Below are 72,089 nucleotides of genomic sequence, written 5' to 3' on the forward strand. Positions count from 1 at the left end.
CAGTTTGAGACCGGCCTGGCCAACATGGAGAAACCCGGTCTCTACCAAAAATACAAAAAATTAGCTGGGCATGGTGGCAGGCTCCTGTAATCCCAGCTACTTGGGAAGCTGAGGCAGGAGAATCGCTTGAACCCAGGAGGTGGAGGATCTGGGAAGTCAAGATTGCACCACTACACTCCAGCCTGGGCAACAGAGCTAGACTCTGTCTCAATTAAAAAACAAAAACAATGACAAAACAAAACAAAATAAAAACTCTTTGGGATCATTAGATTCTATTCTAACCAACCAATTTTAAATGTAAACTCTTTCTTTTTCTTTCTTTTTTTTTTTTTTTTTTTGAGACAAGGTCTCGCTCTGCTGCCCAGACTGGAGTGCAGTGGCACAATCTTGGCTCACTGCACCCTCTGCCTCCCGGGTTCAAGTGATTCTCCTGCCTCAGCCTCCTGCATGGCTGGGATTACAGGCACAGCCACCACACCCAGCTAATTTTTGTATTTTTAGTAGAGATGGGGCAACAGGCTGTTCTCAAACTCCTGGCCTCAAGTGATCTGCCCACCTCTGCCTCCCAAAGTGCTCGGATTACAGGCGTGAGCCACTGCACCCAGCCTTAAATGTGAACTCTTGTACCCAAGTTCAAAAATTCAACTGCATGGGTAGGCTGGGGAAACCAGCTTGATTGCCTGCATTAATTGAACAAAAGTTTTTCTTTCTTGGGAAGTGGTAGATTCCTCATGTTGCCTGGTGGATAGGCTGCCTATGGAGAAACCTGTTGTGCTCTGGGACTGGCATTTAAAAAGTGATCCTATAGAGATCTGACCATAAGAAAGATCTCTCCAGAAGCGGGATGGGGAGACTAACAGGAGACATAATGGCTGTGTCCAGGTGTTCCAAGTACTGAGGTTTGGAGCAGGAAGGCGACTTCTTTGGCCTAATTCATAAGGCATGCTATGGGTCAAATTGTGTCCCCCAACAAGATGTTGAAGTCCTGGGCTGGGTGTAATGGCTCATGCCTGTAATCCTAGCACTTTGGGAGCCCGAGGCAGGTGAATCACCTGAGGTCAGGAGACCAGCCTGACCAACATGGTGAAACACTGTCTCTACCAAAAATACAAAAAATTAGCCAGGTGTGGTGGCACATGCCTGTGGTCCCAGCTACTCAGGAGACCGAGGTGGAGGATCGCCTGAGCCCAGAAGTCAGAGGTTGCAGTGAGTCAAGATCGTGCCACTGCACTCCAGCCTGGGTAACAGAACAAAACGCTGTCTCAAAAAAAAAAAAAAAAAGAAAGATATTGAAGTCCTAACTCCCCACTGCCTGTAAATGTGATCTAATTTGAAATAGGGTCTTTGCAGATGATTAAGATGAGGTCACTAAAGGGGGTCCTAATCTAATATGACTAGTGCCCTCATAAAGGGGGGAGATTGAGACACTGACTGCCAGATAAGGCAGTCAAGATAGAGGGAAGATGCTACGAAGCCACAGGGAAAAGGAATGTCATCTACAAAGAGTGTCTGAGGTTACCAGAAACTGGGAGAAAGGCCTGGAACAGATTCTCCTTCGCAGTCCTCAGAACCCTGCTAACACCTTGATTTTGAACTTTTAAACTCCATAACTGAGACGATGCATTTCTGTTGTTTAAGCCACCCTGTTTGTTGTCCTTTGTCACAGCAGTCCTAGCAAATGAATATACATCTAAGCAGTGTCAAAAGGTGAAGGTTTCAAGGAAGTAGCTTTTAGTTTAACAAAGTCTAGCAGCGGGGTGGGCACAAGAGGACAGGGGAGGAATCCACAGCAGCTGGCTGCTTACAGTGTGCTCATGCTTTCACCCTCAGCAAGGGCCCCACAGATGGGGATACTGACACCTCCATTTCACTCATTAAGAAAGGACGTCTCAGAGAGAAAGCCACTTGCTCAAGGTCACAGCTCTAGTAAATGTCAGAGTCAGCCTTCCAATCGATACTGGTCCCAGTCCAAAGGAATTATTACTCACCCTTCTCAATGAAATTGGACAAGGTCCCAGTCATCTCACTATCTTGTGGATTCTGCTTTGCTCCAGCAGGAGCTTCCTGACCTGCAGTTGTACTAAGTGCTTAAGACTGTGGGGTGGACTGGGCACAGTAGCTCACACTTATAATCCCAGCACTTTGGGAGGCTAAGGTGGCCAGATCACTTGAGGTCAGGAGTTTGAGACCAGCCTGTTCACCAACATGGTGAAACCCCGTTTGTACTAAAAATACAAAAGTTAGCCGGGTGTGGTGGCGCACCTCTTGAAACCCCAGCTACTTAGTTGGGAGGCTGAGGTGGGATGATCGCTTGAACCCAGGAGGTGGAGGTTGCAGTGAGCTGAGATTGCGCCACTGTACTTCAGCGTGGGTGACAGAGCGAGGCTGTGTCTCAAAAGAAAAAAAAAAAGACTGTGGGGCGGACCGGGCATGGTGGCTGACACCTGTAATCCCAGCACTTTGGGAGGCCAAGACAGGCAGACGACTTAAGCCTGGGCGACATAGTGAGACCTCAAGAAACAACAACAACAAAAATGAGGTGGGAGGATGGCTTGAGCCCAGGAGATCAAGGCTGCAGTGAACCGTGATCGCACCACTGCACTCCAGCCTGGGTGACAGAATGAGACCTTGCCTCAAAATAATAATAATAATAAAAAAGACTGTGGAGCATGGTAGTTTAGATTATGGCTTGGGATCCCGACTGCCTAAGCTTGAAGCTTGCTCTGCCTCTCACACACTTTCTGCCTTTGAACAAAGTGGCTCAACCTCTCTGTGCCTCGTCTCCTTCACCCTAAAATGAGGATTATGAGGACAGCATTCACCCCATGGAGTTCTCTTGTGCATTAAATACATTCTCTCAGGTAAAGTATTTAGAGGAGCACTAGCTGTTCCTATTATTTCTTTTGAGCGCATCTCACACACCTCAGTTGGCTCCTGACTTGAGCTCAGCTCACAGGACTGTATTTCCCACATTTAACAATAATGCAGACAAACTGGAGGCCTGGAGAGAAATGCAAAAAATCTTATTAGAAGGAAAGGGCACTTTAAGAGTCAGGATTCACATAAAAAGAAATAGCTCTTGTTTATTTTCTCCCTGGGGAGGGTTTTGTCTTGGGCTTTCAGGAGGCACCTATGGTAATTTACAGCCCCAGTTGCTGGTAAATCCTTAAAGGACTATTGTCTTCGGTCAGCTGGTTTCCAGAAGACACAAATAAAGAAAACATCCCCCAGGATGCTAGAGCCCTGTGTGCCTTTTATTTGCGTTGCTTCTTTGGCTCTGTGGCAGGCAGGCCAGAGTCCGTAGGCAATATTTAATTTGATATAAGCACCCGGAAGGACCTTAACATTTACAGAGAGAATTATTCCAAATGGTCTTAGCAGGAGGAACACTGAAACAGTGATGACTGAAACTTTTTTTTTTTCCCCAGAGGCTCAGGGAGCAGCGGCTGTAATTCTGAAGCTCACCCTTGGCCATGGCGTTTTTGTTTGTTTGTTTGTTTGTTTTGAGCCTCTCGGCTTTGTCGCCCAGGCTGGGGGGTGGTGCCACTATCTCGGCTCACTGCAACCTCTGCCTCCTGGGTTCAAGCGATTCTCGTGCCTCAGCCTCCGAGTAGCGGGGATTATAGGTGCCTGCCACCACGCCCAGCTAATTTTTTGTATTTTCAGTAGAATTGGGGTTTCACCATGTTGGCCAGAGGGCTGGTCTCGAATTCCTGACCTCAAATGATCCGCCCGCCTCGGCCTCCCGAAGTGCAGGGATTACAGGTGTGAGCCGCCGCGGCCAGCAGGCCGTGGTGTTTTCTCTCACTATCAGTGGGCCTGGGAATCTGCTCCACAACCCTCATCTGGCCTTCCCTCTCTCCTCCTCAGCTCCAGCCCAAACTGAGCCTTCTCTGAGCTCCTCCAACACACAGTGTCCACATTACCCGGCGAATACTCAGCCTTGTGTGATAGTGGAGTCAGGAAGACGTGGGTTTCACTAAGGATGAGCTACAGAACCTGTGCCCCAGTTTTGTCATCTAAAAAAGAGAACAGTGCCGGGAGTGATGGCTCACACCTGTAATCCCAGCACTTTGGGAGGCCAAGGAGGGCAGGTCACTTGAGGTCAGGAGTTGGAGACCAGCCTGGCCAACATGGTAAAATCCCATCTCTACTAAAAATTACAAAAATTAGCCGAGTGTGATGGCAGGTGCCTGTACTCCCAGCTACTCAGTGAGCTGCACGCCAGCCTGGGCAACAGAGCGACACTTCGTCTCAAACAAACAAACAAACAAACAAATAAATAAATAAGATAATAGTAAGATCAGATGGTTTTGCCCTATCAACTTGCCCCTCCTCTTTAAGGGAGGATGACTTTGGAAAGGGACTCGGGAGGCCTATGGCCAGAAGACTGCCCTGGAGGTGTGGAGTATGCTAGGAGCCCTTCCTGCCTGCCGGGAGTACACTGTGTTTTGGAGACCAATGCAGGTAGTGAAATAAGCACTGGAAGGAAAATGGAAAGATCCGGGCATCTACTGTGTCATTTTGGGCTACTGGCATACTCATCTATAAAATGGGTGAGTTGGACAAGGTTGATTTTTTTTTTTTTTTTTTTTTTGCAATAGAACTGTAAACTCGAAATAAAATCCTAAGCCCTCACCAACTGAACGGACCCCCTCTTAGCCAAGAGGACCCTAGAAAAAAATTTTTTTTTCTTTTTTCTTTTCTCTTTTTTTTTTTTTTTTTTTTTTGAGACAGAGTCTCACTCTACCACCCAGGCTGGAGTGCAGTGGAGCCATCTTGGCTCACTGCAACCTCCACCTTCCGGATTCAAGCGATTCTCCTGCCTCAGCCTCCCAGGTAGCTGGGACTACAGGTGCGTGCCACCATGCCTGGCTAATTTTTTGTATTTTTAGTAGAGACGGGGTTTCACCATATTAGCCAGGATGGTCTCGATCTCCTGACCTCATGATCCACCTGCCTCAGCCTCCCAAAATGCAGGGATTACAGGTGTGAGCCAGCGCGCCCGGCCAGAAAAATCTTAAAAACCCAGCCAGGCGCAGTGGGTCACGCCTATAATTCCAGCACTTTGGGAGGCTGAGGTGGGCAGATCACCTGAGGTCAGGAGTTCTAGGCCAGCCTGGCCAACACGGTGAAACCCTGTCTCTACTAAAAATACAAAAGTTAGCTGGGCATGGTGGCATACACCCTATAGTCCCAGCTACTTGGGAGGCTGAGGTGGGAGGATCACTTGAACCCAGGAGGTGGAGGTTGCAGTGAGCTGAGATCACACCACTCGCACTCCAGCCTGGGCGAAAGAGCAAGACTCTGTCTCAAAAAAAAATAAAAAATAAAAAAATCTTAAAAACTTAATTCCCAGTCATGACAGGAAGGCAGGTCAACAAGCCTTTGTTACATTCCCTCCCTTTTGGAGTGTAGGCACTTAATCAACATTATGTTAAAATAGAGATCATATGATTAACAAAACAGACTATGATGACAAAATACCAAATTATAAACAGGACCTAAGGCCATGCCAGACAAGAGTGAAGTCATACACTCTTACCATGACTACAGGTCAGTCTGACACAGTGTTATTAGGCAAGAGACTTCTTTATCTTCACTTAAAACATTCCTTTCTACAGACTCTAAATTTTTAGACAAAGCTTCAACCAATCGCACATTAAAGAATTTCTAGGCCGGGTGCGGTGGTTCATGTCTATAATCCCAGCACTTTGGGAGGCCAAGGCAGGAGGATCGTTTAATCTCAGGAGTTTGAGACCAGCCTGGGCAACAACGAGACATGGCGTCTATTAAAAATAAAATAAAATAAAATAAAATAAAAAAAAACTCCTATAACCTGTAAGCCCCAAGATATTCTGATTTTTTGGGCCAAACCAGTGTATAACCCCCATGTGGTTTTTTTTTTTTCTTTTCTCTTTTATTTTTTGAGATAGGTTCTTGCTCTGTTGCCCAGGCTAGAGTGCAGTGATGTGATCATGGCTCACTGCAGTCTCTACCTTCTGGGCTCAAGCAATCCTCCTGCCTCAGCCTCTTGAGCAGCTGGAACTATAGATGCATGTCACCACAACTGACTATTTTTAAATTTTTTGTAGAGACAGGTCTTACTACATTGCCCAGGCTGGTCTCAAACTCCTGGGCTCGAGTCATCCTCATGCCTCGGCCTCCCTAAGTGTTGAGATTACAGGCGTGAGCCACTGTGCCCAACCTAATTTCTACGTATTGACTTTTTATGACTTTTTCTATAACTGAGACTTCCCTAAAATGTGTAAAACAGAATTGTGTCCTAACCGCCTTGGGACCCCTCATTTGAGGCTTCTTGGGTTTGTGTTTTCCCAGGCTTTAGTCACTCCTATTGGCTCAGAACAAACCTCTTTAAAGTATTTTACAGAAGGCCGGGAGCGGTGGCTCACGCCTGTAATCCCAGCACTTTGGGAGGCCGAGGCGGGCAGATCACGAGGTCAGGAGATGGAGACCATCCTGGCTAACACGGTGAAACCCCCTCTCTACTAAAAATACAAAAAATTAGCCGGGTGTGGTGGCGGGCGCCTGTAGTCCCAGCTACTCGGAGGCTGAGAATGGCCTGAACCCGGGAGGCGGAGCTTGCAGTGAGCCGAGATCGCGCCGCTGCACTCCAGCATGGGCAACAGAGCGAGACTCCGTCACAAAAAAAAAAAATATATATATATATATATATATTTTTTTTTTTTTACAGAGTTTGGTTTTTCCATTAACAGAACTCTTTCTTCAAATAAAATCTCACACACAAGCCCAGAATGGAAAATCTTGCACACAAGCTCAGATAGTAGCAGAGTTTCCTTTCTAGACTTGGGGGAGGGGAATCTGGAACCACCCTTCCCACTCCCCATGCTTTCCAGGAATCTAAGAAATCCACAGAGCACAGCTGAAAAATAACTGAAATCTGGCCGGGTGCGGTGGCTCACGCCTGTAATCTCAGCACTTAGGGAGGCCGAGGAGGGAGGTTCACCTGAAGTCAGGAGTTGGCCAGCCTGGCCAACATGGCGAAACCCTGTCTCTACTAAAAATGCAAAAATTAGCCATGTGTGGTGGTGCGTGCCTGTAATTCCAGTACTCAGGAGGCTGAGGCTGGAGAATCGCTTGAACCCCAGAGGCGGAGGTTGCAGTGAGTGGGGATTGCTCCACTGCACTCCAGCCTGGGTGACAGAGCAAGACTCCGTCTCAATAAATAAATGAATAAACAGAATATATTTATTGAATGTATTTATTGAGATTATTATCTCAATAGATAAATAAATAAATCTGATGGCTGCTTAGTTTCCTTCCAGGTGGAAAAGTTGTGTCTCTTATCTCAAGGGCTTTAGCAAAGACCCCCATCTTTGTGCTTATCTATCTTCCACTCGTACCAGAAATTTTACCACTAGCAGATTATCTTTCTGTGTTTCCTTTCCTTCATCCTGCTGTAAGCACAGTCACTAGGGAAAGGCAATCTTAAGCACTAACACTTCAGGGTGAATTCGTACATTTCATAGCCCTGTTTTGGGCCCCAGGATATTCATCCACAGCACCCACTCTGCGCCAGTGCCCTGCTAGACCTGTGGATACTGTGGTTAATGAAGGTCTCGTGTCCCCCATCAAATGACAGTTGAGAAAGGGACTGCCAAGCAGAAACTCTCAACGATGTGTCAGTGTCCCTAGGTTTACAGGTGTGATTAGAAAGAGGTCAGCTCAGAGACTCCGGAATGGGGAGGATTTCTTGATAATGGATGCCTTCCAGGAAGAAAAGGCAGTTGAGTCTTAATGTGTCAGTAGGAATTAGCCAGATAAAGAAGGGGAGGGAGAAAGTAGTTCTAGGCCGAGGGACCATCTTATGTAAAGACTGAGACATCGGCCGGGCGCGGTGGCTCAAGCCTGTAATCCCAGCACTTTGGGAGGCCGAGGCGGGCAGATCACGAGGTCAGGAGATCGAGACCATCCTGGCTAACACGGTGAAACCCCGTCTCTACTAAAAATACAAAAAATTAGCCGGGCGTGTTGGCGGGCGCCTGTAGTCCCAGCTACTCAGGAGGCTGAGGCAGGAGAATGGCGTGAACCCGGGAGGCAGAGCTTGCAGTGAGCCGAGATTGCGCCACTGCACTCCAGCCTGGGGGACAGAGCAAGACTCCGTCTCAAAAAAAAAAAAAAAAAAAAAAAGACTGAGACATCAAGGGCCCTAAAAATCCAGAGTCCTTGAATTGGGTCCAAGTGCAGCATTTCTGAATTGAAAGCATAACCTCCTTTTCTGGGAGTGGGAGAAGGATGAGGATGGAGATGATAAAGGAGACTTTGTTACTACTTTTCTTGGTGAGTCTATCACATTTTTAAAAAAGCAATGCATGCGTGTATATATACGTTTGTCTCTTCCAAACCCTTTAATAATCCCATGAGCCTCCCCATTTGATAGATAAGGAACAGTTAGGACCTGTGAGTAAGTTGGTCAGGGTCTCAGGCAGATACATGTAACTCCAGAACCTGTTTGCACTGTAGCATTCTGATTTATTTCTGCTGTCTCCTGAGGAAACAGGGAAAATCACAGCAAGAAGGAAAGAAAGAGAGGAGAGAAGAAGGGAGGGGAGGGGAGAGGAGGAAAGGGAAGGAGAGGGGAGGAGAGGAGAGAGGAGACAGCGTCCAAAAGAGAAGAGGTTGCATGCAGATTTGGAGGAAGGCTAAGGGGATATGGAACTTTTACCCTGCCAGGATCCAACTGGGCTCTGCCCTGTCCTCCCTTGAGCCCTGGCCCCAGCTCCAGCAGTGGATTCCTGCAATCTTCCCTCAGCACACTGCATAGCCCTGCCACCATCTGCACCCTGAGACTGGCTCTGGTTTGCTTTCCCAAATTTTGTTGGCACTCAACAAATACTGTTGCTGAGACGGAGCAGTCATGGTGGCATGGGGCTTTGGTGGAGCCCATGGTCATAACTCCAAGGGCATGATCTTAGATACTGGAGCAGCACCTTTTGGCACCATGCTCATTGGACAGTGCACCAGCTAAATGGGTGGGTCTGGAGACCAAGTTCTCTCATCTATTTCACAAGGACCCCCCTTTAGACAGCTCCTCTCTGCACGTCAGTCTTCTCACCCATAAAAGCAAGGGCTCTGTGATCCTAAAGCAAATCCAAGTTCTGGCTAACTGATTCCATCAATCATCCCAAACTAATTAGGAGGTGATTTCAGAGTGGATTTCATGCTGCCCAGGTCCTGCTGCAGATTTATTTGTGTGCGAAGAGAGTCACATGCTCAGACAGGGTGGGCTTAGGCTAATTAATTTCCAGGGGCAATGGGGCTACACATTTAGACTTTGATATTTGCCTTGTGGGCGTGGGACTCAACTGGTGAGTTCAGTGATAATGCGCTGTGATATGTTCTCTTTGGGCTTCCACTTCCCTGATGGAACAGAGGGCCTCATTTGGCACAGTCAACCAAACTGCACCCAAAACTGCCATTCGGGTCTCTTCCTTTGGGTCTTTTACAGTCACTTATGTCTACTGCCCCTTTGTTTAACTTCAGATCAGATAAGTCCTGCAATACACCTGCCACGTGGGTAAGGGTAGGAATGCAGGTGACTGAGCCCAAGTGTTTGAACCTTCATCTATCTTTCACAGATGTAAGTCAGAAGACCCAGAAGTGGGGGCCACACCATGTTATCCACTGCAAATTAATTAACAACTTAATAGCTTATTTGATTATTTATTGTGGGAAGGGTGTAGTGATTAACATAGGCATGGGAGGCAGGTTTCCTGGGTTGAAATCTTGATTCTGAGTGCCCGAACTCTAGGCTGGGAGTTGTGCCATGCTGCTGCTTTCGTGGGCTGACCAGAAAAGGGTAGAAGGATTGACGTTTACGAAGTTTTTGAATCAGGAGGCAAGGTCGCCTTGTGCCCCCAAAACGGTAGAAAAAGGCCTGGCAAACTGGAGAATCGCGTCCTTACGGTGCCTACATATTTATGGTATCCTGTGTTTTCCAGTTGAAAGCTTGTGAAAATTCGCTTTATCCTTGAAATACAGAATTTTCACCAGGATGTATGAAGAAACTTCCAAACTAGGTCCTTCAAAAACAAATTGAAATTGCACAGTTAGGGGGTGGAGCCAAGATGGCCGAATAGGAACAGCTCCGGTCTCCAGCTCCCAGCCCCAGCGACACAGAAGACGGGTGATTTCTGCATTTCTGCTTGAGGTACCGGTTTCATCTCACTAGGGAGTGCCTAACAGTGGGTGCAGGACAGTCGGTGAAGCGCACTGTGCGCGAGCGGAAGCAGGGCGAGGCATTGCCTCACTCGGGAAGCGCAAGGGGTCAGGGAGTTCCCTTTCCTAGTCAAAGAAAGGGGAAACAGACGGCACCTGGAATATCGGGTCAGTCCCGTCCTAATACTGCGCTTTTCCAACGGGCCTGGAAAACGGCACACTAGGAGATTGTGTCCCGCCCCTGGCTCGGAGGGTCCTATGCCCACAGAGTCTTGCTGATTGCTAGCACAGCAGTCTGAGATCACGCTGCAAGGCAGCAACGAGGCTGGGGGAGGGGCGCCCGCCATTGCCCAGGCTTGCTTAGGTAAACAAAGCAGCCAGGAAGCTCGAACTGGGTGGAGCCCACCACAGCTCAAGGAGGCCCGCCTGCCTCTGTAGGCTCCACCTCTGGGGGCAGGGCACAGACAACCAAAAACTCAGCGAGAACCTCCACAGCCTTAAATGTCCCTGTCTGACTGACAGCTTTGAAGAGAGTAGTGGTTCTCCCAGCACGCAGCTGGAGATCTGAGAACGGACAGACTGCCTCCTAAAGTGGGTCCCTCACCCCTGAGCAGCCTAACTGGGAGGCACCCCCCCAGTAGGGACAGACTGACACCTCATTCAACCGGGTACTCCTCTGAGACAAAACTTTCAGAGGAACTATCAGACAGCTGAATTTGTGGTCTCACGAAAATCCACTGTTCTGCAGCCACCGCTGCTGACACCCAGCCAAACAGGGTCTGGAGTGGACCTCTAGTAAACTCCAACAGACCTGCAGCTGAGGGTCTTGTTTGGTAGAAGGAAAATTAACAAAGAGAAAGGACATCCACACCAAAAACCCATCTGTACATCACCATCATCGAAGACAAAAAGTAGACAAAACCACAAAGATGGGGAAAAAACAGACCAAAAAAACTGGAAACTCTAAAAAACAGAGCACCTCTCCTCCTCCAAAGGAACGCAGTTCCTCACCAGCAACGGAACAAAGCTGGATGGAGGATGACTTTGATGAGTTGAGAGAAGAAGGCTTCAGACGATCAAACTACTCTGAGCTACGAGAGGAAATTCAAAACAATAGCAAAGAAGTTAAAAACTTTGAAAAAAAATTAGAAGAATGGATAACTAGAATAACCAATGGAGAGAAGGGCTTCAAGGAGATGATGGAGCTGAAAGCCAAGTTTCGAGAACTACGCGAAGAATGCAGAAGCCTCAGTAGCAGATGCGATCAACTGGAAGAAAGGGTATCGCTGATAGAAGATGAAATGAATGAAATGAAGAGAGAAGGGAAGTTTAGAGAAAAAAGAATAAAAAGAAACGAACAAAGCCTCCAAGAAATTTGGGACTATGTGAAAAGACCAAACCTACGTCTGATTGGTGTACCTGAAAATGATGGGGAGAATGGAACCAAGTTGGAAAACACTCTGCAAGATATTATCCAGGAGAACTTCCCCAATCTAGCAAGGCAGGCCAGCATTCAGATTCAGGAAATACAGAGAACGCCACAAAGATACTCCTCAAGAAGGGCAACTCCAAGACACATAATTGTCAGATTCACCAAAGTTGAAATGAAGGAAAAAATGTTAAGGGCAGCCAGAGAGAAAGGTCGGGTTACCCACAAAGGGAAGCCCATCAGACTAACAGCTGATCTCTCAGCAGAAACTCTACAAGCCAGAAGAGAGTGGGGGCCGATATTCAACATTCTTAAAGAAAAGAATTTTCAGCCCAGAATTTCCTATCCCGCCAAACTAAGCTTCATAAGTGAAGGAGAAATAAAATACTTTACAGACAAGCAAACGCTGAGTGATTTTGTCACCACCAGGCCTGCCCTAAAAGAGCTCCTGAAGGAAGCACTAAACATGGAAAGGAACAACCGGTACCAGCCCCTGCAAAAACATGCCAAATTGTAAAGACCATCGAGGCTAGGAAGAAACTATAGCAACTAACGAGCAAAATAACCAACTAACATCATAATGACAGGATCAGATTCACACATAACAATATTCACGTTAAATGTAAATGGGCTAAATGCTCCAATCAAAAGACACAGACTGGCAAACTGGATAAGGAGTCAGGACCCATCAGTGTGCTGTATTCAGGAAACCCATCTCACGTGCAGAGACACACATAGACTCAAAATAAAGGGATGGAGGAAGATTTATCAAGCAACTGGAAAACAAAAAAAGGCAGGGGTTGCAATCCTAGTCTCTGATAAAATAGACTTTAAACCAACAAAGATCAAAAGAGACAAAGAAGGCCATTACATAATGGTAAAGGGATCAATTCAACAAGAAGAGCTAACTATCCTAAATATATATGCACCCAACACAGGAGCACCCAGATTCATAAAGCAAGTCCTCAGTGACCTACAAAGGGACTTAAACTCCCACACAATAATAATGGGAGATTTTAACACCCCACTGTCAGCATTAGACAGATCAACGAGACAGAAAGTTAACAAGGATATCCAGGAATTGAACTCAGCTCTACATAAAGTGGACCTAATAGACATCTACAGAACTCTCCACCCCAAATCAACAGAATATACATTTTTTTCAGCACCACACCGCACCTATTCCAAAATTGACCACATAGTTGGAAGTAAAGCTCTTCTCAGCAAATGTAAAAGAACAGAGATTATAACAAACTGTCTCTCAGACCACAGTGCAATCAAACTAGAACTCAGGATTAAGAAACTCAGTCAAAACCGCTCAACTACATGGAAACTGAACAACCTGCTCCTGAATGACTATTGGGTACATAATGAAATGAAGGAAGAAATAAAGATGTTCTTTGAAACCAACGAGAACAAAGACACAACATACCAGAATCTCTGGGACACGTTCAAAGCAGTGTGTAGAGGGAAATTTATAGCACTAAATGCCCACAAGAGAAAGCAGGAAAGATCCAAAATTGACACCCTAACATCACAATTAAAAGAACTAGAAAAGCAAGAGCAAACACATTCAAAAGCTAGCAGAAGGCTAGAAATAACTAAAATCAGAGCAGAACTGAAGGAAATAGAGACACAAAAAACCCTTCAAAAAATTAATGAATCCAGGAGCTGGTTTTTTGAAAAGATCAACAAAATTGATGGACCGCTAGCAAGACTAATAAAGAAGAAAAGAGAGAAGAATCAAATAGATGCAATAAAAAACGAAAAAGGGGATATCACCACCGATCCCACAGAAATGCAATCTACCATCAGAGAATACTACAAACACCTCTATGCAAATAAACTAGAAAATCTAGAAGAAATGGATAAATTCCTCGACAAATACACCCTCCCAAGACTAAACCAGGAAGAAGTTGAATCTCTGAATAGACCAATAACAGGTTCTGAAATTGTGGCAATAATCAATAGCTTACCAACCAAAAAGAGTCCAGGACCTGATGGATTCACAGCTGAATTCTACCAGAGGTACAAGGAGGAACTGGTACCATTCCTTCTGAAACTATTCCAATCGATAGAAAAAGAGGGAATCCTCCCTAACACATTTTACGAAGCCAGCATCGTCCTGATACCAAAACCTGGCAGAGACTTAACCAAAAAAGAGAATTTCAGACCAATATCCTTGATGAACATTGATGCAAAAATCCTCAATAAAATACTGGCAAACCGAATCCAGCAGCACATCAAAAAGCTTATCCACCATGATCAAGTGGGCTTCATCCCTGGGATGCAAGGCTGGTTCAACATACGCAAATCAATAAATGTAATCCAGCATATAAACAGAACCAAAGACAAAAACCACATGATTATCTCAATAGATGCAGAAAAGGCCTTTGACAAAATTCAACAACCCTTCATGCTAAAAACTCTCAATAAATTAGGTATTGATGGGACGTATCTCAAAATAATAAGAGCTATCTACAACAAACCCACAGCCAATATCATACTGAATGGGCAAAAACTGGAAGCATTCCCTCTGAAAACTGGCACAAGACAGGGATGCCCTCTCTCACCGCTCCTATTCAACATAGTGCTGGAAGTTCTGGCCAGAGCAATCAGGCAGGAGAAGGAAATAAAGGGTATTCAGTTAGGAAAAGAGGAAGTCAAATTGTCCCTGTTTGCAGATGACATGATTGTATATCTAGAAAACCCCATTGTCTCAGCCCAAAATCTCCTTAAGCTGATCAGCAACTTCAGCAAAGTCTCAGGATACAAAATTAATGTACAAAAATCACAAGCATTCTTGTACACCAGTAACAGACAAACAGAGAGCCAAATCATGAGTGAACTCCCATTCACAATTGCTTCAAAGAGAATAAAATACCTAGGAATCCAACTTACAAGGGATGTGAAGGACCTCTTCAAGGAGAACTACAAACCACTGCTCAATGAAATAAAAGAGGATACAAACAAATGGAAGAACATTCCATGCTCATGGGTTGGAAGAATCAATATCGTGAAAATGGCCATACTGCCCAAGCTAATTTATAGATTCAATGCCATCCCCATCAAGCTACCAATGACTTTCTTCACAGAACTGGAAAAAACTACTTTAAAGTTCATATGGAACCAAAAAAGAGCCCGCATCGCCAAGTCAATCCTAAGCCAAAAGAACAAAGCTGGAGGCATCACGCTACCTGACTTTAAACTATACTACAAGGCTACAGTAACCAAAACAGCATGGTACTGGTACCACAACAGAGACATAGATCAATGGAACAGAACAGAGCCCTCAGAAATGATGCCGCATAGCTACAACTATCTGATCTTTGACAAACCTGACAAAAACAAGAAATGGGGAAAGGATTCCCTATTTAATAAATGGTGCTGGGAAAACTGGCTAGCCATATGTAGAAAGCTGCAACTGGATCCCTTCCTTACACCTTATACAAAAATTAATTCAAGATGGATTAAAGACTTATATGTTAGACCTAAAACCATTAAAATCCTACAAGAAAACCTAGGCAATACCATTCAGGACATAGGCGTGGGCAAGGACTTCATGTCTAAAACACCAAAAGCAATGGCAACAAAAGCCAAAATCGACAAATGGGATCTCATTAAACTAAAGAGCTTCTGCACAGCAAAAGAAACTATCATCAGAGTGAACAGGCAACCTACACAATGGGAGAAAATTTTTGCAACCTACTCATCTGACAAAGGGCTAATATCCAGAATCTACAATGAACTCAAACAAATTTACAAGAAAAAAACAAACAACCCCATCAAAAAGTGGGCAGAGGACATGAACAGACACTTCTCAAAAGAAGACATTTATGCAGCCAAAAAACACATGAAGAAATGCTCCTCATCACTGGCCATCAGAGAAATGCAAATCAAAACCACAGTGAGATACCATCTCACACCAGTTAGAATGGCCATCATTAAAAAATCAGGAAACAACAGGTGCTGGAGAGGATGTGGAGAAATAGGAACACTTTTACACTGTTGGTGGGACTGTAAACTAGTTCAACCATTGTGGAAGTCAGTGTGGCGATTCCTCAGGGATCTCGAACTAGAAATACCATTTGACCCAGCCATCCCATTACTGGGTATATACCCAAAGGACTATAAATCATGCTGCTATAAAGACACATGCACACGTATGTTTATTGCGGCACTATTCACAATAGCAAAGAGTTGGAACCAACCCAAATGTCCAACAACGATAGACTGGATTAAGAAAATGTGGCACATATACACCATGGAATACTATGCAGCCATAAAAAATGATGAGTTCGTGTCCTTTGTAGGGACATGGATGAAACTGGAAAACATCATTCTCAGTAAACTATCGCAAGGACAAAAAACCAAACACCGCATGTTCTCACTCATAGGTGGGAATTGAACGATGAGAACTCATGGACACAGGAAGGGGAACATCACACTCCGGGGACTGTTGTGGGGTGGGGGGAGGGGGGAGGGACAGCATTAGGAGATACACCTAATGCTAAATGACGAGTTAATGGGTGCAGGAAATCAACATGGCACATGGATACATATGTAACAAAACTGCACATTGTGCACATGTACCCTAAAACCCTAAAGTATAATAAAAAAAAAAAGAAAAAAAAAAAAGAAAAAAAAAAAAAAGAAATCTTGATTCTGCCACCTTCCTTGCTGTGTGATCTAGAGTCAGGCCCTTAACCTCAGTTGTCTTATCTGAAAAATGGAATCATAAAATCGTCTCACATTTTAAGGAGATTGAGTTAACTCATACAAAGCACTCAGAACAGTTCTCAATAAAACGCATTAGCCAACATTATTATCTGCACTGAGGGGGACTATTGGCCAATTAGAAAGTTTAAGCCAATGCAGGTCCTGTCCTCCAAGCTCATGGTCTAGTCACAGGAAATAGTTACAAAGGACTCTTTCTCATTCCAGGGTCCCTTGTGAATTAGCTGCCCCATGAAGGTGGAACATGAAATTTTGTGGGAATGCCAGACCTCCCATCTTCCTACAGAGGGAGCTCTTTTCAGGGTAACTGTTTCGAAAATTTTTTAAAATTTATTTTAGCCTGCCACAGTGGCTCATGCCTGTAATCTCAGCACTTTGGGAGGCCAAGGCAGGAGGATCACTTGAGCTGAGGAGCTGGGGGACCAGCCTGGACAATATAGCAAGACCCCATGTTTTTAAAAGATTATTTTAAAAATTGAGGTATCACCTGGTTAAAGTGCATACAGATGTTTATACCCATGGAATCACCACCATGATCAAAATGTAGAATAATATTACCATCACTCTGTAAGGTTCCCGCCGCCTCATCCTGGGAAGGAGCCCCCAGCACCACCCCAGGTAATCTCCTTTCTGCCTACTAACCCCCTTATGTGAGTTTCATACAAATGTAATCATAGCAGTGGTGTATTGATACATGTCTGACAACCAGCTCTCAAAACAATAAGAAGCAGAAGCAGAAGCAGAAGCAGAAGAAGAAGAAGAAGGAGGAGGAAGAAGAAGAGGAGGAAGAAGAGGAGGAAGAGGAGGAGCCCTGATCTGTACCTTTGTCAATTTTTCTTTTTTTTTCTTTTTTTTTTTTTTGAGACGGAGTCTTGCTCTGTCACCCAGGCTGGAGTGCAGTGGCACAATCTCGGCTCACTGCAAGCTCTGCCTCCCAGGTTCACGCCATTCTCCTGCCTCAACCTCCTGAGTAGCTGGGACCACAGGAGCCCGCCACCACGCCCGGCTAATTTTTTGTATTTTTAGTAGAGAGGGGGTTTCACCGTGTTAGCCAGGATGGTCTCGATCTCCTGACCTCGTGATCTGCCAGCTTTGGCCTCCCAAAGTGCTGGGATTACAGGCGTGAGCCACAGCGCCCGGCCCTCCTTTGTCAATTTTTCTAGCAATTGCCACTGCTGATTTGAAGCAATCAAGGTGTGATTATTGAACATGGTATTGGAAATATATGTACAGTAGAACACAATTATATATATTATTTCCACCAAATAGATACAATAGATGCAAGTAATCTCAATTGCATAGACAAGAGTAAAAATGTGGTAAAATAATTAGGAAGTGAAGAGTTTTTAGTTTACTACCTTTATATGCAATTTATTTAGTTGTAAGTTTATAATTTAATTTTAAATAAAGCATGTATTTAATGATTGGATTGCAAAATTCCTAAAAATGTATGTAATAACTTGTTCTCATGAGCTAGTATGAGCTGTCTTTATCACACTCCTGAATCATGCACACTTTGTATTATTCTCTTCTGTGGGCTTATTTCACTCAACACTCTGTGTGATTCATTCCTGTCATTCTTTTTTTGAGTCAGAATCTTGCTCGGTTGCCCAGGCTGGAGTGCAGTAGCATAATCGAGGCTCACTACAGCCTCAACTTCCTGGGCTCAGATGAACCTCCCACCTCAGCCTCCCAACTAGCAGGGACCACAGGTGCCTGCCATCATGTTGGGCTAATTTTTATATTTTTTGTAGCGATGGGGTTTCACCATGTTGCCCAGGCTGGTCTCAAACTCCTGGCCTTAATCAATCCTCTGGCCTCAGCCTCCCAAGGTGCTGAAATTACAGGCATGAGCCACTGCCCGGCCCATTCCTGTCATTCTGTGTAACAGTCATTTGTTCTTTTGTTGTTGTTGTTGTGTAGTGTTCTATTGTATGGACAGACCACAATATTCATTCTCCTGTTGATGGCCATTGGGATGCTTCCTGGTTTTGACTACTAATTGCTTTCAATTTTAAAGCTGCCTATAATCATTCATGTACACATATTTTTGTAGATATATGTGTTTATTTCTCTTGAATCTTTACGTAGGAGTGGATTTGCCAGGTGTTGGACAGGCATTTGTTTGTTTTCAGTAGATAATGCCAAATGGTTTTACCAATCACTCACTGGACCCTTGCCATCTGCAGTGATTGAATGTTCCCTGGTTCCACTTCCTTGCACCTACTTGCTACTGTCAGGCTCTAAAATTTTAGCCATTCTGGTGAATGTGTAGTGATCATCTCAGAACAATTTTAATTTGCATTTCCCTGAAAAGTTCAGTTTTCATTAGGTTTGGACTCAAGTGATCCGCCCCTCTCGGCCTCTCAAAGTGCTTGGATTATAGGCATGAGCCACCACATCCAGCCCGTATTTTACAGTTATAAAAACCGTGAATACTAATTAAAGAAAATTTTGGAAACACAAGAAAGTACAGAAAAGAAGAAAAAAATTCTCCACGATCTCATCTCCCAATGTCAATTATTATTAATAATGTCCACATACACATTTTTTCCCACTTTACGTTATAATAAACCATTCATAACTCTGTAACATCATGTTTTTTAATGGTTGCATTCCATTTTGTGGATATATCAAAATGTATTTAACAACAAAATAGTGTTATCTGCTTTCCACTTAATATTTTCCATGGTTTGTGGACATTTAAGATTCATAAATCTTGCACAAATTTTTGTGCCACAGGAAGCAGATGCCAGAACTTGCCTACTTATCACTTATTGAGCACTGAATCTCTGACCACTGACAGGACTGTCTGGCTCACAGTTGTTTATGGGCAAAGAAGTGATTCTGAAAGTAAACAGGGAAAGAAACAAAAGTCCCTAATTAGGCCAGGATCGGTGGCTCACGCCTATAATCCCAGCACTTTGGGTGGCCGAGGCAAGTGGATCACTTGAGGCCAGGGGTTCAAGACCAGCCTGGCAAACATGGTGAAACCCCATCTCTACTAAAAATACAAAAAATTAGCCGGGCGTGGTGGCACACACCTGTAGTCCCAGCTACTCGAGAGGCTCAAGCAGGGAGGCAGAGGTTGCAGTGAGCCAAGATTGTACCACTGCACTCCAGCCTGGACAACAAAGCAAGATCCCATCTCAAAAAAAAAAAAAAAATTAGCTGGGAACGGTGGCCTGAGCCTGTAATCCCAGCTACTCCAGAGGCTGAGGCAGGAGAATCGCTTAAACCCAGAAGGTGGAGATTGCAGTGAGTGGAGATACTGCACCACTGCACTCCAGCCTGGCGACAGCGTGAGATTCTGTCTTAAAAAAGAAAACAAAAAAAAAGAATCCCTAATTAGACTTAAAATTTCTAAAACATATTATAAGTTTAATTCCTTATTTTTATCATTCACTCAATTATCACTCATTCATTTTATATTATTTACAGCTAGACATATCTGGACTTTTGACTCAGCTCTGTCACTTACCAGCTGAGGGACTTTATGCCAGTGACTTGTTTCTCTTGGCCTGTTTTACCATCTGTAAAATGGGTAATAATAATGCCTGTCCGGGTTGTTAAGAGATTAAACTTAAGTGCATGAAGCACCTTTCCCATCTGACCTTTGAATCTCCTCTCTTTTGTTGGTTGAGCAACATGGCAGGCTTGAGTGAATTATCCACACAGTGGCCTTAATTTGGCTTTGTTGATGAGTGGATGAAGACACAGAGAATGCAACTGGTGGAAAACAGAGTTGCTTATGAGCTCAGAACTAGAGCCAGAAGAAGAACGTGGGCCTTTGTTCCTTCCAGTGGTCTAACATGTCTCTTATAAGTCTTCTGCCCAGTGGAGTTCCCATGTCTTTGTGTGGGAGTGGTCAAACATCATTTCAATTTCAGAGCTGCACTTAGAAAAATGACCATTAAGACTCTTACCTTTTTCTCCTGTAACTTCAGCAATGCTTCTTAAAGAGTTTTCATTTTTGTCTAGTTGCTACTTTCTCATTCCTCCCAGTGCTTTTCTCTGGGTCTAAGAATGAATGAAGAAGCCCTTTTGAGGTCTCCAGCACTAACCATGTCACCTCAGTGACTTCCATGGGCCATTAGGCAGCCAGTCAGCAGCATTTATGTCCTGCTATCAGCAGGATATGGAATACGGGGGAGGAGAAGTCATTTCTCTCCTGCTGATTCAACATTCATTAATGTGTTAGCAACAGAGGAGGCATTGTTACCTGCAGCTCCCATCTGAGCTACGGACTTCCTAGAAAGATTAATGCTGTCTTCAGTGTGAAACAACAACAACAACAAAATGGTTACAACCAGTCCTTTCAGAAAAAATGGCAAGGGTTTGCTGTTGTACTCCTCCCAGACCCTCTGCTTCTCCTATTTCGACCACATTTGAAAAAGGATTTCTCTGTTTCTACCACGAATAATACTCTATTGTCCAGCACATTGCAGGGACTTAATTTCCTTTGTGCATGGACCTTTTTGACAACCAGTAGGCACTGGAGAAACTAATACCGTCCAGGGTCCATCATCTTCTTCTTCCTCTTTTTTTTTTGTTTTTTTTCCGAGATGAAGTTTTGCTCTTTCACCCAGGCTGGAGTGAGGTGGTGCAATCTCAGCTCACTGCAAACTCTGTCACCCCCACCCGCCCCCGGTTCAGCGATTCTCCTGCCTCAGCCTCCTGAGTAGCTGGGATTACAGGTGCCTACCACCATGCCCAGCTAATTTTCGTATTTTTAGTAGAGACAGGGTTCCTCCACGTTGGCCAGGCTGGTCTCCAACTCCTGACCTCAGGTGATCCGCTTGCCTCGACCTCCTATAGTGCTGGGATTACAGACATGAGCCACTGTGCCAGGTCTCCATCATCTTCTTTACAGTGAAGTCCAAATGGTGTCAACTTCCTCACTTCTTTACTTACCTCTTAATCCCCTGCCATTTAGGGTTGGCCCTTGACACTGCCCTGAGCCTGTTCCTGCCAAGATCACAATGTCAATAAACGCTGTGGTCACTCTTCCGCCCTCCTCTTCCCTGACCTCCCTATGGTGTTACCCAACCTTCAGCCACTTTCTGCCTCTTGAAAAGTTCCATTCCTCAGCTTCCTGGTCTGCAAATATTCCTCCTTCCTCTCGCATTTTTGGCACTTCCTTATCGCTCTTCCTGGGCTCATCTTTTCTCTGCCAACTCTTCAGCTCAGATGTTGCCGAACATTTTCTTTTTGCAGTGGAACCTTTTTTTTTGACAAATGAGATTTTATGTATATTTGAACCCAGTATAAAACACAGAAAACCACGGTCACTATGGTTGAAATTGTGGGTGGCACTTTCCCTCCTCTTATCTCCTCTCCCAGAATCCCCAAGAGCTCCTCTCCAGAATCCTGGACCTCTGAGAAGCCACAGCCCATGTGATGAGGTTCTGTGTGGGTCTTTACGCCTCACTCCACTCATGCATCCTGGATGGCCCCAACCCTCCTGGCATAACAATGACTATTCTTTTCTCCAAATGTGCTGTGTGTGGAGGGGCCATAAACAAATGCTCTTTTCTTTTTTCAATGCTTCTTTCAAGCATTTGAAAAATGAGACTTAGGAGGCAGATGGAGAGCGAAAAATGTCAGCTTTATTACTGACAAAGCTGCGTAGAGAATGTCTTTACATCGTTAGCCTAATGGATTTGCTATATTTCCTAGAGTTAACTCTCCCATCAGTCCTGGGCAGAACTGGAATTCCCAGGCATTTATACAGAAGAGAAGGGATGAGGTTCTCCCAAACTCACCAATCAAAAGTCACTCCTTCTCCCATGGGGAAGAGTGGGCACAGAGACCAGGAACACTAACCTCACAGCCAACAAAGATGGCTCCACTCCCTGGGGGCGTCTTGTGGTTTGTGAGGCACTGAGGCATTTAGTGTACTGAGACCAGGCATCCTCAAACACATAGAACAATTCAACACATGAAAGAATCGTTCAGGTGTGGTGGCTCACACCTGTAATCCCAGCATTTTGGGAGGCCGAGGCAGGTGGATCACCTGAGGTCAGGAGTTCAAGAGCAGCCTGGCCAACATAGTGAAACCCCCATCTCTACAAAAGTATGAAAATTAGCCAGGCAGGATGGCAGGTGTCTGTAATCCCAGCTACTCAGGAAGCTGAGGCAAGAGAATCACTTGAACCGGGGAGGCAGAGGTTTGAGTCGAGATCGCACCATTGCACTGCAGCCTGGGCTACAGAGTGAGACTCTGTCTAAAAAAAAGAAAAAAAAGAATTCTCCTGAGTCTTGCATGACCTTTGAACATCCGATCGGACATTCCATACATAGGCGAATGAGGATATAATTATCTGTATCTAGGCTGGACACCATGGCTTATGCCTGTAATCCCAGCACCTTGGGAGGATGAGGTAGGGGGATCACCTGAGGTCAGGAGTTCAAGACCAGCCGGGCCAACATGGTGAAACTCCATCTTTACTAAAAATAAAAATTAGCTGGGTGTGGTGGCGCACGTCTGTAAACCCAGCTACTCAGGAGGCTGAGACAGGAGAATCACTTGAGCCTGGGAGGTGGAGGTTGCAATGAGCTGAAATCGTGCCACTGCACTCCAGCCTGGGCGACAGATTGAGACTCCGTCCAAAAAAATATGTATATATATAATCTGTTTCTAGAACATTAATCTATTTTTACATACTGAAAGTACTTTTTGCACAGTTTTTTTTTCTTTTCTTTTCTGTTTTTTCTTTTTGAGATAGAGTGTTACTCTGTCTCCCAGGCTGGAGTGCAGTGGCGCAATCTCAGCTCACACTGCAACCTCTGCGATTCTGGCACCTCAGCCTCCCGAGTAGCTGGGATCACAGATGCGAGTCACCACGCCTGGCTAATTTTTGTATTATTGGTAGAGATGGGGTTTCACCATGTTGGCCAGGCTGGTCTCAAACTCCTGACTTCAAGTGATCTACCTGCCTCGGCCTCCCAACGTGCTGGGATTACAGGCATGAGCGACCGTGCCCTGCCTTTTACAGTTTTTATATGCACTATATACTGAATTTTCTAGAAAAGCAAATACTACACAAATTGAACACTGATTATACTTTCATAGATTGAGAACTTACCTGAGGGTTGTTCAATAATTTAGAAAATTATGAAATTTTCTGATGACAGTGGCTCCTGTAGTATTTTCACCATTAATGCAATAACACATTCATGTATTGGTTGGTATCTGTGGCTGTTGCACTTATAGTGAGAACATCTGACTGCTCCTTTGTGGCTTCCGGTAAACTTCCACCCAAATATTGCTCAGATGCATCAGCTCCCTGCAGGCCCCATGGTTCTCTTTCCCCCTGGCCTTTGCACTTCCTGTGCTTCCTGCGCTTATCTGAGGAGTGTCCCTGAGTATGAAGGAAGAGTACCTCCTCTAGGTTTCCAGAGTGTTGCTCACACTGCATCTGAGTCTCTGTCTGTCTGCTGCCTCTGCCAGCAGACCTTAAGTTCTGCCAGGGTAAGGACCCATGCACACTGCTGGCTTCTGCATCCCTAGTGCCTGACCCAGGTTCAGGCACATGATAAGCAACCCTTCTCTCAATATATATCTTCGCATCAAGATAAATAGCATCTATTTGAAAAGCTATAAATCTCTGGTCCCTCAGGAACTAATGGTGGAATCTTCCCATCAAAGCCAATCACAGGCAAACTAAGGTGAAATAAAGGTCTCAGCGAAAAGGAAATTTTTCCTCTCGAGATGATCTTAGGAGGCCTTGTCTTTCATTCTTTAGTGTTTCTGCCAGAAAATCAATTGTTAAATTATTCACTGAGTCAGATCGGGTCATTTTGAAAGTAATCTTCAGAGTGAATGAACCTTTATCAAAGTTGACATTATTCCTGATATCTGAACAGATTAGTTTTATAATTTAATACTTAATCTGTCCACAAAACACAATGAGAAAAAAATGCTGCAGCAACCTGGGTATTGAAGGACTCGCCTTCTTGATTGTTTTTATTCTCTTTTTACCTTATCAGGTGAATAAAACTTGGAAGTAATAAAAAGAGACTCATAAAACAATGCTCATTTTGATTTACACTTCGAACCCCTTAATTATCAGCAGCTTAACTGTCTCTCCTGATTTCCGTCTGACTTCTGGCTGAGCGACAGGGTGCACTCATTGACTCAGAGACACTGGCAGGGGTCACAGAGGTTACCCGTACATATAAGTCAGAGAGTTCAAAGTCACCAAGGTGAAGCTGCATGCATGGGTTCTGCTCTTGACTCCTTAGTCTGTGGCCTTGGAGAGGCACCCCCTCTCAGAACTTCCTTTTTTTTCTTTCTTTTTTTTTAAATTTAACAGAAGCAGGATCTCCCTACGTTGCCCTGGTCTCAAACTCCTGGGCTGGAGGGATTCTCTGGCCCCAGCCTCCCAAAGTGTTGGGATTACAAGTGTGAGCCCATGCTCCCAACCTGAACTTCATTTACTTCAATGGTAAAATAGGGATGAGAGTGTCTGCTTTGCAAGGTTGTTGGGAGAATTGAATGAATGATGGATAAATGGCCCGTGAAACCAAGGAAATGCTCAGTGAAGGTTAGCTTCCGCTCCAAAGGGACACATGATCACTGTGCTTTCCTCTCTTCTACTCCTTACGCATTATCTTTGGCCTTAAACCACACGGGAACATCTCATTTCTTCTTTTAATTCAATCCCTCTGTTAGAATTTGCGTCTTCCTCAGAAAGTCTGTAAGGTGGTGACTGCATATTTATTCTGGTAGAATTAGGGAGATTTGCGTGTTTAATAAAAACCATGGATGGCCGGGCATGGTCGCTCATACCTGTAACCCCAGCACTTTGGGAGGCCAAGGTGGGAGGGTCGCTTGCATCCATGAGTTTGAGACCAACCTGGGCAACATAGCGCAGACCCCTGTCTCTACAAAAAAATACAAAATTAACCAGGTGTGGTAGTTTGCCCCTGTAGTCTCAACTACTTGAGAGGCTGAGGTGGGAGGATTGCTTGTGCCAGGGAGGATGAGGCTTCAATGAGCTGTGATGGCACCACTGCACTCCAGCCTAGGTGACAGAGGAGATCCTGTCTCAAGGAAAAAAAAAAAAAAAAAAGAATACTTTAAAAATTAAAAAAGAAAAACATAGGTATGGCTCAAAGAATGAGATTTTCTTCACTAAGACTTCCAGTGACTGGAATTTTGGAAAAAATTCAGCTTCACCTTTTACAAAGACCCCAGTTCTATTTACAAAGAGAACCTGACTCCATCATTCATCAAGCTGCAAAGCACTTAGCATTTTTGGTTGGCTAGGATTCACTTATATATTACCTTGTACCACAGGCCAGGATGACAGCTCTTCCATGTGGATTATCAGCAACATAAGGCCAGGGGCCATGTCTGTCTACATCACTGTATCTCTTAGGACTGTGCCTGATACCTAGTAGGTGCTCAAAAATATAACTGCCAAACGAATGAATAAATATATCTCACCCATTCATGGAATCATAGTATTGAAATTGACTTGATACTTAGGAGGATGTGATCAATAGTTTTATATCCCCCAAAGCTTTCTGTAGTCCCAGGAATTTTCCATGTGCTAACCTGATGAGGGCTGATAAAACTGCTATATTTTGGAAGCTATCTACATACAGAACAAAGTTCACTTCGCTTTGCTGTACTTCACAGCTCAGCCTTGATTAGAAAGTTAGAGGAGATTCAGGAGAATTTGTGCCAGGGAGAAAGCCAATTAAAGCCCAAATGGAAAGAAATTAATGGCCTGCAGTAATTCTGCGGTCTGAGGGCAAAGTCTCAAATCTCTCCCTCCCTAAAGCCAGTGCTGGGTTTTCCAACCTTCTCAATGCTTTTGTAATGAATTTTTGTTGTTGTTGTTGTTAATGTTGAAATTCCTAGTGAAATAATGGCCAGACAACTGTTTACAGCCCTTACTTTAGTAAATGAGAAAATCTGAGAAATGTCTTCCTTTGTGTTAATTTTACCAGATTTATACCTTGGCAAGTCACTGGGTGGAACTGGAACAGTTTGGGAATCAAATATATAGTAACTGGAACAACCCTATCATTATTACCAGTTTTAAATTACTGTGGCTGTTACCAGCTGAAATGCTACAGGAAAATCTCAGTTAATTGGACATGAGCCTTCTAGGAACTGCAAGTAATTTGATAAAACATAACACGACAGAATAATATCATTTAACCAAGTTCCCGTAGGGGTCTGTATCTATGCTGCATGCTCAGGACTCATTTGGTCTACATTTTGCATATTGCTATCACTAATATCTACCTACAGTATTAAAAATGAGAAGTGGCCGGGTGCTGTGGCTCATGGAGAGACGCTGTATCTATTAAAAAAAAAGAAGAAAAAGAAAGGAAGAAAGAAAGAAAGAGAAAGAAAGAAAAGAAAAGTGGCTAGAGCCACTTTGAAACTAAAATTTTAATTTAATTCAAATGTTAATGTAAATTTAATTTATTAAACATTCCAGCTCTATAATATTTTGAGTCATGAATGCATTTTTATTATGACATAAACATCCAGAAATGTACAGAGTATGATAAAGTACCAACAGAAATAGAAATTAACACATTGTTAATTTTTTGATGTCTTTGTTTCAGACATTTTTGAAGAAGTAGTGCCTTAAAGATAAAATTGAATGGCCGGGCGCAGTGGATCACGCCTGTAATCCCAGCACCTTGGGAGGCTAAGGCAGGGGGATCAACTGGGGTCAGAAGTTCGAGACCAGCCTGGTGCAACATGGTGAAACCCCGTCTCTACTAAAAATACAACAATTAGCTGGGTGTGGTGGTAAGTGCCTGTAATCCCAGCTACTCGGGAGGCTGAGGCAAGAGAATTGTTTGAACCTGGGAGGCAGAGGTTGCAGTGAGCCAAGATCGCACCACTGCACTCCAGCCTGGGGGAAAGAGCGAGACGTCGTCTCAAAAAAGAAAAAAAAAGATACAACTGAACCTCTCTGTCCCCTCTTTCCCCATTCCAGAAGCTTCTGTATCCTTCTCATCCATGTCTTTATAGTTTATTTATGAACAACATATAGCATTCTTTGAATATTTAAACAAATCGCATTATACTATATATAATTATTAATATATTAATATTATCTATAGTATATGGCATTATACTATGTATAATATGGTATTAATATATTAGAATATATTACGAATATAATAGTACTAATATAATTATATTATAATATATAATTTTTTTTTTTTTAGACGGAGTCTCACCCTGTCCCCCAGGCTGGAGTGCAGTGGCACTCAGCTGACTGCAACCTCCCTCTCCTGGGTTCAAGGGATTCTCCTGCTGCAGCCTCCCGAGTAGCTGGGATTACAGGAGCACACCACCATGCCCGGCTAATTGTTTTGTATTTTCAGTAGATATGGGGTTTCGCCATGTTGGCCAGGCTGGTCCCAAACTGCTGACCTCAGGTAATCTGCCTGCCTCAGCCTCCCAAAGTGCTGGGATTACAGACGTCAGCCACCATGCCCAGCCTATAATATAAAATTATGCTATTATTAGTATAATAATTAAATATATTATTATACTATTATAACATATTAGTAATATAATTACTAATAGAATACTATATTACATATAGTATAATGCTGTATGCTATAGATATTAATATATTATTAATATACTATACTAATATACTAGTAATACAAATATATCCTATATTATATATAATATAATGCCATTTGTTTACATAGTCAAAAAAGCTATATATTGCTCATAATAAACTATAAAAACATGAATATATAATATATTATAATATGTAAAATATAATATATAACATATATAATTTTTATTATACAATATAAATATAGAATATATACTATATTATAACATTATGCTATAGTATATGTAATACAAGTACATAACATAATAATATATATTATATTCTTAATTATATAATATATAGTATATGTTATATATATAAAATACTACATATACATACAAAACTCTGCAACTTGATTTTTTTTCAGTTGTTATAATTTCGGGCCATATATATATATATATATTTATTTATCAAACCTCCCAGGTTCCATATATAAGAACAAATGTCAGGCTGGACACAGTGGCTCGCACCCGAAATCTCAGCACTTCGGGAGGCTGAGGCAGGAGGATTGCTTGAGCCCAGGAGTTCAATACCAGCCTGGGCAACATAGTGATGCCCTGTCTCTACAGTAAATAGAACATTAGCTGGGTGTGGTGGTGCACACCTGTGGTTCCAGCTACTCAGGAGACTGAGGCAGGAGCATGCCTTGAGCCCAAGAGGTCCAGGCGGCAGTGAGCCGTGACTGCATCATTATTCTCCATCCTGGGTGACAGCGTGACACTCTGTCTCAAACAAAACCCCCAAATTTCATATATAAATAAATTTTATTCACTTTTAACCCCTCTAGAGAGTTTCAAATTATAAATATGCCACAATGTATTTATTTAGTGCCCTAAGGCTGATATATTTGGATTGTTTCTAATGTTTTTCCTGTTAAAAACAATGCTGTAATGCACATCTTGGCATATTTTTGGGGGGGAATATGTGTGAGAATTTCTCTATAGTCATTTATATTTCTTATGATTCCTGATATGTTTCGGCTTGCTTTTAGTTATTTAGCTTTTTTTATAGTTTTTTTTTTTAAACAGGGTCTCACTCTGTCACCCAGGCTGGAGTGCAGTGGTGTGATCTTGACTCACTGCAACCTCCCCTTCGGATTCAAGCAATTCTCCCGCCTCAGCCTCCCGAGTAGCTGGGATTACAGGTATGTGCCACCATGCCCGGCTAATTTTTGTATTTTCAGTAGAGACGGGGTTTCACCATGTTGGCCAGGCTGGTCTCAAACTCCTAGCCTCATGTCATCAGCCTGCCTCGGCCTCCCAAAGTGTTGGGATTACAGGCGTGAGCCACTGCCTATAATGGGTACCATGCTTTTTCTTTGCTTCTTCATCCACTCTTTCCTCTTCCCTGGTTTAGAAGTTAAACATTTGATTTATTTTCATTGGCGGTTAATTATTAGCATGCATGATTGCAGGTTTAGAGCTAATGAAAATCTCTATTATTTCCTCAAACAATACAAGGAACTTTGTATGCTTTTACTCCTAAAACCTCCTCCCATCTTCCGTAATATTGTTGGGCAATATTTTAGTTTCACTTACAAAATAAAAATAAATCCTCCCAGTTGTTCTTCATTATTGTTAGTTATCATAATTTTACAGTGAATATTGTTTAAATTTATCATCTTTTTTTTTTTTTTTTGAGACAGAGTCTTTCTCTGTCCCCCAGGCTGGAGTGCAGTGGCGCGATCTCGACTCACTGCAAGCTCCGCCTCCCGGGTTCACGCCATTCTCCTGCCTCAGCCTCCCGAATAGCTGGGACTACAGGCGCCCGCCAAAACGCCTGGCTAATTTTTTGTATTTTTTTTGGTAGAGATGGGGTTTACACCGTGTTAGCCAGGATGGTCTCGATCTCCTGACCTTGTGATCCGCCCACCTCGGCCTCCCAAAGTGCTGGGATTACAGGCTTGAACCACCGCGCCCGGCCTAAATTTATCAACTTTTTAGTCAATTCCTTACTCATCATTGGCTTTTTGCATTATACACCTTCCTTATAGGTTTGTTTTCTTACTTGCTGAGATATCATCTTTGTTATTTCTCTTAATAAGGAATTGTTTGCAGTAAAATTCCCTAACCTTTTGTGTCTGAAATATCTCTTTCGGCTCACTCCTGCGTAATGATTTGGCATGTATGCCTCATACTACCTCCCTCCTCTTGTCTCTATCGGCCCTGGAGGACTCCGAGTAAATATATGCTGAATCTGTTCCTTCTGTATGAACTGTTTCCTGACTTCTTTCATACTTTTCACCATTTTATGAGCTGCATTTTGTGTGATTTCCTCAAATCTACCTTTTAGTTTATTAGTTATCTCTTTAGCATGTTGTATAATGTGTTCGTTGAAGTTTTATTTTTAATGACTCTCGTTTTATTTCTAGTTCAGTTGAATTTTTTAAAAATTTCACAGTCCACCCCAACCCTAGTTTTGTGTTGTATTCTTTCATTTTCTTTTGTTTCTTTCTTTCATGCATTTTATTCCTGTGTATTATTGCCTGCTTGAATATATGATTTTAAGGTCTCTTTGAGATTGCTTTATATGTATAGTTCTTGGTTCTAAATTCTGTTGCATTTGCTGCGCCTACTAATTTTCTCTTACAGCAGTTATTTACTTCATGAACTTAGTAATTTTTTTTTTTTTACCATGAGTTTATCTTTGCGGGCAGTGATTTTCTGTGAAATGCATGTGCTTGTTCCAGACCTTAAAGATTCCAGACCAGTTTTTTTGTTTTGTTTTGTTGGGTTTTTGTTTTGTTTTGTTTTTTGTTTTTGAGACAGAGTCTTACTCTTTTGCCCAAGCTGGAATGCAGTGGTGCCTCACTGCAGCCTGGACCCCTGGGCTCAAGCGATCTTCTTGCCTGTGCCTCCCAAAGTGCTGGGGTTATAAGTGGGAGCCACCCGCCTGACCAGCTTTATGTTTGCTTCTCGGAATGGGTTCTTTTGACTGATTGGTAGCATGGATTAAGACCACAGGTTTGTGTATGATATAGGTGGATGTTCTACTTTCTTTCGAGTGATTCTTTTTTTTTTTTTTTTTCTTGAGACAGGGTTTCACTGTGTCACCCAGGCTGGAATGCAGTGGTGTGATCATAGCTCACTGCAGTCTCAACCTCCCAGACTCAAGTGATCCTCCTGCCTCAGCCTCCTGAGTAGCTGGGACTACCAGCATGAACTACCACGCTAGGCTCACTTTTTAAAGTTTTAGTAGAGATGTGGTCTTACTATATTGCCCAGGCTGGTCTTGAACAACTGGACTTAAGCAATCCTCCTGCCTCAGCCTCCCGAAGTGTTGGGATTACAGGCATGAGCCACCAAGCCCAGCTTGATTCTCTTACTTTCTAAGGCCCTGGAAGATGATCAACTTTCTTGCTGTGTTTCTGGCTAATAAAAGGACTTCTGTTGGCTGTTTCTTGGTGCTCAGATTTATGCTGGGGCGAGGGGGTGGTCAGTTCCAGCTCCCCACTTCTCATAGGCTGAGAGATTCTGAGCATTTGTTTAATCACCAGTCTCTGCAGTATTTATCTAGCTCTAATACCCTCATGGACTATTTCTTTTTAGCTCCTGCTCCTTGCTCTGAAGTCTGGGGGATATTCTTTTCTTATTTTCAGAATTGGCCAGGTATTTAAACACTGGGACAAAGGGATTAAATTTTATCTAGCATTACTATGTGATGAGAATGGAAGAGTCTCCCCATATGCAAAATTAATTAGAAGTTCAGTAATCAGTGATTCCATTTTTGTGTATAGGATATTACTTGCCCCTTTTGAGCCTTGAGATCCTCAGCTGTGTTTGGGAGTAATGTTAATATCTACCTAAAAGGATTGTTGTGAAGATTAAAGAAAGCAGATAATAGAAATGTTACCTAGAGATCAGCTACGGTCTTGCTACTCCCTTAATTTTAGATAAAATATTCTTAAACCCCAGCCCTCATGCAGTGAGTAGGGAGGTGGTGGGGCTTACCTTCTGCTCATCTTGGCTTTTGAGTTTCCGCATGTGGTGAATTAATTCTGTTTAAGTACTGCCTCTATGTCTTAAACATGCTGGGCTGGGCACGGTGGCTCACGCCTGTAATCCTACCACTTAGGGAGGCCAAGGCCAGCGGATCACCTGAGGTCAGGAGTTGGAGACCAGCCTGGCCAACATGGTGAAACCCCGTCTCTACTAAAAATACCAAAAAAATTAGCTGGGTATGGTGGTGCCCGCCTGTAATCCCAGCTACTCTGGAGCCTGAGGCAGGAGAATCGCTTGAACCCAGGAGGCGGAGGTTGCAGTGGGCAGAGGTCGCGCCATTGCACTCCAGCCTGGGAGACAAGAGAGAAACTCCATCTCAAAAATAAAAAACAAAAACAAAATACACAAAACAACATGCTGGTCCTCTTCCATAATGTGTTCCCCTATGTGGGAATTTTTTTTTTTTTTTTGAGACGGAGTCCCACTCTGCTGCCCAGGCTGGAGTTCAGTGGCACGATCTTGGTTCAGTAGCTGAGATTATAGGCATGAACCACCACGCTCGACTAATTTTTGTATTTTTAGTAGAGACGGGGTTTCGCCATGTTGGCCAGGCTAATCTTGAACTCCTAACCTCAGGTGATCTGCCCGCCTCGGCCTCTCAAAGTGCTATGATTACAGGCATGAACCACCGCACCCAGCCCATGTGGAAAAATTTTACAAAAAAAAAAAAAAAAAAAAAAAAATCACCAAAACATAAGCCACCCTCATAGGGCTCTGTGCATTGTGTACTGAAAATTGAAGGATCCCTTGATCATTTCAGCACCTTGAGATCCATCCATCGCCATATTGACTGAAACCCCCCACCCCACCTCCCATGTTTCCTCTCATCTCTCCTCCTCATTCCTTCTCTCTGTGTTTACCCTAGAACTTCACGTTCTTCTCATTTCATGAGGCAGAGTGGTTCGGCTTTCTCTAGCTTTGAGCACCAAATTTCCTTCTGCACTCACTTTGCATAACTGAGCCAAGGTGCTCAGTGAACTTTCCAGATAAGCAACTCCCTGTCCTTAGAAGGAAGTTGTTATTTTAAATAGCAAGTTTTTCATTCCTTTGTATGTAAAGCACAATAACTAGCACATAATAAACACTCAACAAATGTTAGCTATTAAGATATCATGATTTCCACTTTTAAAGTCTGTGATTCTTTTCTTTTTTCTTTCTTTTTTTTTTTTTTTTTTTGAGACAGAGTCTTGCTCTGTCACCCAGGCTGGAGTGCAGTGGCATGACTCTCGCTCACTGTAACCTCTGCCTGCCGGGTTCAAGCCATCCTTCTACCTCAGCCTCTCAGGTCGCTGTGACCACAGCCATGTGTCACCATGCCCAGCTAATTTTTGTATTTTTTGTAGAGATGGGGTTTTTCCATGTTGCCCAGGCTGGTCTCGAACTCCTGGGCTTAAGCTATCCGCCCATCTCGGCCTCTCAAAGTGCTGGAATTACAGACATGAGCCACCATGCCTGGCCAAGTCTTTGATTCTAAATTAGATTTAATGACTGATTAAGCAGAATTGATTTCAAAAGGGAAGTATGGAGGCAAAACAGTGATCATCCCAAATTTGAACTAAAATTATTATTACTATTATTATTTTGAGAGGGAGTCTCACTCTGTCACCCAGGCTGGAGCGCAGTGGCGTGATCTCAGCTCACTGCAACCTCTACCTCCCGGGTTCAAGCGATTCTCCTGCCTCAGCCTCCTGAGTAGCTGGGATTACAAACATGTGCCACCATGGCTGGCTAATTTTTTGTATTATTAATATAGACCACTGTGCCCGGCTAGAATTAAAATTATTTTGTATTTACTTACATTCTTATTCCTTTACTAATGCATATGAATAAAGAAAATACAGATGGCTGCGTGCAAACAGTGTATGATAATATTAAATTTAAAAAAAGAAAGTAGGCTGGGCATGGTGGCTCATGCCTGTAATCCCAGCACTTTGGGAGGCTGAGGCAGGCAGATTGTCTGAGGTCAGGAGTTAGAGACCAGCCTGGCCAGCATGGTGAAACCCTGTCTCTACTAAAAATACAAAAATTAGTCTAGTGTGGTGGTGTATGCTTGTAATCCCAGCTACTTGGGAAGCTGAGGCAGGAGAATCACTTGAACCCAGGAGGAGGAGGTTGCAGTAAGCTGAGATCACGCCGTTACACTCCAGCCTGGGCAACGGGGCGAGGCTCTGTCTCAAAAAAAAAAAAAAAAAAAAAAAAAAAGAAAGTAGTCTGGGTGCTTTGGCTCACGCCTGTAATCCCAGCACTTCGGGAGGCCGAGGTGGGCAGTTCACCTGAGGTCTGGAGTTTGAGACCAGCCTGCCCAACATGGCGAAACCCCTTCTCTATTAAAAATACAAAAATTAGCTGGGCGTGGAAGTGGGTGCCTGTAATCCCAGCTACTCCGGAGGCTGAGGTAGGAGAATCGCTTGAACCGGGGAGGCGGGGGTTGCAGTGAGCCAAGATCGCGCCACTGCACTCCAGCCTGAGCGACAAGAGTGAAACTCTGTCTCAAAATAAATAAATTAAATAAATAAATAAATAAATAAATGTAAAAAGCACAAATTGATCTTATAAAGAGGCTGTCAATCTCATTTATAATCAGGGAAAATAAAAATAAAACCAAGGGAGACACCATTTTACTCTCACCAGAAGTGCAAAATTAAAGAATCTGATAGGTCAGGTACAGTGGCTCACGCCTGTAATCTCAGCACTTTGGGAGGCTGAGGTGGGCAGATCACTTGAGGTCAGGAGTTCGAGACCAGCCTGGCCAACATGATAAAACCCCATCTCTACTAAAAATACAAAAATTAGCCAGTCATGGTAGTACATACCTGTAATCCCAGCTACTTGGGAGGCTGAGGCAGGAGAATCACTTGAACCTGGGAGGTGGCGGTTGCAGTGAGGCAAGATCATGCATTGCACTCCAGCCTGGGCAACAAGAGCAAAACTCTGTTTCAGAAAAAAAAAAAAAGGAAATACAAAAATTAGCTGGACATGGTGGTGGGTGGTGGGCACCTGTAATCCCAGCTACTTGGGAGGCTGAAAGAGAATCGCTTGAACCCAGGAGTTGGAGGTTTCAGTGAGCCAAGATTGTATCACTGCACTCCAGCCTGGGCCACAGAGCAAGGCTCTATCTCCAAAAAAAAAAAAAAAAAAAAAGTGATAATAACAAGTGTTGGCTAAGATGTGGAGCAATGGTGACTCCCACACATTGCTGGTGGGAATGTTAATTAGCACAACCACTTTAGGTAACAGTTTGCTATTATTTGGCAAAATAGAAGAAATGCCTGTCCTTCTAGAGAAATTCTTATTCATGTGCACCTGAAGCTTGACAAAGTAGTCAAACCAGCATGGATCAAAACAGCCCCAAAGAAGAATCAACCCAAATGCCCAAAATAGTAGAATGGATAAATAAATTTTATATTATTCCTGCAATGGTATCTCATACAGCTAGAGTAATAACAAAATTTTACAGCTGCACATGAAAACATGGATAAATCCTGCAATCAGAATATAAATAACAGAAGCAAGTCACAAAAGGACATCTAAATCATGAATTCTCTATAGAAAATGCAAAAACAGATACAGTAGAACAAACCTGTATTCACAGCCAGTCAGTTCTCTGTTCCCCTCTGTTTCTGTCCCTCTCTCTTGCCATCTTGAGATGACCTTGGAGACAAGCTCGTAATTTGCTAGTGCAGGGCTTCCTATGAGTGGTGTGTATGCTGTGTTCCTCTGGTTTCATTTGCTCACACATTCATTCAACAAGTACCGAATACCAACTCTGTATAGGGCACTGTTCTTAGTGCTGATGGCAAAACAAGAAGACAAAATTCTGCTTCTATCCTGGAGCTAACATTTTTTGAGGGGCAGAGGGGTGAGTAGAGGATAAGGAGGAGACAGTAAATAAAATAAAAATGTAAATTATACATACACTAGATAGTGATAAGTACTGCGGGAAAAAATAAAGCCAGGAGAGGTTGTAATTATAAGTAGGGTGGCCAGGAAAGAACTCTTTGTGATGGCAATATCTAAGCAAAGATTTGAAGGAATGAGGAAGGTAGTTATGCCATTATCTGGGGAAGTGCTTTCCAGATACAGGAACAGCAAGTGCAAGGGCCGGGAGGTACATCCTTATCTCACCTGAGCATTTCAGAATCTGAGGAACATCTACTCCAAAAATCTCAAAATTTCCTTGCACTGTTACATGGTTCTTGCCACAAATATGACTCATGCTATTTTTACAACCAAGGAGAATCTATAATTTGTGAGCCAGCATGTGCATGTAGGAATAATCTTGACATAAAGTAATAATTGAAGTCACATTTGGTGACTTCGTTAACTTATATCAGTTCCTTGGGGCTAACATGAGTTACCATACAGAGCACAAATGTGAGAATCTGGTTTAAATTGCAGCTTTGCCACTCTGTGGACTTGAGCAATTTATTTAATCTTTCTGAGTGCAGAAAGATAAAATTATATCCACCTTGAAGCACTGTGATGAGGATTGAGAGAAAATACAAGTTCAAGTCTTTGGTGACCTTCAGTAAGATTTTACAATGTTCTTTGCATACATCTTGCACATTTCTTCAATTATTCATATCCTTGGTATGCTATTTTTGTTGTTGTTGTTGTTGTTGTCGAAAAAGAAAATTCTGAAAGTCTCCCAGGTTTAAATTATTCTCCTGCCTCAGTCTCCTGAGTAGCTGGGACTACAGGCTGGTGCCACCACGTCCTGCTAATTTTTTGTATTGTTAATAGAGTTTCACCATGTTGGCCTGGCTGGTCTCGAACTCCTGACCTCAATGATCTGCCTGCCTTGGGCTCCCAAAGTGCTGGGATTACAGGCGTGAGCCACTGCACCCGGCCTCATAGATCTATTTTGAATCCCTCCAGCTCTAGAAAATCATATGGGGAAAAGAATTAATATATACTACACACAGACATTCATTCTTAGTGCTGCACTGCAATATAACCTGTCTGTGTTGCAGTCTCTAACATCTCACACTCTATATTTATTCATGTCTTTGGTTAATACCTGTATCATTTTAGTCTGCTAAGATTCAATTAATATCAATAAAAATAAAATAATAATAGTATAGTAAAGTCATAATATTTTATGCTTATATCACTTGTTTCCTGAGAGATCACAAAACTATAATAACATTATTTTATGAGTCATCTTTGCTAACCTGACTTTTATTCCCTTGAATGGATGTACATATTTATACTAAAATATCATTCCTTGGCTGGGAGCGGTGGCTCACACCTGTACTCCCAGCACTTTGGCAGACTGAGGTGGGTGGATCACTTAAGGTCAGGAATTCAAGACCAGCCTGGCCAACGTGGTAAAACCCTGTCTCTACAAAAAATACAAAAATTAGCCAGGGTTGGTGGAGCATGCCTGTAGTCCCAGGTACTCTGGAGACTGAGGCAGGTGAATTGCTTGAACCCAGGAGGTGGAGGTTGCAGTCAGTGAGCCGAGACTGTGCCATTGCACTCCAGCTTGGGCAACAGAGTGAGACTGTCTCAAAATAAAACAAATTAAAAATAAAATAAAATAAAATAAAATAAAATATCATTGCCTGTGTATGTGAAATTCAAATTTAACTGGGGCCAGGTGTGGTGGCTCATGCCTATAATCCTAGCACTTTGGAAGGCCAAGGCAGAAAAATCACTTGAAGCCAGGAGTTAGAGACCAGGTTGGGCAACACAGCAAATCCCTATTCTTAAAAAAAAAAAATTAAATAATAGAACTAGGCCGGGTGTAGTGGCTCACGCCTGTAATCCCAAGCCTTTGGGAGTCAGAAGTAGGCAGGTCACTTGAGCTCAGGAGTTCAAGACCAGCCTGGGCTATATGATGAAACCTCATCTCTACAAAAAATTTTAAAAAATTAGTCAAGCATGGTGGCATCACCTGTAGTCCCAGCTACTCAGGAGGCTGACGTCTGAGGATCACTCCTGACCTCAAGGAAAGCATGTGGATGTCTGGGAGGTGGGGACAAAGCTTGGGTGAGGGGGACAGTAAACCAGAGAGACCGGGAATCCTAGTTTTTGGTAGCAGGAGGTTTGGAGCCCTTTAAAGGAAAGTTACTTCTGTTTTTTGTTTGTTTGTTTGTTTGTTTGTTGTTTTTTGTTTTTTGCTTTTGTCAGTGTTTTCCTTGCGAATGAAACTGAATCTGTGAAGGTGATGTCAGATGAGAGATTGAACCACTCCAGCTACAAGGTAGAGGCGGCATTCTGTGAACACTCAGAAGCTCTCCCTGGCTTCCCCGTCAGCCGAATAGAAGTCTGAGCTGACTGAGACATGCACATGCTTTCCTTCCGGGCAAAACAAAACCTTTCATCATGCCTTTTCTACATCTCCCAGGGCCTCCACAACTCCTGTGATCCAAGACCTTCTCGAAATGCCAAAGTTACTTATTGTTAAATATTTTCAAAGCAGTGTAGGCAGTCCTGCCAACCCCGTCCCGGCTGTCTCCAAGAGCCCTGGCCAACAGTGCAAGGGTCTTTGCCAATTTCCTGGAGAAAGGGGGTGTTACAGTTAAGTGGGGAGGGATCTTAAAGGGCCAGAGCCAATATTAGGGCTCCAGGCTGCCACATCTTCTGTCATTAGTAGGGACAGTTGGTGTCTCCTCCCTTTGTTCCTCACCCAAGCAGTTATTGTCTGCCTGTCTGATAGACGTGGTCTGGGAGGAGCTTCTGCCAGCTCACCTCTAGATAAGAGTGTGGAAAACACAGCCTTTGCTTCTTCCTGGGGACACGGTCTTGACCCTTGAGCTGGAAAGAAGAGGCTGGTTCCAGGGAGGGAATGGGCCATGTCTCAGTCAACCTCTTTCTTTCTTTTTCTTTCTTTCTTTCTTTTTTTCTTTCTTTCTTTCTTTCTTTCTTTCTTTCTTTCTTTCTTTCTTTCTTTCTTCTTTCTCTTTCTTCTTTCTTTCTTTCTTTCTTTCTTTCTTTCTTTCTTCTTTTCTTTCTTTCTCTTTCTTTCTTTCTTTCCTTCTTTTTCTTTCTTTCTTTCTTCTTTCTTTCTTTCTTTTTCTTTCTTCTCTCTCTTTCTTTCCTTCCTTCCTTCCTCTTATTAATTTATTATTTATTTATTTGAGACAGTATCTTGCTCTGTTGTCCAGGTTGAAGTGCCATGGTGTGATCTCAGCTCACTGCAACCTCCGCTTCTCAGGTTGAAACGATCCTCCTGCCTCAGCCTCCCGAGTAGCTGGGACTATAGTCATGTGCCACCACGCTGTGCTAATTTTTGTATTTTTTGTAGAGACAGGGTTTCACTGTATTGGCCAGGTTGGTCTCTTGAACTCCTGGCCTCAAGTGATCCACCCGTCCACCCATCTCGGCCTCCCAAAGTGCTGGGATTATAGGTGTGAGCCACCATGCCCGGCCTCTCTCTCTTTCTCTCTTTCTTTCTTCTTTCTTTCTTTCTTTCTTTCTTTCTTTTTTTCTTTCTTTCTTTCTCTTTCTTTCTTTCTTTCTTTCTTTCTTTCTTTCTTTCTTTCTTTCTTTCTCTTTCTTTCTTCTTTCTTTCTTTCTTTCTTCTTTCTTTCCTTCCTTCCTTCCCTCCCTCTCCCTCTCTCTCTCTCTCCCTCTCTTTCTTTCTTTCTTTCTTTCTTTCTTTCTTTCTTTCTTTCTTTCTTTCTTTCTTTCTCTTTCTCTCTCTCTCTCTTTCTTTCTTTCCATAATTTCTCTAGAAGAAACTCAGTTGACTTCTTTCTTGCCTGTGGCTGGACCACAGAGAGGTGGATATTTGAAAGGGAGGACAGGAGGGAAGACAGCCACTAAAAACAGGCACTGGCTGGGCAGGGTGGCTGCTCAGACTTGTAATCCCAGTATTTTGGGAGGCCGAGGTGGGAGGATCACTTGATCCCAGGAATTGAGGCTGCAGTGAACTATCATGGCACCACTGCACTCCAGCCTGGGTAACAGAGAGAGACCCTGTCTCTAAAATAAATAAATAAATAATAAATATGTAAATAAAAGCAGGCACTATTTTGGCTGTTTTGGGTCTAGAGCAGTATTTTCCATGTTTGGGCATTTGCATTCCACCTTTGTAATTTTTGCTGACTCTCTTTATTTTATTTTAATTTTTTCTTTTTTGAGATGGAGTCTTGCTCTGTCGCCCAGGCTGGAGCACAGTTGCACGATCTTGGCTCACTGCAACTGTGGTCTCCCAGGTTCAAGCGATTCTCATGCCTCAGCCTCCCAAGTAGCTGGAATTGCAGGTGTGCTCACCACACCTGGCTAATTTTTTGTATTTTTAGCAGAGACGGGGTTTTGCCGCGTTGGCCAGGCTGGTCTTGAACTCCTGACCAACTTAAGGTGATCTGCCCACCTTGGCCTCCCAAAATGCTGGGATTATAGGCATGAACCACCATGCCTGGCCTGCATTTATTTTTATAAATGCACATCTCTGGACCTAAAAATGCTTATCCATGTGACCTTTGAAACCATCTCGAGTAATAATAGCTGAAATTTATTAAGTGTTTTGGGCCCTGAACTATTTCCAAGCCCTTCATGGTATGAATTTATTTATTCCTCACTGAGAGGAGGGGAGGAGGAGGAGAATAATACTACTGACTTCAACTACTGTGGTGTGAGGATTCTCTGGCTGGTATGTGTAAAGTGCTCAGAACCGTGTCTGATAGGAAGAAGATACGTGCAAGCATTTGCTGTTAGTATTATCATTGCCATTTCACAGATGGCAAAATGCAGGCAAGTGTAGGGATACTGGCTTGCTTAAGGGCCCAAGATGGTGGAATCAAATCCAGACACCGAGTCCGGAGCCTAGACACTAATCCTTGGCGCTGTTCACCTTCCACACTCTTGGAAACAGTTCAACCCACCTAGAAGAAGTGCTCACTGTTTGTCACCTGGATGCAAAGGGTGGGATGTGGTGCCTGCTTCTCTGACCAGTGAAGTTGGTGTGCAGTTTCTGTAGAGGACTGGAGGATGGAGTCCCATGTCTACTCAGAAATGTCAGGAACTCACCTGCTAAGCTGGCCCATCCAAGGAGGATGCTGAACCTTTATCCATTCTGAACAGAATCTTCAGAGGAAGGAGCTACTGTCTCTCTTCACTGTTCCTGCAATGCAGAACCAAACGTTCCGGCTTTGAACAAAGGCATTGACCATAAGTTACTGGCTTGAGTATTCTACGTGCCTAGCCCTGGGGGAGGAGGGGTGGACTTGAACCCAGCCTGTTCTATAAGCGTGCAATGCCTAATGGTCCAAAAGGTGTTGCAGATGAAGTTTTTGATCTTCCTGAGAGTAATCTGTTTTTCACCACCCCAGAGGCCCTCATTTGCATACCAACATATTGATTTGGTAAATAAAACTGTTCCTTTTCTTCCATACAGCAGATCCCTAAAGGATCTTAACCTGACCGATGGAGTCCAGTTGAAGTTACGATAGGGACCTGAAAGTGCCTCCTGCCTGCTGCAGAAAGTTGAGATTTAATTTATTAATTTAGACTTCCAAACAACCCCAGACAATGAACAGCTTATGCTGTGTGCATTTTTCAAACATTTAGAAAATGCTTTTGCTGTTAGAAACTTCTATCTTCTCTCCTCTGCCTTTTAAGGAGAGTATCAATCGTAAGCCTTCGTTTAGAACATGTTTTTTTGTTTGTTTTTGTTTCTGTTTTTCCTTAAGCAACGGAATCTCACTCTGTTACCCAGGCTGGAGTGCAGTGGCACAGTCACAGCCCACTGAAGCCTTAGACTCCTTGGGTTCAAGCGATCCCAGCCTCCTGAGTAGCTAGAACCGTGCCTGGCTAATTTCTTAATTTTTTTAGAGACAGGGTCTCACTATGTTTCCCAGGCTGGTCTCCAACTCCTAGCCTCCAGCAATGCTCCCACCTTGATCTCCCAAAGTTCTGGGATTACAAGTGTGAGCCACTGTACCTGGCCTAGAACAAGTTTCTAATACAGACTCATCTCAACTTCTTGAAAAACGGTTGTTGTTGTTGTTGTTATTGTTGTGTGTGTGTGTGTGTAAGTCGGGTTTACTGAGATATAATTTGCCACAGTAAAATTTGCACTTCTTAGGTATACACACCTAAAGTTTTAACAAATGTAAGCTGTACCACTATCACCACAATTACGATAGATACTAGATAGATAATATTTCATCATTCCCCCTAAAGTTCCCTCATGCCCCTTTGTAGTCAATCTTTTCCCCATCCCAATCCTTGGCAGCCACTGTCCTGATTTTTGCCTCTGTAGTTGTATCTTTTTTTTTTGGCGGGGGGGGCGGGCAGAGTCTCAGTCTGTTGCCCAGGCTGGATGAAGCAGCATGATCTTGGCTCACTGCAGCCTCCACCTCCCAGGTTAAAGCAATTCTCCTGCCTCAGCCTCCCGGGTAGCTGGGATTACAGGCATGTGCCACCATGCCCAGCTAATTTTGTATTTTTAGTAGAGACGGGGTTTCGCCATGTTGGCCAGGTTGGTCTTGAACTCCTGACTTCAAGTGATCCACCCACCTCAGCCTCCCAAAGTGCTAGGATTACAGGCGTTAGCCACCGTGCCTGTCCTTTAGCTGTGTCTTTTTTACAGTAGGTATTTTTACTTTTAAATGGCAAGGTGGCTATATATTTTTTTTAATCACATGTTCCCTACTAAAAATGTCTGGCAATACCAAATAAAATAAAATAAAATAAAACAAAACAAAATAAAATAAATAAAAATTGAAATTAAAATGTCTGGAAAGAAGCTGCTATTTTTAAATTATTTACACCCCACACTCCTTATTGCAAAAAGGATATAAGGAAGGCCAGGTGCGGTGACTCACACCTGTAATCCCAGCACTTTGGAAGGCCGAGACGAGCGGTTCACTTGAGGTCAGGAGTTCAAGACCAGCCTGGCCAACATTGTGAAACCCCATCTCTAATAAAAAATACAAAAATTAGCCAGGTATGGTGGTGTGTGCCTGTGATCCAGCTACTCAGGAGGCTGAGGTAGGAGAATCGCTAGAACCTGGGAGGCAGAAGTTGTAGTGAGCCGAGATTATGCCATTGCACTCTAGCCTGGGTGACAGAGTGAAACTCCATCTCAAAAAGAAAAAAAAAATGGATGTAAGGCAGCAATAAAGTCATACAGTGAGAAAAACCACTGCAAGGAAGTCTAGACAGAGTGAAGACTGGTTGAAGGATTCCTTCTCCCCAACTTTAAAAGAAAAATGGCATAAGCCTTTGGTCCCAGCTACTCAGGAGGCTGAGGCAGGAGGATGGCTTGAGCCCAGGAGTTTGAGGCTGCAATGCGTTATGATAGTGCCGCTGCACTTCAGCCATAGGCAACAGAGAGAGATCCTGTCTCAAAAAATTTAAATGAGAAGTTTACATCTTCAAATAAATTGCAAGAATAAGACAATGAATGCCTCTATATACTCTTCTCCTAAATTTACTAACTGTTAACATTTTTGCCACATTTCTTCTCTCTCTCTTTGTATATGTATACACTCTTGTTTATTTATGTTTGTTTGGTTTTGCTGAACCTTTTGAGAGTTACCTGCAGAAATCATAAGACTATCTCCCTAAACACTTCAGCACGCATCTCCTAACAGCAGAGGCATTCTCCCTCAGAAACACAATAAATTGTTACTCAGTAAATTTAGTAATCATTAGATGCTATTATTTAACATATAGTGGCACTTTGGGAAGCCAAGGTAGGCGGATCCCTTGAGGCCAGGAGTTCAAGGCAGCCTGGCCAACATGGTGAAATGCTGTCTCTACTTAAAAAACAAAATTTAGCCAGGCATGGTGGCGAGCACCTGTAATTCCAGCTACTCGGGAGGCTGGGGCTTGAGATTGCTTAAACCTGGGAGGTGGCGGCTGCAGTGAGCTGAGATCATGCCTCTGCACTCCAGCCTGGACACAGAGTGAGACTCTGTCTCAAAAAATAAATAAAGAGATAAATAAAAATAACATATAACCCATAATCACTTTTCTCCAGTTGTCCCAATGATATCTTTTATAGCTGTTTAGGTTTTTCAAGAAAAACATTAATCCAGCATATCCAGTGAAGGATCAGGCCTTGTATTTTGTTGTTATGTCATTTTAGCTTCCTTTATTCTTGAACAGTTCTCCCAGCCTATCTATTTATCTATCTATCTATCCATCTGTCTATCTATATCTTTTATGACATTAACATTTTTGAAGAGTTCAGGCCAGTTGTTTTTCACAGTGTTCCTCAGTTTGGGTTTGCCTGACTCTATGCCCATGGTTTAGACTCAGCCAGGGGAACCACGGGTGAGATGCTGTGTCCTTTTCAGTGTTTGGCAGAGGGAGGCACCTGCAAGACATTTCTGAAAAGTTCCTTTTGCAAAAGAAAAACAAGCCCCAAGTTCTTCCTGCAAGAAGAGCATTTAGCTTCGAATGCCTCCTCAGTTGCGACTTTGTGCAAGTCTCTTTAGCAAGGCATTTCCAGGAGAGACTGATCAAGAATTATGGTTTAGATTTTAGTTAAATGCTGTCACTTAGCTTTAAAACATATGTTCCCATATTCCCTGCATCAACGACGATTTCTATTTGATTACTCTTTGAATCATTTCTCCCTCTTTGGGAATATATATCTTCAGTTATTATGTAACACGGTGGAAAAGTAGGATCAGATTTACAAAACGTGGGTCACATGCCCATTTTTCGTAAGCCTACTTGAGTGCTTTTCCCTGGTGTGCACATGGCTAACTCCCTTACAGTCTCCAGATCTAAATATTCCCTCTCCAGGTGGCCAGTCCCAACTTTCCTCCTGAAAACATCAACTGCCACTCCCTACCTGTATCCTAAATATCCCCCATATTCTAAAAAATAGAGACAAGTGACCGGGCGTGGTGGCTCACGCCTATAATCCTAGTACTTTGGGAGGCCAAGGTGGGTGCATCACCTGAGGTTAGGAGTTCAACACCAGCCTGGCCAACATGCTGAAACCCCATCTCTACTAAATATACAAAAATTAGCTGGGCGCGGTGGTGCACACCTGTAATCCCAGCTACTCAGGAAGCTGAGGCAGGAGAATCGCTTGAACCCGGGGAGCGGAGGTTGCAGTGAGCCGAGATCACGCCACTTTACTCCAGCCTGGGTTATAGAGCGAGAATCTTTCTCAAAAAAAAAAAAAAAAAAATAGAGACGGGATCTTGCTACTTGCCCAGGCTTGTCTTGAACTCCTGGCCTCCAGCAATTCTCCCACCTCAGCCTTTCTAGTAGTAGCTGGGGCAACAGGCATGCGCCACCATGCCTGGCTTTACTCCACCTATTTTCTCTCTCTCTCCTTTTCAGTTCTTATCTCTTGTTATCTCCAATATCCAATATAACTTACTTATTTGTGTATTTATTATTGTTGGTCTAGTCCTGACGGCACATGGGCCCTATGGGGCAGGGATTTCTGTCTGTGGTGTCCACTGCTACAGTCGTCGCACTGAGAACCGTGCCTGGCACATCATAAGATCTTATGCATATTTACTGAGTGAATGAAGGAACAGATGAATGGCTCTTTGTCCAGTGAGCAAATTGTTTCATGTTTAGAATGAGAGAATTGCGAAAGTTATTGATCTCGTAGTAGTTAAGAGTATACAAGAGCTTGGGTTGGGTTCAAATTGTTGTTTGAACGTGGCTCATCTTTTACAGGAGACTGTTCTAGAATCTCAAGATTAAGTGGCAGTGAAGTGTGGTGCTAACAGGCCCAAGAACCCCGACCTGGTGTCCTGACTCCATGTGTCGTAATGGTGGAACCTTGACACTCCAGGCTCTGTCAAACCGGGGTTCTCTCCCCTTGGGGCCACACCCTTCTTTAATTCCTTTGGTTTCAAGGAGATGGCCCCAAAGGATAGGGAAAGGGTTTCCCGCCGGGCGTGGTGGCTCACCCCTGTAATCCCAGCACTTTGGGAGGCTGAGGTGGGTGGATCACTTGAAGTCAGGAGTTCGACACCAGCCTGGCCAACATGGTGAAATGCTGTCTCTACTAAAAATACAAAAATTAGCCAGGAATGGTGGCTGCGCCTGTAATCCAAGCTACTCGGGGGGTGGAGCCAGGAGAATCGCTTGAACCCAGGAGGTGGAGGCTGCAGTAAGCTGAGATCACGCCACTGCACTCCAGCCTAGGCGGCAGAGCAAGATGCTGTCTCAAAAAACAAAACAAAACAAAAAAAAATAAAGAAAAGGGGATTCCCTTGTCTTTTACTTCTTCTCGTACCCAAATAGCAGTTTTGCTGCTTTCATCCTTCCTACTGAGGCACCTTCCACCTCCATTACCTCAATGTCTGGGATGAGGACAGAGTGCGGCCCGGCCCTCCTGCCAAGACCCAATGGGTTACTGCTCTGACAGGGCAGAGATCCCAACTCCTTTTATTATGATCATGGGGCAGAAATTGTGGTGCCATGGGGCCATGCAGTCACAACTCTTATGTCATTCAGACATCAAGGACAAGAGATTTCCTGTTCTTTAATAGAAACAAACAAATCAAAGCAGAGTGATTTCTAAACAAAGAAAGAACCCTGATACTGAGTGCAAATCAAGGAGAGTGATTTCTAAACAAAGAGAGAGTCTTAATGCAGCATGTGTGCGGGCAAGAAAAGACAATGGAAGTCACAGGTTGTTACATATGCTCCCTGGAGAAGGCAAAGTCACGGTGGGTGTGGTCATGGGAACCTAGGAACATTGAAAGATTTTCCTGAGAGCTGTACCTTCCCCTTGGACAAGTTCCTCAACCTTTCCAGCTGAGGGATTTTTTTCCATCTGTATTTGAGGATAATAATATTTATCTTCTATGGTTCTTGGTAATGAATAGAGGTAATACATGCAAAATGTTGGACAGAGAGTAGGTATTTAATATTAATAATAGTGGTAATAATGTAGTAGCTACCATTTATTGGGCAGCTATTCTGTGCATGCTCACAGCAACCTTACAACCTCATTCCATAGGCACTTTTTTTTTTTTTTTTAAGACAGAGTCTGGCTCTGTCACCCAGGCTAGAGTACAGCGGCATGATTTCAGCTCACTGCAGCCTCCACCTCCCACATTCAAGTGATTCTTCTGCCTCAGCCTCCTGAGTAGCTGGGGTTACAGGTGCCTGCCACCACGCCTGGCTAATTTTTGTATTTTTAGTAGAGACAGGGTTTTGCCATGTTGGCCAGGCTGGTCTCGAACTGTTGACTTCAAGTGATCCTCCCACCTCAGCCTCCCAAAGTGCTCGGATTACAGGCATGAGCCACTGCATCTGACCAGCACTCTTGTTAGTTCTATTTTACAAACTCAAAAATGGAGTGTTAAAGAAATATGTTTCTGCAAAGAATAGGTGGCAGGTTAAAAAAAAAAAAGATAAAATAAAAATAAAAGAATATGTTTCTACCTAAGCCACACAGAGAGAGAGTAGGAAAGATTCAGGCCAAAGGTTGGACGCCTGACTCAAGAACCTAGTTCTTAAATTCTTTTATTTTTTAATTTTATTTATTTATTTATTGAGATGGAGTCTCGCTCTGCTGCCCAGGCTGGAGTACAGCGGCGCAATCTTGGCTCACTGCAAGCTCCAACTCCCGGGTTCACTCATGCCATTCTCCTCTCTCAGCCTCCTGAGTAGCCTGGACTACAGGCACCCGCCACCATGCCAGGCTAAAATTTTTTTGTATTTTTAGTAGAGACGGGGTTTCACCACGTTAGCCAGGATGGTCTCGATCTCCCGACCTTGTGATCTGCCCGCCTTGGCCTCCCAAAGTGCTAGGATTACAGGCATGAGCCACCGCGCCCGGCCTAAATTATTTTCTTTTTTTAATTTATTTTTTGAGACTGAATCTCGCTCTGTCGCCCAGGCTGGAGTGCAGTGGCGTGATCTTGGCTCACTGCAACCTCCACCTTCTGGGTTCAAGCAATTCTCCTGTCTCAGCCTCCCAAGCAGCTGGGATTACAGGCACATGCTGGCACGCCTGGCAAATTTTTCATATTTTAGTAGAGATGGGGTTTCACCGTGTTGCCCAGGCTGGTCTCAAACTCCCAAACTCAGTCAATCCACCTGCCTTGGCCTCCCAAAGTGCTAGGATTACAGGCGTGAGCCACCGCGCCTGGCCCAGCCTCAGTTTTTAATCTCAAAAATGGAGATGACAACAGTATCTACTGCTAGGGAACCATGAGTTTGTTACAGTAAGCTCCCAGGGCCGTGCTCGTCACAGTGCTACCACTAGATGACCTTTCATGGCTAACATAGAACCGTATCGTGTGCCCGGCTCAGTGGCTCATGCCTGTAATCCCACCACTTTGGGGGACTGAGACGGGTGGATCACATGAGGTCAGCAGTTTCAGACCAGCCTGACCAACAAGGCGAAACCCCGTCTCTACTTAAAAAACAAAAATTAACTGGGCGTGGTGGCGCATGCCTGTAATCCCAGCTACTCGGGAGGCTGAGGCAGGAGAATCACTTGAATCTGAGAAAAGGAGGTTGCAGTGAGCTGAGATTACACCATTGCACTCCAGCCTGGGCAACAGGGGTGAAATTCTTTCTCAAAAAAATAAAAAATAAAAAAGAATCATATTGTGAAGAGTGTTGATGCACCGAGAAAAACTGAAATAACAATAAGTGGATTGGATGACTCAGCGCAGTGTTTATACACACATGTGGACACAGGGGACATCCTGGTATAATGGAAAGTGCATGTGTTCTGGAACCAGGCTGACCTGCGTTGGAGTGCACACTCTAGCTGTTGCTAGCTGTGAGATCTTGAGACCTCCCTCACCCACACTTTCCTTGTTTGCATAACATGGACCTGAATTTTTGCTTATCAGAGTATTTGTGAAGATCTAACATGATGCTCATTTCCTTCCCTATGAATGTCCATTGCTGTTTAGAAATCCTGATGAAAAGGCAAAGACTGTTCTGATTGACTTGGGAAGAGGGTATAAAGTCAATACCTCGCTTGGCTAATCAGAAAGGCTCCTTTTAGTGAATGGGATTAGAGTTTTGATTGAAAAAAAAAAAAAGCTACTGGGTGCAGTGGCTCATGCCTGCAATCCCAACACTCTGGGAGGCCAAAGTAGGCAGATCACCTGAGGTCAGGAGTTCGAGACGAGCCTGGCCAATTGATGAAACCCCATCTCTACAAAATATTCAAAAATTAGCTGGGCGTGGTGGTGCGTGTCTGCAGTCTTAGCTACTTGGGGGGCTGAGGCATGAGAATTGCTTGAACCTGGGAGGCAGAGGTTGCAGTGAACCAAGATTGTGCCACCGCACTCCAGCCTGGACAACGGAGCAAGACCCTGTCTCAAAAAAAAAAAAAAAAAGGGAAGGAAGGAAAAAAGAAGCTAAAGAAAAATTGTTCTATCAAAACAGAATAAAAGAGGATAATGATTTAGTCAAGGAATGTGTTGATGACTGTATTATATAGATCCTTATCTTGCAATCCATGTTACAGAATCCTAAAAACTCAACCTCTGATGGGGACCAAGATGCTCTGTAGCTTATTGTAGAATACCCTCTATAGACACAATCTCCCAAAAAGGGGTCATCTGACCTCTATTGGAATACTTCTAGGATGGCCAATTCACTGTTGCATGAGGCTGGCAATTTTGCTTTTGATAACGTGAGCTCTTTCTAAGGTTTGCCCCCAAATTCTTCCTGCAGCTGACTTCCACCAGCCTCTGACAAAGCACATTTTCCCATCTCTTCTCTCTGTGACTTGGCAGGGATTGGATTTTAATGGTTATCTACTGAGCAGAGTACTTTACAGTTCTTGATAATAGCCCCTTATTCGGGAAAATCAATACCAGAAATAGTTGAAGCTTTAAAAAAATTCAACAGACATGGCCGGGCGCGGTGGCTCACGCTTGTAATCCCAGCACTTTGGGAGGCCGAGGCGGGCGGATCACGAGGTCAGGAGATCGAGACCACGGTGAAACCCCGTCTCTACTAAAAATACAAAAAATTAGCCGGGCGTGGTGGCGGGCGCCTGTAGTCCCAGCTACTCGGAGAGGCTGAGGCAGGAGAATGGCGTGAACCCAGGAGGCGGAGCTTGCAGTGAGCCGAGATTGTGCCACTGCACTCCAGCCTGGGTGACAGAGCAAGACTCTGTCTCAAAAAAAAAAAAAAAAAATTCAACAGACATCTATCTGAGGTGGTTTAATAGCATGGCATTTGTAATTCCCACCACAGTCTGCAATGCAGTGGTGAACACTGGCACTGGTAACAGTGATGATATATTCCATAGCTAAAATATATTTCCTAGTATCACATCTCAAGTCCAGTTTATTTTATCAACATTATTGAGCATCTTACTAGGCTGTGGAAGGCACTAAATCCAACATAAGCCTCAAGCTGGTTTTCTCTTTCGACTCGTATTATCATTGTTTAGAACCACATTCATGAGATGTGATGTAAAATAACATGACTGATGCTTTTAACAAAGCCGTGAATGGGATGGAGTGGAGGGAGGCAGCTTAAATGTGTGCAAGAAAATGTTGATGCAAGGCTGGGATGAGGATGAGGAGAGTGAGGGACCTGGGACACAAAGTCTAAGGATCCTGTCCCCCTCATCCCTGCTCCTGTCTTCAAGACCTCTTCTAGGTCTGGCATTTTGTGACCCAGTGCATACAAATGAGGTATGTGGTCTTCAAAGTCACCACCTGGGAAAACTTGACTTTCAAACAATGCTTCTGTTATTCACACTTTAGCAATGGTGCTTGAGAATTACCTTCAGAGCCTGCATTGCATTTTTAAATTTCCGTATGTCTTTGGGGGAATGATAAATCTTCATCCTTTGGAGGTAGATTTGATTTTTAGAAATAGACACAAACCATCTGTGGCCAAATCTGGGGATTAGTATAGAGTAGACAAGCCGCATAACTCTATGTGGAGTCAAAAGTAGATTTTCACTTGTGTGTTGTAAATTAGCCTTGAAGGCAATCTTGATAGAGGGGGCTGCAGAATGCGTTTTGAGCTATAACAACTTTCCAGATTGGTACATATGCTCTGAAGGTATCCACTCCAAAGCCACTACTTGCTCTATTATGAGAGTTTTGGAGTGTTTATTCTTTTTTTTTGGAGGGGGGGAGATGGAGCCTCGCTCTGTCACCCAGGTTGGAGTGTGGCACCATCTCGGTTCACTGCAACCTCCACCCCCTGAGTTCAAGCGATTCCCCTGCCTCAGCCTCCCGAGTAGCTGGGATTACAGGCAAGTGCCACCACACCTGGCTAATTTTTCTATTTTTAGTAGAGACAGAGTCTCACCACATTGGCCAGGCTGGTCTCAAACTTCTGACCTCAGGTGATCTGCCTGCCTCAGCCTCCCAAAGTGTTGGGATTACAGGCGTGAGCCACCTCGCCCAGCCTGGAGTGTTTATTCTAAAAGTCACTTTGATTACTTTCTAGTCAAACTCTGTATTATTGAGTTAGAGTAAATAGAAACCATTTAACTTATATTCAATCCTTCTTCTTAAAGGTTGGAAGTCTGGAGAAATTACATAAGACTAATATATTACAAAATACCAACATATTTGCTTTATGATTAAGAGTTGACCCTTAAGAGAAATTGAACGGAACCAAGACATCTTAAGTCCTCTTTTAATCTCTCAAATATCTCAATTTCTCTTCAGGTTTGATTAAAATGTTACATGTTGGGGAAATCCAAAGATTCGTTGGTGACTTATCTCAGTCAAAGCAGGAAGGAGGGTTCTTCCAGTATTCCTACTGCTGATCTGGAAAATCTTAGTTGGCAGAGAAATGAAGAACTGAAGGCCCTGCAATCCAACCAGTAAACATCTTAAGACAGTTCCAAGAACTCAAGACTTGTTGACTTCTACTGTGGTCATGTGTTGGGCCAAAGATTGAGAAACAGAACATCTGAGCTCTATGCCTGAAGACCACCCCAATCAATATTGTACTCACTGTTTTTTTTTTGAGACAGAGTATCACTCTGTCGCCCAGGCTGGAGTGCAGTGACCCAATCTTGGCTCATTGCATCCCCCTCCTGGGTTCAAGCAATTCTCCTGCCTGAGCCTCTCAAAAAGCTGGGACTATAGTCACGTGCCACCACCATGCCCAGCTAATCTTTTTGTGTTTCTAGTAGAGACAGGGTTTCACCAGGTTGGCCAGGCTAGTCTTGAATTCCTGACCTCAAGTGATCTGCCTACCTTGGCCTCCCAAAGTGCTGGGATTACAGGAGTGATCCACCGCACCCAGCTGACACTGGGCTCTTAATCTCCTCAGATACCTACTTAGCCATTTGTAAGTCCCTGCCCCAGACAGCAAGCTGCCTCTCCAGCTTCCCAGACAGCTTTTATTTCTTGTGAGAAACGAGCAGTTTCAGATGTCATTCCTAAAATTCAGTCTGGGCTTTTTCAGGCCCAAGTCCTGTTGGCCACTTTCTGCTGACATGGCCTTCGGGTAGAAGTAAAGTTCAGCTGGGCTTCCCAGCCACTTGAATTTGCAGGAAACTATTTTGCATAAGCCTTCAAAAAACGGCAAGCTTCAAAACTCTTATTGGTCTGTAAGTTGGAGCCTTGAGAACATATTTACACTCCCTGGTAATTAATTGTTTGATAGCAGAGCTATTGCTTATTGTTTTATGGTTTTGCAACTCTGTGTGGTAGCTTAGAATCGGTTCTCAGCCGGGCCGGGAGCAGTGGCTCATGCCTGTAATCCCAGCACTTTGGGAGGCTGAGGTGGGTGGATCATGAGGTCAAGAGTTCAAGACCAGCCTGGCCAACATGGTGAAACTCTGTCTCTACTAAAAATACAAAAATTAGCTGGGTGTGGTGGCACTCGCCTGTAATCCCAGCTACTCAGGAGGCTGAGGCAGGAGAATTACTTGAACCCGGGAGGCAGAGGTTGCAGTGAGCCAAGATCGCGCCACTACACTCCAGCCTGGACGACAGAGCGAGACTCTGTCTCAAAAAAAAGAAAAAAAAAATTGTTTCTCAGCTGAGACCAACATGTGCCTTCAGGATATATTGAAACAAGAAATTATCTTTGAGTGGATGGAGTGATAGAGGGAAAGTCCCCAAAGGTTTATTATGCTTGAAAGCTAAAGAGGAGGGGAGCAAATACTTCCTATGAGCTGGGCACAGTCATGCTGTCAAGCGATGTTCTGCGTTATTCTATTTGATCCACTGGCCTAAGAGGGTAGGGCCATCGACTTCTTTTTAGCAGTCCAGAAAGTAGAGACTCAGAGGAGTTAAGAAACTGCACCAACTCTGGCTGGGCATGGTGGCTCACGCCTGTAATCCCAGCACTTTGGGAGGCCAAGGCAGGTGGATCACCTGAGGTCAAGAGTTCGAGACCATCCTGATCAACATGGTGAAACCCTGTCTCTACTAAAAATACAAAAATTAGCTGGGCGTGGTGGCTGTGCCTGTAATCCCAGCTACTCAGGAGGCTGCAGCAGGAGAATCATTTGAATCCAGGAGGCAGAGGTTGCAGTGAGCCGAGATTGCGCCATTGCACTCCAGCCTGGGTGACAGAGCGAGACTCCATCTCAAAAAAAAAAAATTAGCCAGGCATTGTGGCACACACCTGTAATCCCATCTACTTGGGAGGCTGAGCCAGGAGAATTGCTTATACCTGGGAGGCGGAGGTTGCAGTGAGCCGAGATCGCGCATTGCACTCTAGCCTGGGCAACAAATGCAAAACTCCTTCTCAAAAAAAAAAAAAAAGAAAGAAAAAAAAAAAAAAGAAACTGCACCAAGTCACAGAATTAGTGAGTGGCAGAGCCACAACTTTAACCCAGAGTCCCAGTGAGGCTGGGAATTACAGGAGAGGTCAGAGGGGAAGAACTGGCTATCAAAGTGGACAAGTGAGGTAAGAAGTGTCTTGGAGGATAAAATCCTTTAAGAGAGAAGCCAAAGGAAGAAGGTGGAAAGGAATATGAGGCCCCAAATAATCCTGGTTCAGTCATTAATTCATTCAACAAACATTTGCAATTCCGGCTGTTAAGTTTTCTTCAGAGCCTCAGGTGCCTGAAGAGCAGCCATGAAGAGCTATTTAAGATGCATGTCATCCTTAAAACCCACTTACCAGGTGTGTGTATCAGATTTCCCAGCTGGACTTAAACAGATGCAGTTCTGACCTCTAACCCTTGACTTCTGGTAGCAAATTACCAGAATCCATATCTCAGCTTCTATATTTCCTAGCTGTGAGACTTTGGGCAAGTCACTTGACCTCTCTGGGCCTTTGTTTCCTCATCTGTAAAAGGGAATAAAAATGATAGTAACTACCTGGCACACAGTGATCATTTATTGGACGTAAGTTGAGTTCTGTGGCCTATAGCCTAGGATGGAACCTGGTCTGTCTTCACCTCACTAACCTATGGGATGAACTTCAGACGTTTCTAATGCAGACCCAGCCTGCTTCACTCTTTTTTTTTTTTTTTTTAATAGAGATGGGGCCAGGCATAGTGGCTCACGCCTGTAATCCCAACACTTCGGGAGGCCAAGGCATGAGCTTAGGACTTCCAGACCAGCCTGGCCAACATAGTAAGACCCTGTCTCTCTCTCTATTTTTTGTTTGGTTGTTTGTTTTGAAGACAGGGTCTCACTCTGTGACCCAGGCTGGAATGCAATTTTTTTGGCTTGCTCCAAACATAATCGTAGCTCACTGTGATGGGAGGAAAAAGGGGAGCACGTGCTGGCAATCCCTAAAGCCATGCAGAGCAGAAGCTGAACCCCATTGCTACATACATCCTTTGACACATAAAGGCCAGATCTTGCATCTTCCCATTCTGGGCTGGCGAGATGTGTGGAATCAACCCCAGAGATACATCCAGGAAACTTCGTGGAGAAAAAACTCTTAGGGAGATATATCATTGCCCCTCTTCTGGGGGACCCCTGGGGTCTCCAGCCCCTAGTGTGTTTTCTCCTGTGCTGGCAGCAGGCATAGCCCCAAGTCTGTGGGCCACAGCCCCCCTTTCTCTGCTGTGGATGTGGTTGACTGGGGTCCCATGAATGGGCTGCTCTTGATTTGCTTTGGTTTCCAGCCAAAAGATTCTCTGGGCTCAGGATGGAAATGTAGGTCTGCTCTGAGGTGGACTGACTAGATTCTAAGCTTCATTTAGAATAAAAAATGTTATGAGTAAGACAGGAACTTGGGAGTGTGTGCTGTCCCGTCTCCCACTGGGGCATTTTTGGACCCTGGATCGTGTCTCATTTTAACCCAATTGCTCCAGGGACCTTGACCTGGCCTGGCCTTTGCTCAGTTGTGTGGCTTCAATTGCCTCCAACACCCTTCTGCCTCCTCCTTGAGTAACCCCGACTCCCTGCCAAGCCTCAGTTTAGGGGCCACTTTCTCCAGGAAGCCCCCATGACTTCCTCAAGACAAGAAGTTGCTTTGCCTGCCCTGGGGTTTCCTCTACCCGGTTTCCTCTCTTAGGCCATAGGACATCTTAATGCACTTGCTTGTTTAATCGTGTTTCTCTTTTTAGACTGTAGCCCTGAAGGGCAGAGATTGGGTCTGACTTATTCACTCCTGTAGCCTCAGTGCCTAGGGTGTTGGGCTCTTAGTAGGTGTCCAGTGAATGTTGAATAAATGAACAAATGATGAGCTAGGGCAGGGTGGGTCTCTGGGTCTACACAATAGAGATGACCTAGAATAATAAAGAACTTTTGGAAGAAGAAAAACAAACCAGGTGCAAGGCGTGGTGGCATGTGCCTGTGGTCCCAGTTACTTGGGACATGTGAGGATTGCTTAAGCCCAGGAGTTTGAGGTTACAGTGAGCCATGATGGTACCACTGCACTCCAGCCTGGACAACATCTCACTTTGCCACCCAGGCTGGAGTATAGTGGCACAATCATTGCTCACTGCAGCCTCAACCCCCTGGGCTCAAGAGATCCTCCCACCTCAGCCTCTCGAGTAACTGGGCCTGCAGGCGTGCACCGCTACATCCAGCTAATTTTATTTTTTTGTAGATTTGGGGTCTCACTATGTTGCCCAGGCTGGCCTCAAACTCCTTTCATCAGAGGTTTTGTTTGTTTGTTTTTGGTTTTTTGAGACGGAGTTTTGCTCTTGTCGCCTAGGCTGGAGTACAATGTCGCAATCTTGGCTCACTGCAACCTCTGCCTCCCAGGTTCAAGAGATTCTCCTGCGTCAGCCTCCCGAGTAGTTGGGATTACAGGCGCCCCCCCGCCCCTGTCGCCACTATGCTTGGCTAAATTTTTGTGTGTTTTTAGTAGAGATGGGTTTTTGACATGTTGGCCAGGCTAGTCTCGAACTCCTGACCTCAGGTGATCCACCTGCTTCAGCCTCCCGAAGTGCTGGGATTACAGGTGTGAGCCACTACATCCAGCCGTTGTCTGTTTGTTTTTAAGATGGAATCTCGCTCTGTTGCCCAGACTGGAGTGTAGTGGTGGGATCTCGGCTTACCACAACCTCCGCCTCCCAGGTTCAAGTGATTCTCCTTCCTCAGCCTCACAAATAGCTGGAATTACAGGTGCCCACGACCATGCTCAGCTAATTTTTTTTTTTTTTTGTATTTTTAGTAGAGATGAGGTTTTACCACACTGGCCAGGCTGGTCTTGAATTCCTGACCTCAAGTGAGCTGCCCACTTCGAACTCCCAAAATGCTGGGATTACAGGTATGAGCCACCCATGCTCGGCCTCGAACTCCTGAGCTCAAGCAATCCTCCTACCTCGGCCTCCCAAAGTGTTGGGATTATAGGTGTGAGCCATAGCACCTGCCAACCCTGTCTCTTAAAAAAAAAAAAAAGAAAAGAAAAGAAAAACCAGAGAGGAAGGCCCCTGGGTGCCTGCTCACCAAAATACCCACCTTGCTGTGGCACTCTTTCACCCCTTCCAACTACTGTCTGTTTTTAAGCAGACAGAACTTCAAGAGCAAGAGGCTGCTTGAATAGTTTGCTATTTGGTGCTCCCAAGCCTTGGTCGATGTGGGTCAGCTTCATCAGAGTTGGAGCTAAGTGCTTGGTTACAAGGAATAAAGTTCCCCTGGAATTCCCTCAAAAAGAAAGAATGCTGGTCCCAGGGCTGTGTGTGTGGTGCTCATAAGGACAGAATCTCATGGAAAGCTAGGAGCAGGAAGTGCAAGAGGACGTAGACTCCCTGAAAGCATAGTTATAGGGCATCTGCATCCAAGCTAGCACCAGGGACCTCTTGCATCCAGAAATTCATGGATTTTCACCTTAGGGTTGCACCATCAATGTGATGGGGGCTCTCTGTGTGTCTGCTCCTCTCATCTCCTTGTGTCTGATGGGGGACTCTTTCCCGACAGAGGCAGAGGATTGGCCCCAGCTCATCATGCTATGCCAGACATAGACACGGGCTACTGGGTATGGGTCCCATTCCCAATCCATTTGTGGTTGGCAAGGGGTATACAGAAGAAAGCAGGGTCATAGGATGCCACGTGTGGTCCCACAAGCAGGCAAGATCTGAGGTTGAGTGTGCCCAGGACACATGCCCAGGGCGGTCTGTGAGACCAGTCCTCTCCTACTCAGCATCCTGCGCCAGGGCTCTGCTCAGATGTGAAAGCGACAATTCGAAGTTCACTGGCATGGTCCTCAGTCCTGCATCATGAACAGCAGAATGTAATATTTATTGCCCCCCTACAGATTGGGTGTCAAGGTGAAAAAAAAGTAATAATTCTAAATCTCACACAAGGGCTTTGGAGATCAATGAGGTAATTTATATGAAATAGTTTGGGCTCTCTGAGAAACAAAGTATGGCATAAATTTTGGCTTTTTCACTGGATGGATCCTCATGCCAATAACTCACCCCAGTTAATGAAAAACTTGCTTGGCTGTGTAGACAGCAGGAGTGTGCAGGCTACTGTCTGAGTTCAGAATGGAATATTTTGGCCAGGCATGGACTTCCTCTAACCATGATGCAGACACTTGTCTCAAGACTTTTCCAAGACGGCCATAGTGGTTCACGCCTGTAATCCCAGCAGTTGGGGAGGCCGAGGCGGGCGGGTCACTTTGAGGTCAGGAGTTCGAGACCAGCCTGGACAACATGGTGAAACTCCATCTTTACTAAAAATACAAAAATTAGCCAGGTATGGTGTGCGCCTGTAAATCCCAGCTATTTGGGAGGCTGAGGTGGCAGGATCGCTTGAACCTGGGAGGTAGAGGTTGCAGTAAGTCAAGATCGTGCCACTGTACTCCAGCCTGGGTGACAGAGTGAGACCCTGTCTCAAAAAAAAAAAAAAAAAAAAAAAAGACTTTTTATCACAGGGCAACATACAAATATAAATAGGCATTGAGTGTTTGGGATCTGCAATACAGTGGCCCATCTAAATAATGCCTGGGACCACACCATCAAATCTTAAACTTATATTTATTTATTTATTTTATTTTATTTTATTTTTGAGAAGGAATCTCAAGGCTGCAGTGAGCCAAGATCATGCCACTGCACACCAGCCTAGGCGACCAAAAAAAAAAAAAAAAAAAAATTGGCCGAGCGCAGTGGCTCACGCTTGTAATCCCAGCACTTTGGGAGGCCGAGGCGGGCGGATCACGAGGTCAGGAGATCGAGACCATGGTGAAACCCTGTCTCTACTAAAAATACAAAAAATTAGCCGGGCGTGGTGGCGGGCGCCTGTAGTCCCAGCTACTCGGAGAGGCTGAGGCAGGAGAATGGCGTGAACCCGGGAGGCGGAGCTTGCAGTGAGCCGAGATTGCGCCACTGCACTCCAGCCTGGGCGACAGAGCGAGACTCCGTCTCAAAAAAAAAAAAAAAAAAAAAAAAAAAAAAATTAAAAAACAAAAAGGGAAGGAATCTCACTCTGTCACCCAGGCTGGAGTGCAGTGGTATGATCTCAGCTCACTGCAACCTCCTCCTCCTGGGTTCAAAAGATTCTTCTGTCTCAGCCTCCCAAGTAGCTGAGATTACAGGCACCCACCACCACACCTGGCTAATTTTTGTAATTTTGGTAGAGACGGGGGGGTTCGCCATGTTGGCCAGGCTGGTCTTGAAGTGCTGACCTCAAGTTATCCGCCTACCTTGGGCTCCCAAAGTGCTAGGATTACAGGTGTGAGCCACCGTGCCCAGCCTCTTAACCATATTTTAATGGCTTCTAACTTAACTCTAGATCCTAAGTAAGGGCTGTCTTTTCTTGCAAATCCAAATAGCACAAGTTACTTGAAACAATGGAAAAATGCTCAGTTTCCACCACTGAATGAGTCCTAAAAAACTCTTCGAAAGAGCTGTTTCTGCTCATGCCCATGCTTACAATTTAGAGCTCACTCTCATCAGGCTTTTGCTCTTACCACTCCAGGGAAAGCACTCCTGCTGAGGCCATCCGTGATCTCTGTGTTCCCATAGTCAATGGCTGCTTCTCTTTCTTCATCTGACTCAAACTGTCAGCCACATTTGATATCACTGATCACTCCCCTTTGCAACACTTTGTCCACTTGGCTTCCAGAGCACCATGGCTACCGTTCTTTCTCCTCATTGCGCAGCTCATGGGCGCCATGTGGCTTCACCAAGGTTTGACAAACTACAGCCCGCAGGCCAAATCCAGTAAAGCTTTACTGGAACAACCGTGTCCATTCACTTCCATATTGTCTATGGCTGCTTTTGCACTATAATGGCAGTGTTGAGAGGTGGCAACAGAGACCACATGGTCCACAAAGCCAAAACTATTTACTTTGTGGCCCTTTGTGGGCCAACTTGCCAAGCCGTGGCACAGATTCACTGGGCACCTGGTGTTTTCTCCTACCCCACTGACCACTCCTTCTGGTCTTCTTTGCTTCTCCTCATCTCCTTGACGTCTAAACCCAGAGTCCTTGAACTCTTCCCTTCTCCCTCTGTACCTAGTCCCTGGGTGAGCACATCCAAACCAATAGACCAATATATCCAATAGACTTCTCAAACGTAGCCCAAACTGAACTCTTGTTTTCTTCTCTGCCAACCTAGTCTTCCTGTGGTTTTGCTCATTTCAGTCAGTGGCAGCTCCATTCTTCTAGGTGCTCGGGCCGAATACACTACAATTATCAATGACTCTTTTCTCTCATACCCACAGCTAAGACTCCAACAAATCCTGCTGGACCTACCTTCAAAACGTGCCCCTCTCCCATTCACATCTCCGTCCTTCCGCCCCCATTGTCACATTGAAACGGCCATTATCTCCTGCCTGGACTATTTCAGTAGCCTCTAATTGGTCTCTCTTTTCAGGCCCTTGATCCTTCCAACCTCTCTTTCTCACAGCAGACTAAGCAAACCTTTCAAATAGAAGCCAACTATAGCCTTTCCGTGGCTTTCCGGCTCACTCTGGGTGAAAACCAGGTATTTCCTGCATCTTCCTATTTGAACGCCTCTTCACCCCTGCTTGCCACACTGGTCTCCTTGTTACATGAACTCCACAAAAAGTCCCTGCCTCAGGGTCTCTGCTTTTGCTGTTCCTTCTGCCAGGAGTCCTTTTCCCCTAGATATTTGCATGACTGCCTCATGTCTTTTTTATTTTTTATTTTTTGTACTTTTTAGTACAGACAGGGTTTTACCATGCTGGCCAGGCTGGGCTCGAACTCCTGACCTCAGGTGATCTGCCTGCCTTGGCCTCCCAAAGTGCTAGGACTACAGGCATGAGCCACAATGCCCGGCCTTTATTTTTTTTTTTTTTTTTGAGACAGAGTCTCGCTCTGTTGCCAGGCTGGAGTGCGGTGGTGCGATCTCGGCTCACTGCAACCTCCGCCTCCTGGGTTCAAGCGATTCTCCTGCCTCAACCTCCTGAGTAGCTGGGACTACAGGCCCGCGCCACCATGCCCAGCTAATTTTTGTACTTTTAGTAAAGACGGGGTTTCACCATGTTGGCCAGGATGGTTTCGATTTCTTGACCTCGTTATCCACCCGCCTCGGCCTCCCAAAGTGCTGGGATTACAGGCGTGAGCCACCGCGCCCAGCCCTGCCTCACGTCTTCTTAACCTGAGCCTCCCCAGACCGCCCTAAATAAAACAGCGGCCCCGACTCTCCCCACTCCCTTCTCACCACCATCTGATACACTCTGCTTTGACTTCTGTGTGTGTTTAGTGTTCATCTTGCCCTCTCAATTATAAACTCCATGAAGGCAGACCTTTGTTTTGTTTACTGTATGTCCCCTTTGCTTAAAACAGGGCTTGGTGCTCAGGAAATACTTTGTCTTGTTTTTTAGAGACAGGGTCTCACTATGTTGCCTGCCCAAGCTGGCCTCGAACTCCTGGGTTCAAGTGATCCTCCCACTTAAAATCCTAAGTAGTTGAGACTACAGGTATGCACCATTGTGCTCTCAGTAAATATTTAAATATCTTTCCCCCTTTACAATTCTGTGAACCCTGTGTTTAAGTTAAGAACGTGAATCTGTGGCTGGGTGCAGTGGCTCATGCCTGTAATTCTAACACTTTAGGAGGCTGAGGTGGGTGGATCACATTAGGCCAGGAGTTCGAGACCAGCCTGGGAAACATGGTGAAACCCTACCTCTACTAAAAGTACAAAAATTAGCCAGGGTGGTGGTGCATACCTGTAGTCTCAGCTACTCGGGAGGTTGAGGCAGGAGAATCGCTTGGATCCAGGAGGCAGACGTTACAGTGAGCTGAGATGACGCCACTGCACTTAGCCTAGGCGACAGAGTGAGGACAATCTGTCTCAAAAAAAACAAAAACAAACAAACAAAAAAACAACAAGTTAGGTTAGGGCACTTGCACGAGATCAAATTAGAGTGGGAGTGAGGCTACTTGGAATTTGGAGTTTATACCTGAGGACCGTCTGACTCCAAATTCAGTGCTCATTCCGCAATTCTGTGTTGCTCTTAGCCTCTGTCGGTGGCTCTGAGGGTTGTTTTGCAGAAAGGCAGTTGTTCCCGGGGGGGAAGGATTTTTGGGATGCATAGACAACTCATCGTGGATCTCTGTTTTTCTGTCACCTTTATATTCTTGCTGCATCCACCCTGGGGGTTTGGGATATGCGTGTGTGTGTGTGTGTGTGTGTGTGTGTGTGTGTGAGTTCCCCAAGTTTGTCTTCCAGTATATTAAGTAGAACTCTCTTTGATTTTTCCTGAAACAAAATTTCCATTGATTTACATAATCATGAACCATGTCTCCTCCCCAGTGACCTACACTATTGTTATGCTGGTCTGGGAATTCAGCAGTCTTTTGCGGATGACCAAATGCCTTGAATTTCAAGTTTCTGGGCCCATTTGCACTGCTGCAGTGTAGCTAAGGATCTCCAAACAAATGCTTAAATGGAGCAGAATTGGTTCCAGGACCCCCTGAAGATGCCAAAATCCTGCTCGGTTCTCTGGTATAAAATGGCATAGTATTTGCATATAACCCATGCACTTTCTCCTGTATACTTTCTTTCTTTTAGAGATAGGGTTTGTTCTGTCGCCCAGGCTGAGTGAGTGCACTGGCACGATTACAGCTCACCGCAGCTTTGAACTCCTAGGTCCAAGCCATCCTCCTGCTTCCTGAGATGCTGGGATTACAGGCATGAGCTACCATGCCCAGCTACTCTGATATACTTTAAATCATCACTAGATTACCTATAATACCTAATACAATGTAAATAGTTTTTTTGTTTTTGTTTTTGAGATCGAGTATTGTTCTATCACCCAGGCTGGAGTGCAATGGCACTGCAACCTCCACCCCGCCAGGGTTCAAGCAATTCTCATGCCTCAGCCCTCAGCCTCCTGAGTAGCTGGACTATAGGCATGCGCCACCACACCTGGCTACTTGTTTGTAATTTAAGTAGGGACGGGGTTGCGTCCTGTTACCCAGGCTGATCTCCAACTCCTGACCTCAAGCAATCACCCGCCTCGGCCTCCCAAAGTGCTGGGATTACAGGCGTGAGTCACCGCACCCTGCCTAATGTAAATAGTTGTTATACTGCATATTTAGTTTGTATTATTTTAAATTGTTATATATTTTTTCTTCCAAATACTTTCCAGACGTTGTTGGTTGAATCTGAGGATGAACCTACAGATATGGAGGGCCGTTGCAGTTTCTAGTTTAAAAAAGCTGTGGTAAATTCGAACTGTTTTTTTGTTTTTGAGGCAGAGTCTTGCACTGTGGCCTGGGAGTACAGTGGCGCTATCCCAGTTCACTGCAACCTCTGCCTCCCAGGTTCAAGCGATTCTCCTGCCTCAGCCTCCTGAGTAACTGGGATTACAGGCGCCTGCCACCACGCCCAGTTAATTTTTTGTATTTTTAGTAGAGGTGGGGTTTCACCATATTGGCCAGGCTGGTCTTGAACTCCTGACCTCGTGATGCGCCCACTTTGGCCTCCCAAAGTGCTGGGATTATAGGAGTGCGCCACCGTGCCCGGCCTGAACCATTTCTTTGTAGAAAACAATTGCTAATTGATTTTCTTTCTAAATTTAAGGCCTTCCTCCTTCCTTCTTTCTTTTCTTTCTTCCTTCCTACTCTGGCTTCTGGAACTGCAGGAGATCTTGTCTTGCAGCATTTTTTTTCTCCCAGTTTCTACATGATAGTAGGAAAAGCCTCTTTAAAGGCCAGGCGCCGGTGGCTTACAGCTGTAATCTCAGCACTTTGGGAGCCAAGATGGGTGGATTGTGAGGTCAAGAGATCAAGACCATCCTGGCCAACATGGTGAAACACCATCTCTACTAAAAATACAAAAAAAAAAAAAAAAAAAAGGTTGGGCGTGGTGGCACACGTCTGTAGTCCCAGCTACTGGGGAGGCTGAGGCAGCAGAATCGCTTGAACCCGGGAGGCGGGAGGCGGAGGTTGCAGTGAGCTGAGATGGCGCCATTGCACTCTAGCCTGGCAACAGAGCGAGACTCCATCTCAAAAAAAAAAGAAAAAGAAAAAGCCTCTTTATTTTATTTTTGAAACAGGATCTTGCTCTGTTGCCCAGGCTAGAGTGTAGTGGCATAAACACGGCTCATTGCAGCCTCAACCTCCTGGGCTCAAGTGAGCCGAACACCTCAGCCTTGCACCACCACACCCAGCTAACATTTTATTTCTTTTTTCATAGAGATGAGGTCTCACCATGTTGCCCGGGCTGGTCTCAAACTCCTGGGCTAAGAGATCCTCCCACCTAGGCCACCCAAAGTATTGGGATTATAGGGCATGGGCCATGACACCCTACAGATAAATCTTATTTAGTGTGGCCTGAGAGGAAGAGACATTATGACACCTGAGAGGTGAGAGGGACTGCCTGTGTGGGCACCAAACAGCCGGGCTACAGCCATCAGGAGAGGCTCTGTCCTGCCCTCTCATCTCCACTGCTGATCCCTGCAGTGAGTCCTTCTGCAGAAAGCTCAGTCGGGCTTCTTTAATCCCTGCACTTTCATTCCGGGAAACTCCTTCCCCTTCCTTCCAGACAACTTGAGTTATGTGCTCACTGCAGAATCAATGCTGTCGCCTCTGGTGGTCAGGTTTGATGTCAGCCTGTCTGTCCCTCATGTCTTCCCACTCTGGGGGCCTGTGGCAGCGGGTCTAACACCTGAGGATGCTGTCTGGGAAGGCGCGTTGCCCTTTCAGCCCTCGTGCCGCCGCCAGGCGGGCACACACCAGCCACCCTGCACAAACAGGCTGTCACGGTCAAACTTTGCTCTGGGCGTTTGGGTTTAATCCTCTGACCTTGCCACCTTCTCCCAGCCTGCAAGGTTTAGTTTTGCTTTTAATCCGAATGCAAAGTGTTTGGAGATCACAAGGATCATGTGAAAAAGCAGGATGTCAGTGAGAGATTAAACCACCATCCAAACCCCGATCCAAAGCTTCCTCACCCACTTTCTGGTTGCTGGTTGTTCCTTTCTTAATTTCAGAGACAGGGTGGATGATTCGGAGGTGGATGTTTATTACGCAGTCCTTAGAGTTTTCCAGACTCTTTCTTGCTCTCCTGCTCCCCCTTTCCCTGTGCGTTTGTCCTGCTGACGATTTCTCTGAAATTGGCATGTTTGCATGATAGAGTGCTCTCCAGCCCTCCCCACTCCCAGTCAGGCCTGGATCCGAGTCCTGGCGGTGCCACATTGCTGCTGTGTGACTTTAGGCAAGGTGACCTCCAAGCACTGGCATCTGAAGATGGAGATTGGGAGTCACACCACCACTTCAGAAGGTTGAGAGGATTCAATGAGACCATGGTTACCCATCACACAGCCCAGGTCCTGGCACCATCATCATTGCTGTCTATGTGGTTGATATTATCGTTGGTGAAATTATTGAACTCTCCTGCAGAAAATTAGCAAGTAGAGGCTAGGTGCAGTGGCTTACTCCTGTAATTCCAGCACTTTGGGAGGCCAGGGCAGGAGGATTCTTTGAGCCTAGCAATTTGAAAACAGGTTGAGCAACATAGTGAGACTCTGTCTCTACAAAAAAACAAAAATTAGCAGGGCACGGTGGTATGCACCTGTAGTCCTGGCTCCTCAGGAGGCTGTGGTGGGAGGAGCACTTGAGTGTGGGAGGTTGAGGCTGCAGGGATCTCGCCACTAGACTCCAGCCTGGGCAACAGAGCAAGACCCTGTCTCAAAAAAAAGGGACTGGGCATGGTTGCTCATGCCTGTTATCACAGCACTTTGGGAGGCCATGATGGGAGGATCACTTGAGGCCAGGAGTTCGAGACCAGCCTTGTCAACACAGAGACTCCCATCTCTATTAAAAAAATAAATAAATAAATAAAGGCCGGGCACAGTGGCTCAACGCCTGTAATCCCAGCACTTTGGGAGGCTGAGGCAGGTGGATCACAAGGTCAAGAGTTTGAGACTATCCTGACCAACATGGTGAAACCCCGACTCTACTAAAAATACAAAAATTAGGCGTGATGGCACGCACCTGTAATCCCAGCTACTCAGGAGGCTGAGGCAGAAGAATCACTTGAACCTAGGAGGCAGAGGTTGCAGTGAGCCGAGATTGCCCCCACTGCACTCCAGCCTGGGCAACAGAGCAAGACTCCATCTCAAAAAGAAAAAAAAAAAAAGAAAAAAAGAAAAGAAAAGAAAAAGGAAAAAGATTAAAAAAGATTAGCAGGTAGAGAGAAAGATAGCCTCCTAAATAGGCTGCTAATGAGGATGAATTTGAACATCTGAACAGACTCAAAGCTGCTGCTGGTTGGAAAAATGTTTAGGCCCAGGCTGGAGCTGTTTATTATTATGTGTTTTAATAAGGTATTTAGTGCCTCATCATTGTTCATAATCACCCATCTTCTTTTCCTTCTTCATACCTGAAGACTGGAACCTGCATTTGTCTTTTGTCAATGACTTTGCCTAGAAGTCCTGTACCCACCTTGTACCTTCAGTTTTGAGCTGTCCAGAAAGACAGGGAATCATGGACTATGGGACACTCAACTATGCCAAGCATACTACATTACTCAACTGTGCCAAGCATACTACAGTATGACTTCATTAGGTCTTCACCACAAACCCACGTGGTGTTGTGATTGTCACTATTTTATTAATAGGGACATGGAGGCTCGGAGAGATTAAGTAACTTTCCTAAGGCCACACAGCTTGTGATGGGCCTATACTGATCCCCAGGTGAATCCAACAGCAAAGCCCAGGCCCTCACTCCATTCCACTGCTTCCTGCTCATTCCTCAAAAAGTGCCCCTTATCACCTGAGGTCAGGAGTTAGAGACTAGCCTGGCCAACATGGCAAAATCCCATCTCTACTAAATACACAAAAATTAGCTGGGCATGGTGGTGCACCCCTGTAATCCCAGCTCCTTGGGAGGCTGAGGCAGGAGAATTGCTTGAACCCGGGAGGCAGGTGTTGCAGTGAGCCGAGATTGCGCCACTGCACTCCAGCCTGGGTGACACAGCTGGACTCTATCTCGAAAAAAAAAAAAAAAAAAACACATGCCCTTAATACAGATATAAAGGCCAAGTTTTGTGACATGAGGTAGGTTTGGGCCCCAGCCAGAAAAGGTCTCACTACTCTGGAGCCAGGGTTCTGGGAGAGGTATAATCTCTTATACCTGTATTAAGGGGGCTCTTCTTGAGGAATGAGATCTAACAGGCTTATACCTCAATACAGGCTTATAACTTTATTAAGGGGGCTCTTCTTGAGGAATGAGATCTAACAGGCTTATACCTCAATACAGGCTTATACCTGCACTAAGTTGGACCTGTATCATTAGATCCCATTCCACCTTCATCTTACATCAGAACATTTATAACAAATTAACAGATGAAGCTCACTTCTGCATGTTTTCTTTTTTATAAAACATCTCTCAACAAATTCCTCTCAGATCTTTTTTTTTTAAGATGGGATCTTGCTATGTTGCCCTGGCTGGACTTGAACTCTTGGGCTCAAGTGATCCTCCCGCCTCAGATGCTGAGTAACTCGGACTACAGGAGCACACCACTAGGCCCTCCTCTTAGATCTTACACTCTTCTCACTTTCTTGGGAGTTATCTTCTCAACTGGCCCACCTTAGCATTCCTTTTTTGGCCAGGTCACAGCACCCTCTGCTAGGGAAGACAGCCACAGTCTAGTCCGTGGCAAGGTAATTTCTGGCTGTTCTTGCTCAGACATAGAAACCCTCCTTGGTGCACACAACTCCTTCCAGTAGCATCCCCCTCCATAAATCACTTCAAAACTGTGTGTGCGTGGCAGGGAGAGGTTGCTGCATCTCCAAAAGGGGACAGCAGTTGCTAGTTACTCAGCTCCTTAAATATTTTGTAAGAAAGGATCTAGGAGAAGTACAAGAGCAGCCCCTGCATTTTTCAGATGGGAAAAGGGCAACTAAGGGCAGAAGGGATTGAAGAGGTCATGGTAAAAGGGAATAGAAGAAAGAGGCAAAATTACATACAGGAGATGCGGAGGCAAGACCCACACCCAGGATAGGCAAATGCAGCTCGGTTCAGGACAGCTTCCTGCGGCTTGAGTATCCACTCGTGCCAGGCAGGGTTTTGAGATGTGAGGTGGGTTTGGGCCTCAGCCAGAAAAGGCCTCACTACTTGGAGCCAGGATTCTATGAGGGGGGCTCAACCCTAGGCCTAGAGGCAGGGAGAAGGTCAGATGAACAAGCCCATCCCTCACACACCCCACACAGGGCATGAACTCAGGGATCTCTACCCTGGGAAGACCAGGATCTCCTGGGTGCTTGCTCCATTTAGACAGTAGGGCTTCTTCTCTATTTTTTCTTTTCCTTTTTTTTTTTTTTGAGATAGAGTCTTACTCTGTTGCCCAGGCTGGAGTGCAGTGGTGTGATCTTAGCTCACTGCAATCTCCACCTCCTGGGTTCAAGCAATTCTCCTGCCTCAGCCTCCCAAGTAGCTGGGATTACAGGCGCCTGCCACCACACCCAGCTAATTTTTGTATTATTAGTAGAGATGGGGTTTCACCATGTTGGCCAAGTTGGTCTCGAATTCCTGACCTCAGGTGATCTGCCCACCTCAGCCTCCCAAAGAGCTGGGATTACAGGCGTGAGCCACTGTGCTCGGCTTCTTCTTTTTCGTTTTCCTTATTTTTTTTTGAGATGGAGTCTCACTCTGTTGCCAGGCTGGAGTGCAGTGGTGCAATCTTGGCTGACTGCAACCTCCGCCTCCTGGGTTCAAGAGATTCTCCTGCCTCAGCCTCCCAAGTAGCTGGGACTATAGGCACGCACCACCATGCCCAGCTAATTTTTGTATTTTTAGTAGAGACGGGGTTTCACCATGTTGGCCAGGATGGTCTCAATCTCTTGACCTCATGATCCACCGTCTCGATCTCCCAAAGTGCTGGGATTATAGGCATGAGCCACCGTGCCTGGCCTCTTTTCTTTTCTTTTTTTTTCCCAAAAGCAATTTACCATGGGATGGGCTTCTTCTCTAGAAGTTGGAATTTAATCCTTTTGAGGCCAAGACATCTGTATTTTATTTATTTATTTATTTTATGTTTTGAGACAGAGTCTCACTCTGTTGCCCAGGCTGGAATGCAGTGGCGTGTGATCTTGGCTCCCTGCAACCTCCACCTCCAGAGTTCAAGTGATTCTTGTGCCTCAGCCTGCCAAGTAGCTGGAATTACAGGCGTATGCCACCACGCCTGGCTAATTTTTGTATTTTTAGTAGAGACAGGGTTTGGCCATGTTGGCGGAGCTGGTCTCAAACTCCTGGCCTCAAGGGATCTGCTTGCCTCAACCCTCAAAGTGGGATTGCAGGTGTGAGCCACTGTGCAGGGCTGAAATCTATGTTTTAATGAGAGCCCCTGAAGGTTCTGAAATGGAAGATCCACAGATTACCTTTGGAGAAACACTAACCTAGAGTGAATGGGCACAGCTTAAAGAAACTTTAATTCCGTCCGTGGCTACCAGGGCCCCTAAACAATGGGTCAGTCACAGCCTTTGTCCGTCACTGCGGGGACCTCCTGCTCCTGTTGTTTGGGGGTTGATGAGCTCATATCGTGAGCTGGTCGCTTGCCCAGATGGACAGAGCAAGGTGGAGAAGGCCAGAGTGTGAAGGGCCGACCTTGGTACGGGGACAGCAGCTGCCTGAGAAACAGCCCCTCCCTTCTAGTCCTGAGAGTAGCAGCAGGAAGCCCTGGCTTGCAGACCTAAGCTGGGGCTCCAGCTGTGATTCTTCCACTTCTCTCCCCAAGCCTTGATGTCCTTATCTGTGCAATGTGTCAGCATATATTTGTAGAGGATTCCACAAAGAGGTGTCTGTGGGTTGGGCATGGTGGCTCACACCAGTAATCCCCACACTTTGGGAGGCCAAGGTAGGAGAATTACTTGAGCCCAGGAGTTAGAGGCCAGCCTGGGCAACATAGTGAGATCCCATCTCTAAAAAAAAAAAATAAGGCCAGGCGCGGTGGCTCACGCCTGTAATCCCAGCACTTTGGGAGGCTGAGGCGGGCGGATCACAAGGTCAGGAGATCAAGACTATCCTGGCTAACATGGTGAAACCCCGTCTCTACTAAAAATACAAAAAGTTAGCTGGGTGTGGTGGAGGGCGTCTGTAGTCCCAGCTACTCGAGAGGCTGGCACAGGAGACTCCAGCCTGGGCAACAGAGCAAGAATCTGTCTAAAAAATAAATAAATAAATAAATAACAATTAAAAATAAAAAGAAGCATCTGTGGAAGCAAGTGTCAGGCACTGTATCCGACACATTTGACGGGGGGAGATAGAGGATCCCAGTAACAATGACGGATGCTTCAGGCTCAGCACCCTGCATTTTACACGGATGAACTCATGCAATTCTCACAGCAACCCCAAAACACAGCTACTATTTTTGTTATTTTTGATACGGAGTCTCACTCTGTTGCCCAGGCTGGAGTGCAGTGGTGCAATCTTGGCTCACTGCAACCTCCACCTTCCGGGTTCTAGCGATTCTCCTGCCTCAGCCTCCTTAGTAGCTGGGACTACAGGCACTTGCCACCACGCCCAGCTGGTTTTTGTATTTTTTAGTAGGGACGGCATTTCACCATATTGGCCAGGCTGGTCTCGAACTCCTGACCTCGTGATCTGCCCACCTTGGCCTCCCAAAGTGCTGGGATTACAGGCGTGAGCCACCACACCTGGCCAGCAGCTACTATTTTTATCCACACTTTACTGTTCAGGAACCAGCACAGAGATGTGAGGCAGCTTGCCCAAGATCACAAAGCTAAGAGCCAGGCCATCTGTCCCTAAGGATTGTGTTCCTTACCAGTATGCTATTCTGACACTGGGGAGAGCTCTTTTCATTTCCTTTATTTTTTTCCTGCTCCCAGACTGTGTTTTGCAAGCATTTGTAAGCCACTGAAATCTTCTCTTCCAATGAAATCTTGTAAGGAAGTCTAAGGTGAAAACAGGTCCACAGGCGGGATTTAGGTTGAAGGGGGAGGGGTGCCGTGTGCCCCAGCCTGGTCCCTCCCCCTTCTCTTCCCTAGTCCAGCATCTGAAACCTGGAGGGGCTCCACAGGGTGCTGGCTGAAAAGTGGAACAGTCACATCATCTGAGCCATAACTAATTTCAGCTTCGGCTTAATGAATTCTTGGAATTTGGGGTAGAAACACGTGGTTTCTTCCTGACCTCAAGGCTGGGACCTTATCTGTCCACCTTGGTGTTGAATGCACACAGGCACACACACACACACACAGACACACACATACAGACACACACACAGAGACACACACATACGGACACACACAGGCATACACACAGAGACACATACACAGACACGCACAGAGACACACACACAGACACACAGACATACACACAGACATACACAGAGACATACACACAGAAACACACACAGAGACACAGACACACACACAGATGCGCATGCAGAAACACACAGAGACACACACACAAATACACACAGAGACACACAAGCAGACACACACACACAGAAACAGACACACACACACTCACACACACGCACAAACACACACACACAAACACACACACACACCGGCCTAATCCTCTGCTTTCCCCCTTGGGCTTCCCTCCCTTTCAGATGTAGCTTTGTGGGCCACCAATCACCTCCTTTTCTTATCCCTACCCCCTCCCTTCTGTCCATTCTCACCCTCGCTCTGTCCCTACAGAGCTGGCCAATGCTCCTTTCTGGCCCGTTGGGGCCAGAGTGAGCGAAGGAACGAGGCTTCCCCTCATGGAACCTCAGGCTGACCCCCACGCCAAGACTCATCAGCATCCTGCCCATCACACCCTTTTCATCTCAGGAGCTCCGTCAACAAGCAGCCTCATTAAAGTCCATTTTACAGATGGGGAAACTCATCACGGTAATGATGGTGAGAGTGGCCTTTCATCTATGGACCACAAAGGACTCTTTCCACACACTAATTAGAAGTCACAGAGCAGGACTCCCCCTGGTTTTGCCTTGTTGCAGTTCTGGAAGGAGGAGGCGCAGGAAGGAGGCTCAGGATCAGGACATTAGAAATGCGGACATAGGCCATTCCTCAACCTGGCTAGCTCAGGGGCGAGCATGTGCATTGCAACTGGATGGTTAGGCAGCTGGGAAGGGCCTTAGGAAGGGAGAAGCAGCCTGTAGACTATTCCTTGTAGTTTTGTTTGTTGTTTTGACAGAGTTTTGCTCCTCTTCCCCAGGCTGGAGTGCGATAGCGTGATCTTGGCTCACCCCAACCTCTGCCTCCCGGGTTCAAGTGATTCTCCTGCCTCAGCCTCCCGAGTAGCTGGGATTACAGGCACATGCCACCACGCCCAGCTAATTTTTTTATTTTTAGTAGAGATGGAGTTTCACCATGTTGGTCAGGCTGGTCTTGAACTCCTGACGTCATGATCCACCTGCCTCGGCCTCCCAAAGTGCTGGGATTACAGGCGTGAGCCACCACGCCTGGCCAA

The 72,089-nt window shown here is 44.9% G+C and overlaps 1 long non-coding RNA gene across 2 annotated transcripts; it reads right to left on the reverse strand.

The window, feature by feature from the left end:
- Nucleotides 1–16,294: 16,294 nt before the first annotated feature.
- LOC129464556 (uncharacterized) lies at nucleotides 16,295–41,052 on the reverse strand. Of its 2 annotated transcripts, none has more exons than XR_008651633.2 (3): nucleotides 40,959–41,052; nucleotides 35,560–35,769; nucleotides 16,295–16,351 (listed from the first exon to the last, which is right to left on the reverse strand). It is a non-coding gene; the product is annotated as an uncharacterized lncRNA (long non-coding RNA). The 2 variants fall into 2 exon arrangements; XR_010116332.1 differs by lacking the exon at nucleotides 16,295–16,351 and adding an exon at nucleotides 20,301–20,386.
- Nucleotides 41,053–72,089: the final 31,037 nt, after the last annotated feature.

Source organism: Symphalangus syndactylus, chromosome 16 (genome assembly GCF_028878055.3).
Source record: "Symphalangus syndactylus isolate Jambi chromosome 16, NHGRI_mSymSyn1-v2.1_pri, whole genome shotgun sequence".
In the NCBI taxonomy this organism is placed as follows: Eukaryota; Metazoa; Chordata; class Mammalia; order Primates; family Hylobatidae; genus Symphalangus; species Symphalangus syndactylus.